General features: G+C 34.9%; 6 protein-coding genes across 8 annotated transcripts in view; 4 read left to right on the plus strand and 2 right to left on the minus strand.

Annotated features, from left to right (window-relative positions):
- Window positions 1–3,518: 3,518 nt before the first annotated feature.
- On the minus strand, window positions 3,519–6,835 carry LOC112031466 (uncharacterized). Its single transcript, XM_024064162.2, has 4 exons — window positions 6,318–6,835; window positions 6,032–6,190; window positions 5,674–5,896; window positions 3,519–3,914 (listed from the first exon to the last, which is right to left on the minus strand). The coding sequence occupies exons 1-4, from the start codon at window positions 6,528–6,530 to the stop codon at window positions 3,790–3,792; spliced, it is 720 nt and encodes a 239-aa protein (XP_023919930.1). The 5' UTR covers window positions 6,531–6,835; the 3' UTR covers window positions 3,519–3,789.
- Window positions 6,836–20,927: 14,092 nt separating this feature from the next.
- LOC112031453 (uncharacterized) lies at window positions 20,928–21,437 on the plus strand. The gene has a single exon (XM_024064142.1). The coding sequence runs from the start codon at window positions 20,928–20,930 to the stop codon at window positions 21,435–21,437; it is 510 nt and encodes a 169-aa protein (XP_023919910.1).
- A 138-nt stretch (window positions 21,438–21,575) lies between these two features.
- On the plus strand, window positions 21,576–22,160 carry LOC112031454 (uncharacterized). The gene has a single exon (XM_024064143.1). The coding sequence runs from the start codon at window positions 21,576–21,578 to the stop codon at window positions 22,158–22,160; it is 585 nt and encodes a 194-aa protein (XP_023919911.1).
- Window positions 22,161–22,886: 726 nt separating this feature from the next.
- On the plus strand, window positions 22,887–25,474 carry LOC112031455 (uncharacterized). The gene is made up of 2 exons (XM_065759982.1): window positions 22,887–24,559; window positions 24,886–25,474. Exons 1-2 carry the CDS (start codon window positions 22,887–22,889, stop codon window positions 25,472–25,474), a joined length of 2,262 nt encoding a protein of 753 aa, XP_065616054.1.
- A 28,934-nt stretch (window positions 25,475–54,408) lies between these two features.
- On the minus strand, window positions 54,409–59,448 carry LOC112025388 (protein CHROMOSOME TRANSMISSION FIDELITY 7). 3 transcript variants are annotated; one of them, XM_024058059.2, is made up of 6 exons: window positions 58,381–59,448; window positions 57,525–57,789; window positions 57,124–57,219; window positions 56,782–56,850; window positions 55,479–55,831; window positions 54,409–54,684 (listed from the first exon to the last, which is right to left on the minus strand). In XM_024058059.2, the coding sequence occupies exons 1-6, from the start codon at window positions 58,539–58,541 to the stop codon at window positions 54,531–54,533; spliced, it is 1,098 nt and encodes a 365-aa protein (XP_023913827.2). In that variant the 5' UTR covers window positions 58,542–59,448; the 3' UTR covers window positions 54,409–54,530. The 3 variants fall into 3 exon arrangements, with proteins under 3 accessions (XP_023913827.2, XP_065616069.1, XP_065616070.1); XM_065759997.1 differs by lacking the exon at window positions 54,409–54,684 and having other exon boundaries at window positions 55,420–55,831; window positions 58,381–58,712; window positions 58,966–59,447; XM_065759998.1 differs by lacking the exon at window positions 54,409–54,684 and having other exon boundaries at window positions 55,420–55,831; window positions 58,381–58,712; window positions 58,802–59,447.
- Window positions 59,449–60,670: 1,222 nt separating this feature from the next.
- LOC112025384 (uncharacterized protein At2g38710) overlaps window positions 60,671–72,089 on the plus strand; it is a 17,091-nt gene continuing 5,672 nt past the window's right edge. Inside the window, exons 1-4 of the mRNA XM_065759996.1 lie at window positions 60,671–60,771; window positions 62,178–62,181; window positions 65,486–65,494; window positions 71,320–71,439. Coding sequence (XP_065616068.1) covers window positions 60,681–60,771; window positions 62,178–62,181; window positions 65,486–65,494; window positions 71,320–71,439 — 224 coding nt within the window. The 5' untranslated portion in view covers window positions 60,671–60,680. The remainder of the gene's footprint in view (window positions 60,772–62,177; window positions 62,182–65,485; window positions 65,495–71,319; window positions 71,440–72,089) is intronic.

Here is a 72,089-nt window from a genome sequence, read left to right on the forward strand (position 1 = left end):
TATACAAAGAGAGAAGCAAGCTCTTAGGGATGGTAATAAAATATGTAGAAAAAAATTGATAAATAGGATATGTATAAAAATAGATTAAATTATGTATGTAAATAATTTAAATTTATATTAAATAACATATTTTTATCTCATTACCTCTTCATAGTAAGGAAATTCGGTGCGAGGAAAAAACAAGATAAGTCAAGCATACTTACCATTGAGACAACCACCATGGTCGTATCTTCTTTTGAATAACAATCATATTTAATTTTTCTTATAAAAAATCAATAGTTAAGTACTCTCTCTAAATATATTACTACCATTATATTTGTGTTCTTTGTTGAATTTATTTGTGTTTTAGAATTGTGTTTTTGCATATAAACGTACTATTTATATATTTAATTAGTTTGAAAAATGATTTTATTCTAGATTTAATTAAAATAATTTTTAGTTGAAGGATACTAAACACAATGTCTTTTATGCTTGTAAATGCTTTAGATTATTTCAATTCTTTGGAAGGTTCGATTTTTTAAAACTTCATTTATTGGCCATCTCATTACTCATTAGTAAATATAAACAGAAATGTCTTTTTTCAAGAGTAACATAATATTAAGAGTACAAATTCAATTTTTAAACTTTTAGAGGGCAAGATTCAAATATCCATAAATTTTAAGGGTGTTAATTGCAATTGTCTAAATTAAAAAATAATAATAATAAACAATGATCATTGAAGTTAAGGTTTGATTTTGATATGTACATGAGTACAACCAGCTCTATTCCCAATCAAGCATGGTTTTAGTCCCATATTTTGAAACCAATGGCTAAGGCTTTACTTCTAGTTCTTACGTGCCAATCAGGTACACTCATAAAAAGCCCATTTAGCACGCAGAGCTATGGAGGCTTCCATTTGGCAAATAGGATTTGAGCACAAAGTAGGGTCATTGATAAAGTTTTGGGATCCATTAATGCTCCTCCCCCACTCATTATGCCGAGTTCAGCTCTGAATTGATCAACTAACATGTCCAAACAGGAATACTAAGTCTACAATGTGTCCAAATTTGTTCAGGTTTACAATACTCGAACGCATACATTTGATTCATTGAGCGATTGATATGACTCATATACGCATCCACTCAATGTATTTTTCCCTTCATAGGATGCTCATATGAGTAAATCTCACAAGCTTCATGTGAGAGAGATCCCACAAGCTAGCTCCATTCATAGGATGCTCATATGAGTCAAATACATGAGTCATTTCTCTTACATGAGAGTGAACCTTATAAGCCCCATGTGAGAGGGAAGACTTATGCACTCATGCATGATATTCCTCCTCCACAGGAAAACTACTTATCGTCAAAATAAAAAATAAAATAACAACATTGAATAATAGGAGACTACTTATAGTTTTTTTAAAAAAAATTAAATTAAATAACAACATTGAATTAGTGGTTAATTCCAATAAGTAATGAGAACAAGTTGCCAAGAATCTTGTAGCTAACTAACACATCTTGCTATTTTTAATAAACACGTCCAGAGACTTAAAAATAAATAATTTAAAAAATAAATAAGTTTTTTATTAATTGAGCGATTGATATGCATAGTTGTTAAAACGTGAATCGCATTGTGAATCGATTTTTTATTTTTCTGTATTATATATCAAATCGTATCATGTATTGAAAGATACATAGACACTTAATAAAATTTAAAAAAAAAATTATAAATAAACATATATTAAGTATATATTCATTATAAATTTTGAATATGTTCAACTAATGACTAATTTATTAATCACTTATACAATAATATTTAACAAGCTAACTAAATAAATTAAACTAGCATGTGTTTATAACATACACATTCAAATTGCTGAAATTTAAAAGTAATAATATATTACAAAAGCCTAAAAATAATAATTTATTTTCATCATATTTGTCGTATTGCCTAATTAACTCCATCTAAGTCAATGTTATCATCATATTTATCATTTTGCAAACTTATTTCTTCATTAAAATTTTCTTCATCGTCATTAACATTTACTATCTCTTCTTGTTCTTTTTATTTTAATAATTTTTTTATTAAAAAATTTCTTATTGGCATTCTAGTTTCTTTGACATATAACAATAATGACAAAAATAAAAAATTAATTATTTTGCCAATTAATATCTTATCCATAGTATAGAAAATAAATTTGTAAATATTAAAGTAAATTGCAAGTGTATACTGTGTAATCCAAGTTTTATAAGAGAGAGAGGAAAAAAAAAACTTATGAATATGTTATTTTATTATGCTAAATTAAGTAACCTGATAATTTTGTGATAAAAACAAGCCCAACAACTTGTTAGATTCAAATAAAAGTACAAATTTCTATAATAAAAAAAGCTCATTTTAAAGCATTTTTATATGTATCATACGATACAGTACGATTCATATGATACGCACACTATATCATACGATTCATGAGTACTTACGATAAACCGATACGATAATAAATTTTTTATACACAATATAATACTTATCGTACAATACTGACAACTATATTCATATGAGCATCCTATATACACATGATGTATTTTTCTCCCTTCATAGGATGCTCTTATGAGTCAAATAAATGATTCATTTTTATCTTATATGAGAGTGAATCCCACCAGCCCTATTCATAGGATGCTCATATGAATCAAATACATGAGCCATTTCTATCAAGTCATAGTGAACCCTACAAGCCCCAAGTGAGAGAAAAGACTCATGCACACCATATGAAGACTACTTCCGGTCAAAATAAGAAATTAAATAATAGGAGACTACTTATAGTCAAAAAAAAATTAAATTAAATAACAAAGTGGTTAACTCCAATAAGTAACTGACACATCTTGTTGTTTTTAATAGACATGTCGAACTTAAAAATAAATAGTTGTATATTGCTTCATATGTAAACCGTTAATTTATGGAGGAAAAGTTGGTATGTTCTTGGCCTGAAATAAATAATGGGTTGCGGTGCCCGTTAACCACAAAATTTTTTTACTTTTTCTGATACAATTTTTGTCTTTTTTTTTTTGCAATACATGTCATTTTTTCAGTTTTTCCGGTACTATTAAGAATATTTTTGACTTTTTTTCACAAAATTTTTTTTTTTGGTCTTTTCTGCTCTTAACCAGCACCAGGCGGTGCTGGTTAACATTCTCCATAAATAATTTTGGGCCACATGCTGACAGCGAATAACCTTTGAAAATTGCATATTCAAACAAAACAGAGAGGGAGTTCCAACATTCAACTTTCATGTACTATTCGGCTATCTCCAGGGTGGGGTCATAATAAATGTTTCTGGTTTTGTCTTCACCAGTGGAAAAGGAAAATGAGGTTTTAAGCTAGCTATCATAGCACAATCAGTCGCAAGAGTAATAAATAAACCACAAACAAACAGAATAAGGGTCTTCCAAGAATCCAGTAAATTATTATACCAATGAACTACAACATACTAATATTCTATTTAATGTAATACTAGGATATATAATAAGCTGAAAAACCAGTTCAAATTCCAACAAACACACCCTTTCAAACACTTTTTATTTATAACTTAAAACTCTACAAAAGCTAGACAGCATAGAGAAAACCAAAAAAACAGGCCTAAAGGTTCTCTAAACTTCAATTTCTTTACTTCTACTGCACAAGACCCAAAAGATTATATATAATTTGACCTTCCATTCTTCCACTTGAGCTCTCTTTTTTTATTATTCTACCATTCTCAAGACAGAACTCAGAAGACCACTTTACAGCAGAAAAAAGAGTGTAGGAGATAATTAAAGCTCAATAAGTCCAGTCCTGAGGCAAGGCCATCTCAGGTGGAAGATAGTGATGGCTCTCCCTTTGCTTGCCCATGCCAACTGCTTTGAGGTGTTGAGTGGCTTGAATCTCTTGCCTATTTCTCAAAGCTGCCATAGAAAAATGAACAAAGATACTTTTTTTAAAAAATTCATTGTCAAATTAAGAAGATTGAGGTAAACATAAATGAAAATTTGGGATCAAAGAACTATTTGAGGGTTGAAATGGTCAAGTTATACAAGTGTGTATACAAAAAACCTTCCTTTCTTTGTTTTCCTACTTTGTGTCCTTGTATATAGCCATGTAAAAAGGAAAAAAAAAAAAAAAAAAAAGGAATTATAAAAAGGGTAAAAGGAACAATTTTTCAACAAATTTTATATAATAAGTTGTTATTGACTGTAATAGATGGTCAAAAAATTAATTTTAGTGGTGGGTTTAAATTAGAATTAGTAACAACTTCCTATTTTAGATTTGTTGTAAAAATATTGTAAACATATTTGAGTTTCCTAATTATACTCAAACTAGGATTCACATTTCACATTACGAAGGAATCCTCCATTTCACAATCATTGAGGTTCTTCTTCCTTCATTTTTTTTTTTTTTTGTGACTATTTTTATTTTTTATAGTTTTAAAATGGATTATTAAAAAAATCAATAAGTGGTATGCTGTAATTAGTGAAACATAAATTAAACCCCAAGACTTTTTTTTTTTTACCCATATATTATACACTAGTCAACTACTATGCAACCAAAATTTAATCAGGAACCTAAGTAAGCCACAGGATTGTGCTGTATTCTACACTTCATCAAAAATACAATGATTGCGCTGTATTGGCCAATAAAACACAGCTAAATTTAATTAGTGAATCTAAGATACAGAACTTTTAAAATATTACAATATAAAACAAATATTACTTGTTTTACACATCATAACCCAATTTAAAAAAAACATAATAGTAGAGAATTTTGATCACTGGATTCCCTTTGGTTTCAATTTTAGTTCAAGTAATTCTGTTGTCACACCCAAAATCACAACTTTGCCTACCACTTGCAAGTTGTGGTTGGTTGGGGGGGGGGGGAGGGGGTGATGGTGAGTTCATGTAGAGACATCCCTCCACCAACCACGCCTCGCGGCTAAAGTTGTAGCTTTGGGTGTGATAACAAAATTCACAAGTTGTGGTTGGTTGGGGGGGGGGGGAGGGGGTGATGGTGAGTTCATGTAGAGACATCCCTCCACCAACCACGCCTCGCGGCTAAAGTTGTAGCTTTGGGTGTGATAACAAAATTCTTCTTTGAGTAATAATATGTCCACAACATTTTTATAACAGTTATTCATGATTGTTATCGTTAAGAAAAAAATAAAAATTTTAGTGTTAAATTTAAATTTAAATTAATAATAATTAATTAGACGTGATTGGTGATTTGTTGTAAAAATATTATAAAAATATTGTTAAGGTAATATCTCTCATTTAGTTCACAGGACACTTTTCATGTCATATAACGTCATAACGTGTGGAAAAAGAAATTGGATAAGAAAAGCAGTAAAAAAAAAAAAAATAAATACTACTATTCATTAACACCAAGCACATGCATTGTAAAGTACTGTAATATCACAGTAAAATAAAAAATAAAAAAGCAAGACCCACTTCATAAAAATCTCAAACGAAAAGATATCCTTTGCAATTTTTTTTTTTTTAAATCCAATTATGTAAAAATCTACCAATGTTTCTTGTTATTCACTTTTTTTAAAAGTAAAAATTACCAAAAGAATCAACACAGTCAATCAGTCACACCAAAAACCAAACCCCATCATAAAATTTTCCACAAAAAAATTAAAGCAAAGAAAAAAAAATAGTTAAAAAAACTGACCTTGTTTCTTTCTCAAATCAGTGGTGGTGGTGGTGGTGGTGGTGGTGTTCAAAATACGTGGATGAAAGACACCTGTACCACCAGACTCTTTGACAAAACCACCACCACGTCCTCCACCACTGACCCCAAAACCGCTACTTGCTTGAAATGGATAAACACGGTTTTGTACGCGGTTTTGCTGACTCTTCAGAACCCTAGCCCTCAAGTTATTCTCATACACATCCTACAAAAAATAATAATAATATTAATATTAAAATAATATAATAACAACTCTGAACTCTCTGAGACACTCGTTTATTAAAAAAGCTGAACTGAACAAAAAAGCAAAAAAAAAACAAAAAAAAGCTTGAAACCATACCTGTGGAGGTTGAGGTTGTTCAACGAGGAGGTGCTCGTGTGACAGCCTGTGACCGTTACGAGAGGAAGAACGGCCGTAACCGCCGTTGAGGTCAAGAATATATTCCAGCGGCGCATGACCTTGAGTAACAGAACCGTAACGAACAGCTTGTCTGAACCTCTGCAATATACGAAAAATAAAAACAAAAACCCAAAAAAGAGGTGGTTATTTTAAGATTGCCATGCAAGGTGGTTAAAATTTAACGAAACAAACAAAAGGTAGGTTGGGTTTTTTTGAGAGAGAGAACCTCTGAGTTTGGATTAGGTTTCGAAACGTTTCGGAGAGCGAAAGCAGCGAAACGTTTAGCGAGTTCGTCGTACTCGTCTTGCATGCAATAGCAAGAGCAAGAGCAGGAGATATGGTGGTGTGGGTTGAATTTGGTGATGGGCTTTTCGTTGATGAAAATATCAGAGGGAAGCCATACTTCTCCATCGTCCAAATTTGGAGGAAATTGTGCCATATTGTGAAAATTTTAACCCCCAAAACAAAACCAAACGGAGAGAAAAGAGAGCAAAGTTTTGGTTTTGGGTCTTGGTTTTGGTTTTTGGGGGGTGGGGGCAGAGAGAGAAATAAAAAGAAGGGTGTGTGTGGAAAGCGGGGATTTTTACTTTTGGGGAGGAGAGACAGTAAGGGGGACAGAGATAGAGACAGAGAAAGAGACTAGGGGCTAGAGAGAGGGGTCTATGATTTTAAACTCCTCTCTCTCTCTCTAGGGGTCTCTCTCTCTTTCTATCTCTCTTGCTCTCTCTGTCTCTCTCCCTAGTACTCCCACCCTTTATAAAGAGGGTAGGAATGAAAGAGAGAGCTTAATAAGGTTTGTTTGGTTTGTATTTGTATAACAAATTTCAACAATTTTAGCCCAAAATTTATTGGTTAGTTATTTAGTTATAACTCTTTTTCGTTTTGGATCATTCGATAGTTCTAACAAGAAGTGAGGAATTTTGAATATTAGATGTCTTGTGAGCAATAGAATGTGTCAATCTATTGAGCTAGTTTTACTTATTATACGACATAATACAATTTTGAGCACAATATTTTCATAACAAAATTTAAGTGGTAAATTATTAATAATTTTTGTTGTAAAAATGTTATACATGTAACAATACTCTATAAGACATGACTGGTTTACAATTTTTGATTGGCAATATTCACTTTTAGATTTTTTTTAATATTTAATATCAACTGTGAAATGAATTAATTTTAAATGGAGAATATATTAATAGGTAAATCTTAAGTGCAACTTTTTAAAACCTTGTCTATAAGGTTTTCTATTCAAATATAAACAAATAGTTACATTTACCAAAAAAGAATAAATAATGGAGAGACTGAGTTTGAGTATTTTTGCTACTATATGAGCGAACTAAGGCCCAACTAGCCCAATACGATAAATTTATAGAGAGTGGGTTTAAGAACTAGGTTTTAGTGAGAGATATAATAACTAGACATGATTACGAGTTAATTTGAATAATAAGAACATGGGCTAAAGTATTAAATTTTGTCCTTGGCCCTCATCTAAGGAGTTTGTAGCTCTTATTACTTCTTCGGTGCTTGGTTACAAGGGTTTCAAAGACCATACAAATGGCCACTGTGTTTTCTGTTTCTGATTTCCTGCCCTTCCTTTATGGAGGATCTCTTACATTATATATTCCCTTTCAGTTGATCTTGACCCTCCATTTGTTGATAATGCAGGCCACTACCCGAGTGCTTATCCCATCAGTCGTCTTTCCAAACCTTCTATAAGTTGCAGTAATCAAGGTAGCATTGTTCAAGTGTTATTTCCTCATTAATGCGGCCAGAACGTTTCTTGTGGGCATTTAATGCGAATGTGGCAGTTTCTCATTGAATTGCTCCTCCACCATGCTCCAATGGCTGGTCCATCGTACTCGTCCTTTTTTTTGGAATGCTCTGGGAAGCTGCCTTTGATGGTGTGCCGCTCTTCCCTTCTATGATCTTGGTTAACCGAGGACAGGATTATCCTCGACGATGTTCCTCGACAATTTGGGCTTTCTTCATTCATTCTTGGACATTCCTTTCTCCTCAGTGTGGGCCTTAAGCTCAGTATAAAATGAGCTGGGATAGCCAAATTCTTTGGCCCCACAAATAATATTATTTTTTCCAAATACAATTAAATTCAATAAATTTAAATTTTTTTCAAACAATTAGGGAACATAATGTACCGCGCCTAAGTTTTCTCCAATTCTAATTGAGTTTGGAGTTGGTGGTTAAAGCACTCTACCAAGGTTGCTATTTAATTAGTATCACATTATGTAAAAAAATATTTTTTCTTAATTAGTGAAATCAATTATGATTCCGTATTTGATGAAATTAAAATTTGAAATTTATGGTTTTATGGACACCCTTTAATTTATAAAACTAAATACGAACCAAGATAAACTAAATGAGGAAAAAATCTTTCAAATTTTATCTTTGAAAGGCCAAAACATTAACATACGAATTTTACCATACAAGGATATATAAGATATGTATAAGTACGTACTCAAATTCAAAACTAAATCATTACATTAAAAAATAAAATAACATCTATTTAGTATTAACAAAATATAAGCAAAAGTCATTAAAAAAAATACAAAATATACTTTTTTTGAGAAATTTCAACTCAATTATTTATGACATATCAAAATGCAACTTGACATTCTTTTAAATCCTTTAAAAATCATAATATTCAAGGATATAAAATGTTTGTTCCATAATTGTAACAGAAACCGAAAAAGGCAAGCACAAGTACAACAACTCTACAAACAAGTTGGTCACTAGTGATTTTATGGTTCTTACTTCTTAGAGCATTAGCATTGAGAATGCTAATGCCAAATTTAAGGACAATTTAGCATTTTAAGCCTTAAAATGCTTGCATCAAAGAATGGTAAACCCAACTATTGCAAATTTTTTTGCAATAGTACTACAGTACAATTCTAAAGTTAGAATTGTACTGTAGCAGTATTCTAAAAAAAATAATAATATTTTATTCGTTTTTTCCCCGAAATTTCTCTCTCCTTATCTCATTATTTCAGTTCTCTTCTCTCTCTTCCTTCTCTGTTTCACCATCTGCTCTCTCCTCTCTTTGGACCCAAACACCTTGCTCTCTCCTCTATCTCATTATTTCAGTTCTGCGTTGTTTTTTTTTTTTTTTTTTTTTTTTGGCGTGGGTCACTGTGGTGGTTGTGGTTTTTTTTTTTTTTTTGGTTGTGACCAGTTCTAAAGGGGTTGTGGGTCGTGGTTGGGTTCGGTGTTTGGGTCATGGTTGGGTCCGGTGTTTGGGTTGTGGCTGAAGTGGTTGTTGGTCATCAGAGATCGCCAATGTTTAGGTCTGGCGAGGTTGGGTTCGGTGTTTCACATGGCCTCTCCCTCATCTCTCATCGTGGATTGGCGAGTGGGTTTAGATCGGTGGGCTGGGATCGATTGATGGCGAGCTCGATGGTGGCTTCGATGATGATTTTTTTTTATATGGGTTTGCTCCGGTGGCTCCGGTGATGATTTTTTTTTAATGGATTTGCTCCAGTGATATTTTTTTGATCAGTGTGTGTGTGGTGATGGGATGCTGTGTGTGTGTAGCTTTGTGTGTGGGTTTGAATGGGTTTACTCTATGTGTGTGTGTGGCTCTCTCTGTGTGTGATGTTGAAAAGTCCAGGAAAATGGAATTGAAAAACGGTTAGAAAGAAATAATAAAGAAATGTTAAAAAATAATATTTTAATAAAAATAGAGTTTTGAGATGCAGGTATTGTAAAATAATATAGTATAATGATAAAATGACTTTTTAAAATGGTAAAATAAAATAGAATTAGAATTCTCTGATACTAATGCTCTAACTAGCCTTTGGAATGATTCAAAAAATACTTAGATAAAATTTTCAAATTTGGATGCTCAACCCCATTGTCCTCATAATTGATGATAAAGTTTCATTTTCAACCATTTCTTGTTACGCGAATAAAACAAATTGTCTTTTTTAAGTTGAACTAAGAATTTTGGATAAACAAAGTTGAACTAAGAATATGCAACATAGTTAAATGGGTAAAATATCATTTTCGTCCCTAAACTATGACAAAAGTTCGTTTTTCATCCCTAAACTTTCAAAAGTTCTATTTTCATCCCTAAACTATCACAAAAGTTCGTTTTTCGTCCCTAAACTTTTCCAAACGTATTGATTTTCGTCTTCCCACATCAGCACTCTGTCAAGCCACGTCAGCACTCCGTCAGAACTTTTGAAAATTTAAGGACGAAAATAGAACTTTTGAAAGTTTAAGGACAAAAAATGAACTTTTTGATAGTTTAGGGACGAAAATAGAACTTTTGAAAGTTTAGAGACGAAAAACGAACTTTTGTAATAGTTTAGGGACGAAAATGATATTTTACCCTAGTTAAATCCTTTCAAAGCCAAGGATTTAGTTTTTGTCTTCTTCTGTTTTTGTTGCTAAGCAAGGAGAGATAGTGGCAAAAGCAGGGATTTTTTGGGGTAGTAAAAGGAGACTCTGATTGTTTTGTTTTAGGGAACGCTAGCCATAAATATGAACCACATGGTCATTTTATTTTATTTTTATATTATTTGGGCCACCTTCAAACTTAATGTAGTGGCTTTTAATATTTGGGGCCAAATTTCATATGATATGTTTTTTTGAAGTGCTTTTATCTTTTAGTTAATAATTTTATAACCCAATTGACACATTTTGATATATACGTCAAAAAAATATATTTTTTAAATCCCCCTTTCTTTTAGTAACTATTAAATTGGAGTATTAAAAACCAGAAAACAAAACTTTTATGTTTTGCTAGTTTACTTTCTAACTTATTAAATTTTTAGTTAACTATTTGCACTTCTTAAAAAGAAAATTATCGGACCAAAGACACCAAATATTTTGTAAAGACAGAGATTGAATTTCAAATTTATTATTCAATAACAAAAGATTTTACTAGTTAAATTAAAGTAAAACCACAACAAAACTTTTTTTAAGATTCTAAGTGCAATTGTACTTTTAATACGTGATAAGCCACTAGAATTTTATGCAAAACAATCAATACAACAATTATATCCCCATGAAGAGTTAAAAAAAAAGTTAGGGTAAATTGTAAACTGCACTTTTAAAGTTTGGAGTGTTTGAATTTTATATTTTAAAATTTAGAATTTGAATTTACCTCTTAAAGTTTGGGTGTTTTTGAATTTTACACGTTTTAAAATTTAGATTTTATCCCCTAAAATTTGAGAGTATTTAGATTTTACACCTCAAATTTTAAAATTTTAGAATGTAAAACTTAAACACTCTCAAATTTTAAGGAGTAAAATTCAAATATCTCTAAAATATAGAGAGTAAAATCGAAATTTTAAAATATTAAAGTGTAAAATATAATCACTTTCAAACATTAGTGATAAATCTAAAATTTAAAATTTTAATGTGTAAAATCTAATCACACACTTTACGGGTAATTTACAGCCCGGAAGGTTAAAATAACAAACAAGGCATAGGGTTCCATTAAGCAACCGTACTACCATCACGTGACCACTCGGCACACGCATGTTTTGCCTCAATCCGTCAAAATCGGTTCTTCTCTCTCTCTCTCTCTCTCTCTCTCTCTCTCTGCAACACTACTCAGCCGTTTGCTTCCTGACCCCAACCACTCATTTCATTTTCATTCTTATTTTACCATCTTTCATTCTCTACCAAATCCGGGATTTCACAATTTTCAAGCGCCACACTGATTAGACATTTTTCTCAATTCCGCGTACGTGTCGAGCTGAAAAAGAAAGCGTAGGATTCGTTGTTAGCAGAGGCGCGTGAAGAAGAGTGAGAGAGAGTGTAGTTGTAAAAGGCTGATACGATACGTAATGCGACATACCCATGACTCGATGAGACTCGTCCTCTCTATGATTACACGTGTCAGTCAGGAGATCCATTTGCAGAAGAAGGAAAGAGAAAAAGTAAGATTATATAAAATCCGCTACCACTATTTTGTGATTGTAAGGGCGCCTTCATTGTCTTTGTTGCGACCACTCCACCCCAATTGGCACAATGGCACTAAAGCTAGGCCAGCCTGTTCTTTGGCTTGTATTGATCTTTTTTCACAAAATCGATACTAGTAACGTTAAGGGAGATAAAAATTCATAATTTTGTGTCACAATTTATATATGGTAATGAATTAAAAAAAAAAAAAAAAAAGATTTAAGTTAAGGCCCATTTTTTGTTAGGCCTATATAAGCAGCCCAAACAAAAATAAAAAGCCCAAATAATATTGGGCCCATTATCTTTTTCACTCTTTATCTTTATGTGGTCCAAACCCCGTGTGAAACGTATTGGGAAATTTGGAGTATAGTTTGGAGTGTAAAAGAATGTTACTAAGCTCACTTACATGCAGTTCTAAGTGAAGGTTGCAAGGTGGGTTTAAAGCCCTTAGAGATAGTTTTTTCAATCCACCTGACTCAACATGATCCATTAGGTGTTTTTATATAAGTTTATTTTATTACCCTTATTTTATTTATTTATTTTGATTGATTTCAGTATTTTGAGAATTAGTTATGATGAACTTGGGAATTTGGAATATAACTTAAACATATTATATGAATTAAAACAATTTAATGAAAATAGTGTTTAAATGAAAGCCTAATTTTTTTTTACAAAGCATAAAACATGTATGCCTAACTCACCGACTCAACCCATGTGGATTGAATTAGGTTAGTTTCTACACATGTAATAAGTTAGGAATTTCTCATCGCTACAAGGTTGGGTTGGGTTGGAAAAAAAACCCTCCAACTTGACTCATACACACTCATAGTTCAACATATCAACCAAAAACTAAATATTCCATGATATGATAGGACAATTTAAGGAAGTATATATCAGTGAAGTAGTGTTAAAGTTCAAAGATTTTGATAGTGATTCAATGGAATTGGAAAAATCCTTCTTTCAAATGAGGAAACATCAACTAGTTTATAGTATGTTTTCAGAGTTAGTGTAGGAAACTTCTTGAGTTTTCAAGGCACGGAAGTTGATAAAAATTTATCTAAAACCATTATTCAAACTAAGTCACCCTCAAATGAGAAATATCTCCAATTATTAAGGTAGGGTCTATATTTGTGGCCCAAACCCTAGAGGTATGGAATATGAGCCCAACATGCCCAATACAATGAATTTGTAGAAAGTGGGTGAAAAAGCTGGGTTGATAGTGAACTAAACAACATCTAACAAAGGTTCAACTGGTAAATAATTGCAAGAAAAAACTTGAAATTTGAATAAATTGTTGTCCGAGGAGACAAACTTTCGTTTATATAATTCTTAAAACTACAGTAAACCTTCCTACTCTCTTCCTCTCTTTTTTTTTTGATCCCCCTCTCATGAGAGGTTCTTTACATTTATATAGCTTTCTTTTTGTCTATCTTCATCGTACACTTGTTTTTCATCTAAGCATTCACTTGAGTATCTGTCTCATCAAGTATCTTCTTTAGTTCTCTATGAGTGGTGATAGCTGAGGCTGCACTGTTTAGGGTCTTCTCCACATAAATGCGGCCAAAAAAGTTGCTGCAATACATTTAATGCGGTGGTAGCAGTTTTTCCCTTAGATATTTCTCTGTTCTTATCATCTTTATACGTGCATGAAGTTCATCCTTATCGTTGAAACTTCCTGAAAGATTGCCCAAGCCGCCCAGGTATTTGCTTGACAGTATTCTTCATATCCGAGAAGGATAATCTTCTCGGACGATATTTTTTTATCATTTCCTTACATGATTTGTCACTTCGGGGTCTTTTTCAATTATTTACTCCTTCTCGGATGGACCCCATCCTCATATAGGGCCCAAGACCCAATATATGAATTTGGGCCTTTATCCTCACAATTACTTTGTCACATATTGTAGAAGGAGGTTCATTTAAAAAGTGGCAATAAGTAAAGTTTTATCCATTTATTCGGTTTAAAGTCTAGAAGACTTCATATGAAACGAGGAGCATCAAAGGGCATTTGAGGAGACGAAGGAATACCTCTTGAATGCTCAAACTGGGCTTTTACCCCTTTCTCACAAACTTTCCAACAAAATATCCCATGTCAGAAACTATTTAAAGAAATGTCCCTGTTTTGAAACTCGATTTTTAAAAAATCGAGTTTCAAATATAAAACTCGATTTTTGGAAAATCGAGTTATAGCAAACGTGGACTTAGAAAAAAATAATAATTTTTTTTTAGAACTCAAGTTCCACTTAAATTTTTTCAAGGAACTTGAGTTCCATGAACTCAAGTACTTTGCATGGAACTCATGTTCTAGATTTTTTTTTTTTTTTTTTTTTTTATTTTTCAATTTGCTCTAACTCGTTTGTCCAAANTGTTGTTTTTGCTCTAAGAAAGGTCTACTAATGTTGTGGGGGTGTTTGGCTTGTAGACTTGACACATCAAAATCACTAAAAAAGTGGCACTGATGTGTCATTTTTAATTAGTTGTCAGTTTTTTTTTTTTCTTGATCCATGTGTACAAATTGCAGGGATTGTATTTGTAGGTTGGGAAATTTGCATGGTGATATGCTTCCCCAAATTCTATGGCTTGCTATAAGTGCTTGCTGGCAACAAGTTTGTGGATGAAAACGAAGATATATAAAATCAAACATATACTTTATGAAAACTATTCAAAAGTTCAATTATTACTCTCAAACTTTTGAGCGAAAAGGTTTGTCCTACAAGGGTTGGGATTTATGGAATTTATATATATATATATATATATAATGGGGAGATTCAAGGCCTAATCCTAGAGAACGGGTTAAATGCCATTGCACCAGTGACTTTGTAGAATTATAAACAAGTCTAAGAGATCCCAAAAAGATAGAAAGATAAGCTTAAATATGCAAAATATGAGTTAGTATTTTGTAAAGTAGTTGCTTGAGACATTCCTCTCACAATAAATAGGTCTTATACTTGAGGGATTTACCCCATATGAGAGGAATGTTGAGTGCAATTGTGCAGAGTATTAGAACAATTTAGACTTTATTCCTTGAGCAATAAGCCAAAAATGTGGGGGATTATGGCTTATGACTTCATTTTCATCAAATTCAACACGCCTAATGTATTAGGATAATTTCTCCAAAATTTGAGTTAGAGTTCTATTAGTAATGATATAATCCATCTTTCACACCTCTTAGATTATTACCACTAAAAGAACGACAAAAAACAATTAAAAAAAAGCATTAATTGTCAAAAAGCAATAGAGTTAGGAGCACTATTTTACTTGAATTAGCAACTGGAAAAGACTTTAATGTATGAGGCGTTTAATTTATGAAAAATATTACACAATTATATTTTGTAACTCTTGTATAAAATATAAAATAGAAAGGGTGTTCAATCTTCTAGGCTATGTGTCTCTAATATTATTTATACCCATAACAAATTGTGAGGGCACTTTCATTGTCTTTGATGCGGGCACTCCACCCCAATTGGCACAATGGCACACTAGACATGGCAAAATGGGCCGATCGGGTCAATCGGGTTGCTGGTCAAAAACAGATCATTTTAAACGAGTTAAAAATAGGTTCGGGTCAATCGAGTTGTGAGTCAGGTCAGGTTGACCCGTATTTTTCACATGAATTTTTTTTTTATAAGAAAAAAAATGTATTTGCCATTTAGAAAGTGATGCAACAAATTACTTGATGTAAAATTCATTGCTTTGAATTCACCACTTATATTAAAAATAAACTCAATTAAACTTATTAATACTTATTCAATAATTTTAAAATTATATAAATTCTAACATTACTATCTAAAACAAAATAACACAAAGATAAGAAAAACAAATATACACGTTTTATTTCTACACAATCTCAACATCCCAAAATATAAAACAAAATTACAAATGCCTTATTGGATAACTTATTTAAGAAAGAATAAAAACATATAAGAAATTTACAATCTTGAAAATTAATTTTATAATCTATTTTCAATTGTAGTTGGCACTCTATTTTAATTTGAGATATACATTAAAGTTTAATTGTTTACTTATTTATACATGGTCTCTTTTATGAATATTATATCATTGTTAAGCAACACACACTCTAGGAAATATCATAATTTATTTTGAAAAGCCATCTATTTTGGACATAAATTGTTAAAAAATAGGTCTAAGCATTTATAATTTATGCTAACCTGATACTTTGACTTCACTATTTTCATATTTGTGAATGTTTCTCACATATATCTACAATTTTAAATCTATATTTTTAACTCTGTTGTAACCAGATTATTTTGGCATGTACTTTGTTATTTGATATCTAAAATCTTTGCTCATTACGAAATGCTCAACCATTCATTTTTCAATTAATTTGTATGCAGTTATGTAAATGTCTCAATTATTTCCTTAAAACTCACAACAAACAATTAAATCAGTACTATCTTTATTTTATTTTATTTTTTTACCAAAAAAATTTAAAAAAAAAATGGTTCGGGTTCGGGTCGTAGGTCGACTTGAGTCGGGTTGACCCAAAAAAAAAAAAAAGGGTCAGGTCACGAGTCAACCCGTTTTTGCTTCAGATAAAAAAAAAAAAAAAAAAAAAAGGTTCGGGTCGAATATTTTTTGGGGCGGGTCGGGTTGGGTCAGAAAATTCTAACATGTTTTGCCATGTCATTTGTACTAAGCTAGGCCAACCTGTTCTTTTTGTATTGTTCTTTTTCCACAAAATCGATACAAGTAAGGGCGACAAAATTGAACATAACTTGCAAACTCGGCACGACATGAAATTAGCAGGTTATGGGTTGATACTTAATGGGTTTGGGTTATATTCAGATTGACATGGCTGACTCGTTTAATAAAAGGGTTGGGTTAGTGTTTAACATATAGAACTCGTTTGATCCATTTAATTAAATGACATTTTACCAATATACCCTTTAAACTCTAGATATATAAACTTATTATTTGTTATGATTTATTTTCTTTTACATATTGTGATTGATTATTTGTGATATTGGGATATGCTTTAATTTTGAATGATTATTTGTGATGCAGTTACTCGTTAGTTTTGAATTTTATATTAAAAATATTTATTTGTTTCTATTTTCATAAATTTTTTTTTTCATTTTGATAAAATCTGATAAATAGGTTGACACGACTAACCCGTTTAATAAATGGGTCGTGTTAAGGTTGAAGAATTCTGACCCGTTTAATAAACTGCGAGAGACCGCGCCCCCGGCTTGTTTTATAAGATGTGGGGCCAAACCCACATGAATGGGTGGAGTCGTGTTATTGCCTCTCAAAATGGAGGTTCGACTGATTATATTTTCCCATTTAGATTAAGGGTTTAACAATGGAGTCGCCACTTATTTAATTATTGGGATAAATAAGAAAACCAAAATTGAAAAATTCCTCATTTTATTAATTTTCAATTGAATTTACATTGATCATAGGAAAATTACATGGCTTTGGTCCTAGATACAATCTAAGATAAAGTACATAACTTTATTTTCTAATTACAATCTAGAAATTAAAAATTATAAGGATAAACATTGATCTATCAACCCTTAATCTAAGCTTAGAGGCTATATTACAAGGTGGGAAGGTGTTAGGCACTCACCTTACTTTGTGAAACCGGTCTTCTAAACTATGGTAGCCAACATTCATATCATATCATCCAATGTATCAATCAATTTACATGTTGAATTTAATGTGTGTGCATATGATAAACCCTAATTCAATTTATTAAGCATTGCATTTGGATTAAAAAATAAATTATAGTGAATGTGTGTGTGGATGGTGATAACCTTTTTTTTTTTTTTTTTGAGAAGGATGGATGGTGATAACCTAGATTCAAGGATTTGAAAGAATTATTAAACAAACATGTTTTTCATATTTTTGATGTGGATTTAAGATTAAAACTAGAGTTATGCATGAACATGTGATGAACAATCAAGAACATGTGATGAACAACCAAGAACATATAAGAACAATTAAGAGCATTCAAACATATTCAAAGGAATTTAAATAATTACTATCATGCTTTAATCTTAAATTCTCATCATAGTAACATAAAAAACTAGTTAGGGAAAAAAAATTCTACCTTTATACAAGATCCATATGGTGGAGAAAAAGACTCTTGGTGGAGGTCCTAAGAGTGGAGGAAAAAAGAAGAACTAGGAGAAAGAGAGTGAGTCTCACTCAATACCTTGAGTCTTAGGAAGATCCAGATATGATAAGACTACTATACTTCACTAGAACTCAAACGAGATGAAGAGAGGAGGGGTTTTTTGTGTGTTTTGGAATGAAGGAGAGGGATGATTTATATAGTAGCAATGGAGGAAATATGAATGGAAGACCATTTAATGAGAGTTGACAAAGAACCATGAACCAAGACCTCATTTTAGCCTTGGAGAAAATATGGTGCATTAAATGGAGAGATTGGTGGGAGTGAAGAGCAAGCCAAAATTCGGTTTTTCGGTAGCTGCTGTAACAATCTGTAGAACCAATTTCGAAAAATCATATCTGACTCAATTTTGATTGGAATTGTCTCATTCTTGTGCTCAAATTGAAGCCCCAGATGTCTAATTTCTGAGAAAATTAACCCCATTCATAGATTCAAAATATTCTGAGAGATATTGATGAAATGGTGAGCAGAGGTCATTTGTTAGAAAATGGTTTCAGCACAATTAACATTAATAGGTCCTAAATTAGCTCTCAATTAGCATTAAATTGCTCCAATTACTCCCATTTCAGACTTAATTGGTTCCAAATTTACTCTAATTAAAAGATAATTGCACAAATTACTCATTGAATAATTAATATTTAATTATCTAATTAATTAGGTATACGCAACCTCACCATAAAATGTAGTCCTAACCAACCAAATTATGACATATCATTGATCTCAAATTGATTATACTTATAACCAATTGAAATCAATTGTTCATAATCACATATATTTAGACTCAATTTGTGATAGTGCATCTCGGTCATTAAAACTTGATTTGATGATAACTTTCAATTGGATGGTCCGATTAGAGGTTATGACCAGTCAATTTGATCGTTACAACATCAAGATCATTTTGGTGAAATGAGATTAAGGATCTAATGGTTAGAATCAAGATGCATATTTCTAAGACAAAATTACATTTTTACCCTCCAAGTGAGGTTAAATGCAGGTTGCAAAATGAGGTGTCAACATAAACATGCCGGGTTAGTACTGACTTATATAGTCGGATGCTCATGAGTTGACACGACACAAACCCAACATGTGAACACGAATTGCGACCCCTAGATACGAGTAATGTTAAGAGACATATAAAAATGCACAATTTTGTGCCACAACTCACCATGTGGCGAGTTATGAGTTGTGAAAGTATATCCCACATAATCCACCATTACACATCCACAAATTAGAACTCGTCACATGATGAGTTGTGATACAAAGTTTTACATTTTTACGTGTCCTTAATAACATTACTTATCATCAAATTTTGGCACCCCGCAAAGTTACACTAGAACTGGATGGTGAACGTGGAACAAAGGAAGAACTGGGAGAGATAACAAATATCTTCTGGAGCTACTACCCCCGCATTAAATGCTTCCCAACTAACTCTCTGGCCGCATTAATGTGGAGGTGATACCTGAACAGTAATCAAGCAGCCTTATGACAACTAAGTGAAAGTTCCAGGAGGTGCTGGATGGGACAGAAAGAAGTTCTAAGAACAGAGCCTACACGTGTACGATGAAAAGAGAGTGATGAACGGAGTATATAACCAGAAAGTGGGTGACATTAGGGGAGGACTTTTTGGAAAAACAAAAGAGAGGGAGAAGAACGAGGGAACTCAGAAATATACCCCTTGAAACCTAGCCGAGGAGAGTTTTTATCATACAATTAGCTTGAAGTGTCTTTAACTGCACTGTAAACATGACCTTTTCTATCAGGAAGAACTAGTTCTTGCACCCACGCTCTAAAAATTTATTGTTTGGGTTTGTTGTGCTAGAAACCCATCCTTATTCTAGGTCCAATCCAAATTGAGTCCCTACAATTGGCGCCGTCTGTGGGAAGAACTTGATCTATTCACAAGGAAAGGCAAGTGCAGTGTTAGTGATGGAAGGGGGAACATCGCAGCAACCAGTGGCTGGCCCACAACAGGTGGATGCTAATCCACACCAAGCAGAGTCTAGGGGATCTCAGCATAGTAATCCGTTGATAGTCCATGAACATAGGGGGGATCGTGAGGGAAGTACACGAACAACCCACACAGATAGAAGTCATTCTCAGGGGAAAGGCCATGTTTCCCACGTGAAGAACGAAGGGGACATGCAGCGTGAGATTAACAAGTTGAAGAAGGAGTTGCGACATGGGCGATGAAGGCGTATGACTCGTAACTCCGGGCAATCCTCTGAGGAGTCAGATGACACCAGTTACAGATAGAGGTCAAGAACTCCACCCAGTGAGTCTTTTTCGTATGATGAGGAGTATCACCGTGAGCGAAAGCATAAGAGCCCACCTAGTCAAGGCTTGGGAAATGACGCTCTGAACAAAGCGCTAAGTCAAGTTTCCAAATTGCCCTTCACGAGACGTATTGAGGATGCGAATCTTCCTCGGCGGTTCCATCAGCCTGTGTTCACCATTTATAATGGTAGAACAGATTCAGTAGAACATGTTAGCCACTACAGTCAAAGAATGGCCATTCATGCTAGGGATGAGGCCTTAATGTGCAAAGTTTTCCCATTAAGCCTAGGTCCAGTGGCGATGAGATGGTTCAACGGCTTAAGAGCTGATACTATTGACTCTTTTAAGAAGCTCACCCAGGCTTTTGGTGCTCGTTTTATCACCTGCAGGAGGGTTGTTCAACCCTTGAGATCGTTATTATCCATGTCTATGCAGGAGGGGGAAACCCTGAAGGCCTATTCTGATAGATATTGAGAAATGTTTAATGAAGTAGATGGAGCTCATGATGACGTGGCCATTAACACCTTTAAGGAAGGCCTTCCAACCGGGCATAGCCTAAGGAAATCTCTAACTGGTAAACCTGTTACTAGCGTGCGTCAGCTTATGGATCGGATAGACAAGTATAGAAGAGTAGAAGAGGATCAGATACAAGGTAGAGGAAAGTCTAAGGCAACCCCTCAGGAGAGGAGGGATTTCAGGTTGGACCGGTACAATAATAACCAGCCTCAGAGGGAATTTGGGGGGCAATCAGGATCTGCCAACTCTCAGGCAGTTAATGCTGTGTTTCGAGAACCAGTGCAATGGGTTCGGGAGAAGATAAAGGATGAGCCATTCTTCGGATGGCGCAATAGGATGGCAGGGGATCCTGCAAAACGTAATCGAAACCTTTACTGCCAATACCACCAAGACCATAGACATACTATTGAAGATTGCAAAAAGTTGTGGGACCACTTGGAACAGCTGGTCCGAAAGGGGAAGTTGACCTAGCTTCTACACCATTCCAGTGGCCGAGGAGGCCAGGCAGGTTCAACATTTCAGGGGAATGCTTTTTCAGGACCCCCTTTAGGCACGATAAACGTTATATTTGCTGCCCCAGGGAGAACTAGGCCTTGCCCTTCCAGGGTAATGTCGGTGTCTCAGTGCTTGTATGAGGGCTCCAGTTCAAAGCCGAAGAGAGCCAGACTGAGCACTTCACTGGTGTTAGGTTGTTCAGAGGAAGATAAGAGAGGAACTATACAACCACATGATGATGCTTTGGTGGTTACGATTAGGATTGGAAGGTATCATGTGAGAAGGGTGATGGTTGATGAGGGGAGTGCAGCCGAGGTAATGTATCCTGATCTATTTAGGGGGCTGAATTTGAAACCCGAGGATTTGACAGCCTACAGCTCCCCACTGGTGGGTTTTGAGGGCAAATCGGTCATTCCGGTGGGGATGATTAGATTACCTGTGCAGACTAGTTCAGAAGTGGTGGAGGTGGATTTTGTTATGGTGGATGCTTTTTTTCCGTATACGGCTATTTTGGGTAGGCCCTGGTTGCATGCCTTGGGGGCTGTTTCTCCCATTCTTCATCAGAAGGTGAAGTACCCCTCAGAAGGCCAGGTCTCAGAAATCTTGGGAAATCAAGCCATGGCTAGGCAGTGCTTGATAATGGCCATTCAACATCGGCTAGAGACAGATACTTCGGCCGCAGCCGAGGATGACTTATAGCAATCAAAGACTCAGGGAACCCACTTCTATATAACCGCCTGGAAAACGGAGTGTGAGAATTTGGAAAGGGTGAGTGTTGGTGATGATCCAGAAAAATACTTTCAGGTGGGAGCACAGTTACCTTTATTAGAAAAGGAGCAGTTGGTAGAAGTCCTTAGGAGAAACACTGATGTGTTTGCATGGGATGCTTATGAAGCCCTAGGGGTGGATCCAGACTTTATTTGTCACCATTTAAATGTCAATCCTTCTGTTATTCCAAAGAAACAGCCACCCCGGCGTCCGTCCAGAGTACATGCCGAGGCTATCAAAGACGAGGTGACCAAGCTCAAGTAGGCAGGGGCTATCAAGAAGGTGTTCTACCCTTAGTGGTTAGCCAATACGGTCGTGGTGAAAAAGAAAAATGAAAAATGGCGCGTATGTGTTGATTTCACTGATCTTAATAGAGCTTGTCCAAAAGACCCTTTTCCTATGCCCCGTATAGATCAGCTGGTGGATGCAACAGTGGGCCATCCTCGGATGAGCTTCCTAGATGCCTTTCAGGGCTACCATCAGATCCCACTGGCATTAGATGACCAGGAGAAGACCGCTTTTCTTACTCCTACTGGAAATTATCACTACAAGGTAATGCCTTTTGGGTTGAAGAACGCAAGGTCTACTTACCAGCGGATGATAACAAAGATGTTTGAGTCATAACTGGGCAGGAGCATCGAGGTCTATATTGACGATATGGTTGAGAAGAGCAAGGTAGTGGCCGAGCATGTGACAGACCTCACCAACACTTTTGAGATTTTAAGGAAACATAAATTGAGACTGAATGCATCCAAGTGCTCATTCGGGGTAAGCTCAGGGAAGTTTTTGGGCTACATGGTGACTCACCGAGGGATTGAGGTGAACCCCGATCAAATTAAAGCCATAAGCAGTTTGCAACCAGCTCAGAATCCCAAGGAGGTCCAGAGGTTGATTGGGATGACCGCTGCTTTGAACATATTCATATCCTGGTCAGCAGACAGGTGCAGACTTTTTTTCCTACTGCTCCACAAATGGAAAGGATTTGAATGGACAGAGGAGTGCGCCCTGGCATTCCAGCAGCTTAAGGAGTATCTATCTCAGCCACCCATTATGTCTAGTCCTGAGGTGGATGAGGTCCTTTTTTCCTACTTGGCGATAGCCACTTACGCGATTAGTTTTGTTCTGATACGAGTAGATAATGGCGTACAATGGCCAGTTTATTATGTGAGCAAGTCGCTTCATGAGGCTGAGGTACATTATCTGCCATTGGACAAGGCCATTTTGGCAGTGGTGCACGCTATAAGGAAACTCCCCCATTATTTCCAAGCACATACTGTGGTCGTCCTAACTCAATATCCGCTCAAGGTAGTACTTTGGAGTGCAGACTACACTGGTAGGATTGCCAAGTGGGGCACGATTTTAGGGGCTTTTGATATTAAGTACATGCCCCATACCTCTGTGAAGGGCCAGGTTCTCGCCGACCTTGTGGCTGATTTTGCTGAAGGCCCTGAAGAAATAGAGACAAGCCCGCGCGGCATGGATGAAAAATCAGTTGGCCTCATCTTCACGCAACATGCCTTACCCTGGAAAGTGTATGTGGATGGAGCAGCAAATCAGAGGGGGTCAGGAGTAAGGCTGGTTCTGACATCTCCTAAACAGGTCATTATCGAGAAGTCTTTAAGGTTGGGGTTCTCAGCCACTAATAATGAGGTAGAGTATGAAGCTTTGTTAATGGGGATGGCGATGGTTAGGAAGTTGGGTGGAAAAACAGTAGAGATTTTCTCGGATTCAAAACTGATCGTGGGCCAGGTCAGAGGGGAATTGGAAGCCCGGGATACCAGAATGCAGGAGTACTTGGGTCAGGTTAGGCGTCTGCAAGTAAATTTTGAATTTTTTGAAGTAACTCATGTCCCTAGAAGCGAAAATGCCCACGCAGATTTTTTGGCCACCCTTGCTACCTTCTCGACGAAAAACTTACCCCGGATGATAATGGTTAAAGACTTAAACACGCCCACCCCAATGACGGGGAACTCACCTCAGGTCAATCAAATCAGGTCGGTGCTTAGTTGGATGGATCCTATAAAGTTATTCCTTGAGAAAGATATACTGCCCGAGGACAAGTCAGAGGCAAAGAAGATACGGAGAAAAGCTCCTCGGTTTTGGCTATCCAAGGACAAAAAGTTGTACAAACGCTCTTATTCTGGGCCATATCTGCTTTGTGTACATCCCGAAGCCTCAGAGGCACTTATAGAGGAGCTACATGAAGGGATATGTGGTAGTCACACTGGAGGAAGGTCTTTGTCTCACCGGGCGATTACTCAGGGGTATTGGTGGCCAGGCATGCAAAAAGAAGCACAGGAGTATGTTAGGAAATGTGATCAATGCCAAAGGTTCGCACCGAACATTCATTAGCCGGGAGGAGTTCTTAATCCTCTTTCTAGCCCTTGGCCTTTTGCTCAATGGGGTTTAGACATCGTTGGCCCTTTCCTTAAGGCGGTAGGAAATAAAAAATATTTATTAATTGGCACAGATTATTTTACGAAGTGGGTAGAAGCTGAGCCTCTGGCCAATATCAGGGATGTGGATGCCTAGAGGTTTGTTTGGAAAAATATTATTACTCGGTTTGGAGTTCCCCAAGCTCTCATCTCGAATAATGGTCTTCAGTTCAACAGCAAAGCTTTCAGAAAGTATTGTCTGATTTGGGGATAAAGAATAGATATTCCACTCCTGCCTATCCGCAAGAAAATGGACAGGCCGAGGCTGTCAACAAAGTCATAGTAGACGGGCTTAAGAAAATGCTGGATGACGCAAAAGGAAGATGGGTGGAGGAGTTGCCACATGTCCTATGGACGTATCGAACTACACCTTGGCGGTCAACAGGGGAAACCCCATTCTCAATGACGTATGGGACTGAGGCTGTGATTCCTCTCGAAACGGGTTTTCCAACGCTAAGAACCAGCTCATTCACCTCGGATGGAAATGATGAACTATTAAAGAAGAATCTGGACTTAATAGACGAACGACGAGAAAATGCGATGGTTCAATTGGCCTACTATCAGCAAAAGTTAAAGCAAGGTTATGATGCCAATGTCCGGTTGAGGCCGTTAACTCCAGGAGATTTGGTGCTGAGGAAAGTTTTGGGAACTACCAAAAATCCGAACTGGGGAAAGTTGGGGCCTAATTGGGAAGGGTCATATTGTATCACATCCGTAGCAGGGATAGGTGCTCATTACGTAGAAGATTTAGATGAAAAAACTGTACTCCATTCCTGTAATGTAAGCAACCTAAAGAGGTATTATTATTAACAAGTTTTGTTTGACTTCCTTTTATAATCTATCTTATTTCTACAATGTGTGCTTCTAAATCTATTGAAGTATTAAATAGAAACTAAGTCATGTCAGGTCCTCGGACCACAACTTAGTAGAAATTAATGCACCGAAATCTATTGAAGTATTAAACAGAAACTAAGTCATGTCAGGTCCTCGGACCACAACTTAGTGGAAATTAATACACCGAAATCTATTAAAGTATTAAACAGAAATTAAGTCATGTCAAGTCCTCGGACCACAACTTAGTGGAAATTAATACACTGAAATCTATTGAAGTATTAAACAGAAACTATTGAAGTATTAAACAGAAACCAAGTCCTCAGACCACAACTTAGTGAAAATTAATACACTGAAATCTATTGAAGTATTAAACAGAAACTAAGTCATGTCAGGTCCTCGGACCACAACTTAGTGAAAATTAATACACTATGAAATCTATTGAAGTATTAAACAGAAACTAAGTCATGTCAGGTCCTTTGACAACAACTTAGTGAAAATTAATACACTATAAAATAAATTGAAGTATTAAACAGAAACTAAGTCATGTCAGGTCCTCGGACCACAACTTAGTGGAAATTAATACCCCGTGATCTCAGTTGAAGTAGGGTACAGAGATTAAGATATGGCAAATTGTTTATACAGCAAATTTAGTTGGAATCAATGCTTCTTAGGTGGGATCCATGCAACTAAACTTGTATATCAAGGCAAACTCCATGAGCATTACTTAAAGCATTTAAAGGTGTTCCATACGTCCCTGGGTTAAACATTTCGAATACCGCTTTAAATACGGACAATTCTTAGTACATTTAAAGCAAGCCTTTGTAGGGCTGTGAAGTTCTTTGTTATAGTCTGCTTTAGTTCCCAATCAGTGTATATAAAGTTAAGTTTTACCTTATATCATCAAATATTATCCTTCTACAGCATGGGATCAGGCAGAAATAAAGACCATTCGTGCAGGAAATTGTACAAGTGATAAGCAAAACCACAATATCTCATGTAAATTTAGAAAGAGAAATATACACTACGATTAGAAATGTCCTCGAAAAGCTTTAAAAAAAAAAAAAAAGAAGAGAACTTAACTACATTAACTATTTGTTTAATTTTGTCTGGAGCTTGGGATGAGGAGCTTTGTCAGTTGACTCGGGAGAAACATCTTTCTCCTTTGCCTTTGGATCTTCTCCAATAGGTAAGGTGGTTGAGGCTAAGGCTTGTTCAAAACTTTGAGAAGCTGCTCCATCCTTAGGCCTTTCTGCTCCCTTGTTCGAGGACATGTCCTTCGCACCTTCGAGCACTTCAGGTTGCTCCATCTGATTGAGAGGGGGATGAAATTGAATTTGAGCTTCCTTGGTTAATTCAACAACTGTAGAGGATGCCTCTTCTTGTTGAGCGGAGGGACCTGGGGCTCGAATGGCTGGGGGGAAATAAATGTTTTCAGGCCTTCTCAATTCGGATGAAGTCTCGACCCCATCTCGGTTGAGAGCTTCTCCCCAAGTCAGAGCACAGTATGCTCGGCACACCACGGGCACCTCTGCCCAAAATTTTTCCTCGGTTTCAGCAACGCCAACATCATAGCCATGTTGCTCAGCTATGTCTCTTTCTTTTTCAACCTCAGTTTTTGCCTTCTCAACCACGGCCTTAGCTTTTTCAGCTTGATCTCTAAGTCTCTGGGCTTCCTCCAATTGTTTCTGCAGAGATGATATCTGTTCCTTGAAGGTTGCCAACTGGGCGTTAGCGTCGCACAAGAGTTTCCTCTGGTCCTCAGCTTGCCTTTGGGTGTTCTCCAAGGCAGAGTTAGCATTTTTCCGAGCATGTTCTTCTTCGGCCAGCTTTTTCCTCAATTTTTCAGCAGTTGGCTCAGCAATGGTGAGCGTATGCACAGCTATTGCCCACTTTTTTCTCTCGTCGTCTATTTGCTGGTAGCAAGCATTGGTTATCTCTTCCAACCTGAAAGTGGCTTGAACGACTTAGAATAAAAAGAGTTAAAGATACAATACATACAGGTGTTTGCACAACGTTCATAAAATAATAATAATAATAATAATAATAATAATGATAAGAGTATCATACCATGCCCAAATATCTTTTCGTATTCTGGATGACCTCATTCCTCTTGAGGCCTCTCAGCTCGGCCATATCCTTAGGAAGAAGGAGCGTTTCCTCTAAAGCCGAGGCGACGCGACACCCAATTCCACCGTTGAAGTCCTTAAGTAAGGCATCTTCCCTCAGAGGCTCCCCACCGAGCATAGGTGCGGGGAGCCAGGCCTCGGGTTCCGAGGACTGAGTGGTTGCCCTTTCCACCACACATTGAGATCCATGGGTAACCTTTTGCTGCTTTGCAGCTCATTGGACCTCATCTTCACGAGGCAGGCGAGGTCTCCCAAGCTCTATCACTTCTTTATCTTTAGGCTTTCTCCTCCTCTTTGGGTCATTAGGTTCGGTTCCATGTGGTTGGGGTGGCTGACGAGGAGGATGAGGGGTGAGGTTGGGTTGAATTGACTTCCCCGGCGCCTTCCTTCCAGGTTGGCTTTCGATCACATCCATTAAGCTCCTCTGGCTCTTCCTTTGGATGCCCATTTCTTCAGAAGTCACCTCGGGGGATTGAGGTTGGTTGAAAACTTCAAACTCGTTTGTAGAATCCAACAGTTCTACAACTCCCTCTGAAGCTTGTTGCTCTTCTTCTTCTTCTTCTTCTCCCTTCACTTCCCGAGGAACAGAGCGTGATGATGAAGCTCTTGCGGAGGAAATGGCCTCGGATAACGGCTCAGTGAAAGGAACGCCTTCAGGAATCGGAGCACCCTCAGGAACAATAAATCCCTCAAAGGCTACACTGATACGGTGAAGCCGAGGATCTTTGGCCCTTATCACGCACTTGGGAGCTTAAAACGCCTTGGAAATTGGATTGTATCGAAGGATTATGTGGGCTGCTCTCAGTTAACTGTCCGATGGGTTTACGTACACCTCAGACCGTAGGATTCTATCTAAACTTTCCCTATTAACCAATCTGAATTGGGGTTTGGTAGCTCGCCTGTCTAAAAAAAAAAAAAAAAAAAAAAACTGTCAGAAATAGAGGTGAATCAAACTAAAGAACACAATCCAAATTATAGGGGCTTATAACCCAAAAACCCCACCTGGTGTTCCCTCTTTGGTCGAACAGGGTAAACCATCATGCCATTCCCCAGAAAAAATAAGAAAATCGTCTTTTAAGCCCTTATTCGATGTGGGGAGACACTGAATCAACCTTACTTCAGGGAACCTAAATTTCAAATAGTATCCCTGACCCTTCAAATGATTGAGATTGTACACCCAGTTCACATCGTGATGGGTTAGAAATAGGTTCAACTTTGCGTTTAGTACTTCTATTCTCCCTAACACCCTGAACATGTTTGAAGCGCAATGTGTGGGAGACAACCTAAAGAACCTAAGATAACTTCTAGTAAGGCTACCCATAGGGATAGTCATCCCTCCCTCTTTAAAGGCGATCATAGGGATGACCACTTCCCCTGTTTTCCTATCGTTTAACCACGTTTCTGTGGAGGCATATCTCATACCCACTGTTGGGGGAATCCTATACTTAACTCTAAATGTCTCCATATCCTCCTCGGACTCAACTAGACGCTTAAACCTACCCATTTCCTAAAAGTTGGGAAGAAAAACTAGCAAAGAAGATTGAAGGCTAAGGAGGGTTAAAGAAACTTACAGGCTTGGAATATGAGCTCCTCGAACAGACTCTTTGTATTTATGAGATCGTGGAGTGATGAAAGAGAGAGAGAGAGGCAGGTTCAATGAATATGTGCTGAGACGGTGCGATTTTTGTAACTGAAAAGAGAGTTGATTTGAAAAGCTCTTTATAGTGGCGCAGAAATTGTAAGCAGGAAAAATCCCACACATAAATATTGAGGGTCTTCCACCGTTAGATTCCCATCTTGCCGTTGAGCGTGGGGGACAAAGAAGCCGCCATCATTTAATGATGGCGTGTTCCTGGCGCCGAAACGTCAGGAGCATGCCTTGGGCAGATATAAAGACGCTCTGAAGGTCGGGAAATTCCACAAAAGAAGTGAAGGCAGGATATCAAAATCTCTTTTTTTTTTCGAGGTGACAAAAAACGAGATTTTGAGGGGCTATTGTGGGGCCTATTATCTAAAAGGATACAGGAATCATAGGAAATGGGCTTGGGGCCCAACGGCCCAGTCCGAGGACATGCACTTGTCTGAGGATGATTAAAGAAATGTATTGTGGGACTAGTATAAGAAAAAGGGATGAAGGTCATGAGCGGTGGCCCAAACCATGTTCGAGGACAAAACTCATCTCGGATACTATGGTCCGAGGTGGGTATAACTATCTGACTATTCCGGGCACCTCGCAAAATTACATTAGAACTGGATGGTGAACGGGGAACAAGGGAAGAACCGGGGGAGATAACAAATATCTTCTGAAGCTGCTACCCCCGCATTAAATACTTCCCAACTAACTCTCTGGCCGCATTAATGTGGAGGTGATACCTGAACAGTAATCAAGCAGCCTTATGGCAACTAAGTGAAGGTTCCGAGAGGTGCTAGATGGGACAGAAAGGAGTTCTAAGAACAAAGCCTACATGTGTATGGTGAAAAGAGAGTGATGAACGGAGTATATAACCAGAAAGTGGGTGACATTAGAGGAGGACTTTTTGGAAAAACAAAAGAGAAGGAGAAGAACGAGGGAACTCAGAAAGATACCCCCTGAAACCTAGCCGAGGAGAGTTTTTATCATACAATTAGCTTGAAGTGTCTTTGACTGCACTGTAACCATGACCTTTTCTATTAGGAAGAACTAGTTCTTGCACCCACGCTCTAAAAATTTATTGTTTGGGCTTGTTGGGCTAGAAACCCATCCTTATTCTGGGTCCAATCCAAATTGAGTCCCTACAGTTGTTATTAGCTAAAATTGGTCGGCAAAATTTTAATTTTAGTGACAAGTTCAAATTAGAACAAGTGACCACTTAATACTTAAAATTTGTTGTAGATTTAGCACTTCTATAAACAAAAACTATTGAAAAGTGATTCGTTCAAAATATTTTCAGTTTTTCACAACACTTTTTATAGCAAAGCATAGGTGGTAAGTTGCTATTAGTTCTAATTTAAATCCACAACTTAAATTACTTTTTAGTCCATCCATAGCAGTTGCCACTTGAGATTTGTTGTGAAAAACCGTCGCACACTCTTAGTGCGATGGTCACTCCATAAGCATTTCCACAAGTATAAATGCTTATGGAGTGTGGGACACAAGAGTCGGGATTCAAGTCTCTAAGAGAGAATTTCACACACATATACACTTAGATTAGGCTAGAGTAGAAATTATATCTTATATTAAAAAAAAAAATTGTTATGAATGTAACATTTCTCAAAACTATTAGTTTTAACTTGTGACGTTCGTATTTTTAAGAAAAAGAAAAGGATGAGAGTACTCTAAAATTCAAAGAGTAATGCTACAAGCACAAACTATTTTACAACATTTTTACAAATTGTTGATGTAATCGGCTACTTATTAGTTTTCATCTATACCCACTATTAACATCACTTTTTTTATTTACCAATAACCACTCACCATATCAATATTTTATAAAAAAATTTGTAAAAAAATTTATATATCTATCATTTTTTATATTCAAATTGGACGTAAATTAACACTAGTCAAATGATTTTTGTTGTTATTTTCTAAAAAAAATAAATCAAATTACACACAAATGATAAAGTAAGTAAACTATTGCATTGAATTTATGTGTGCTTCCATGAATTATTGATAATTTTCTTTTTCTTTTTCTTTTTTCAAAAAAAAAAAGTGTTACAAATATTTTATATTTTTATACCCTTTAACATGTACCATGAGAGTATCCATTAACCACACCTTTTTGTTTTATGGATTTTTATAAAAAGCAATATTTATTTAACACGCTCACCATTTTTGCGGAGAAATCGCAATGATTTAGTTTTAGAAAAAATGAGCATGGTCAATAGAAGTTTCCATTTCTTAGACTTTGATATTAGAATAAATTAATACCTACACTTATGAATTTGAACAACTAATTCCTATGTTCTAAATTACCGCAGTGTGTGGTGGTTGAAGTGGTGTAGTATGAGCCCGCGGTGGACGGGTGGTGAGCAAGGAGGATGAAAGAAAAAGGTTGGCCGGTGGCGGTGGTGGAGGGCTGCTGCCTGCTTGAGTTTGAGGTTGTTTTTGCTCTAAGAAAGGTCTACTAATGTTGTGGGGGTGTTTGGCTTGTAGACTTTAACACATCAAAATCACTAATAAAGTGGCACTGATGTGTCATTTTTAATTAGTTGTCAGTTTTTTTTTTATTGATCCATGTGTACATATTGCAGGGATTGTATTTGTAGGCTGGGAAATTTGCATGGTGATATGCTTCCCCAAATTCTATGGCTTGCTAGTTGCTATAAGTGCTTGCTGGCAACAAGTTTGTGGATGGAAAGGAAGATATATAAAATCAAACATATACTTTATGAAAACTATTCAAAAGTTCAATTATTACTCTCAAACTTTTGAGCGAAAAGGTTTGCCCTACAAGGGTTGGGATTTATGGAATTTTATATATATATTCTAGATAAGATGAGGGTTATATATATATATATATATATATATAAATATAATGGGGAGATTCAAGGCCTAATCCTAGAGATCGGGTTAAATCCATTGCACCAGTGACTTTGTAGAATTATAAACAAGTCTAAGAGATCCCAAAAAGATAGAAAGATAAGCTTAAATATGCAAAGTATGAGTTAGTATTTTGTATAGTAGTTGCTTGAGACATTTCTCCCACAATAAATAGGTCTTATACTTGAGCGATTTACCCCATATGAGAGGAATGTTGAGTGCAATTGTGCAAAGTATTAGAACTATTTAGACTCTATTCCTTGAGCAATAAGCCAAAAATGTGGGGGATTATGGCTTATGACTTTATGTTCATCAAATTCAACACGCCTAATGTATTAGAATAATTTCTCCAAAATCTGAGTTAGAGTTCTGTAATGATATAATCAATCTCTCACACCTCTTAGATTATTACCACTGAGAGCACGAAAAAAAACAATAAAAAAAAAAAAAAAAACAAAACAAAGCAATTATTGTCACAATGCAATAGAGTTAGGAGCACTATTTGACTCGAATTAGCAACTAGAAAAGACTTTAATGTATGAGGCGTTTAATTTATGAAAAATATTGCACAATTATATATTGTGACTATTGTACAAAATAGGGGTGTTTGTGTTATGATTTAACTAAAATCATAACTGCACCGCACCTTATTTTTGCAGTCATATGTGCAGTGTGGTGCAGTTTAGAGTTTAGCCAAAGCCATAACCGCACCGCACCTCATTTTTGCGATCACATATGCAGTGCTATGTATAATATGCAGTTTGAAGTCAGTATATTTTTCAAATTTTAACCTTTTCCTACCCAATCCAAAACTAATTTTTCCCCTTTTTTTGGGGCAAGTTTTAAATTATTGAACTAGTTTTTCTTTATTTTGGGTTGACATTTCTAGTCAACACTAGTTAGGGTTATCAATTTTTTTTTTTTTTTTGAAAATTAGGGTTATTAAACTATTAATAATATATTTAATATTAAAAATAAATAAATATATTAATATATAGAGAGGGTGTGGTGCGGTTTATGCGGTTTTCTTATTATAAAATTGCAAATCGCACTACACTATGCGGTGCGGTACACTGTTACTTGCGGTGCGGTGCGGTTATGCCATTTTACAAATGGTTTTGATGCGGTTTTTGTGGTTTGTGCAGTTTATGCGGTTTGATGAACACTCCTAGTATAAAATATAAAATAGAAAGGGTGTTCAGTCTTCTAGGCTATGTGTCTCTAATATTATTTATACCCATAACAAATTATGAGGGCACTTTCATTGTCTTTGTTGCGAGCACTCCACCCCAATTGGCACAATGGCACTTAGACATGGCAAAACGGGCTAGTCGGGTCAATTGGGTTGCTAGTCAAAAACGAATCATTTTAAACGGGTTGAAAAAATGTTTGGGTCAATTGAGTTGTGAGTCGGGTCGAGTTGACCTGTATTTTTCACATGAATTTTTTTTTTATAAGGAAAAAATGTATTTGCCATTTAGAAAGTCATGCAACAAATTACTTGATGTAAAATTCATTACTTTGAATTGGGATGTATATTCAATTGGGATGTATATTTACACTAATCAAATGATTTTTGTTGTTATTTTCTAAACAAAATAAATCAAATTACACACAAATGATAAAGTAAGTAAACTATTGCGTTGAATTTATGTGTGCTTCCATGAATTATTGATAATTTTCTTTTTCTTTTTCTTTTTTCAAAAAAAAAAAATGTGTTACACATATTTTATATTTTTATACCCTTTAACATGTACCATCATACCATGAGGATATCCATTAACCATACCTTTTTGTTTTATGGATTTTTATAAAAAGCAATATTTATTTAACACGCTCACCATTTTTGCATAGAAATCGCAATGATTTAGTTTTTAAAAAAGTGAGTAGAGCATGGTCACGGTGGACGGGTGGTGAGCAAGGAGGATGAAAGAAAAAGGTTGGCCGGTGGTGATGGTGGAGGGCTGCTGCCTGCTGGAGTTTGAGGTTGTTTTGCTCTAAGAGCATCCACAGCAGCTATGGTATATGTGTTAAATGCCAAATATTTGGAACATTTGGCATACCAAACACCAAAACAATGCATTATCAAATGTGTTATATGTTTCAAAAGTTTGCAACATGCTACAGTACCGTCTCAAATTTGAGACGGTACGGACAACAATTGTATAATATATATTATTATTTTATTCCCATTTTCTCTCTCCTCATCACAGATCTCTCTCTCTCTCTCTCTCTCTCTCTCATCTCTATCTTCTCTCTCATCTCTGTCTTCTCTATTTGTCTTCCACAGCACGCCAATCACCAATGGCCACCACTCGACGTTGCCGATCTCACCAAAGACCACCACTCGACGCCACTGACCATCTGTCTTCTCTATTCCGCTTCAGGTTCTTTTTTTTTTTTTTTTTTCCTTTTTTCTTTTTTCCGTTCACGTTTTTTGGCTGTGGTTTAATGGGTGGGTTGGGCAATGAGTGGGTTTGGATGGGCAGATCGGTGGTGGTGGGTTCGGGTTGTGGGTTATGGCGATGGGTGGGTTTAGATGGTGATGGGCAGATCAGTGGTGGTGGATGGGTCGACTAGTGTTGGGCGAATCGGTGGTGGGAAAATCGGTGGTGGTGCCAATCTTTGTTCTGATCTGTTTTTGTCTTTGTTTTTCTGTTTTGGTGTTGTGATTTGGTGGTGGATTCAGCGGCTGTTGTGGGTTGATTTTTTATTTATTTTTTGGTGATTGTGGCTGCAACAATTTTTCTGGTTGTTGTTGTTGTTGTGGTTGATGATGATGGGAGAGGATTTTAATATATCATTTTAATGTGTTGTAAATATTATTTTAATGTATAAAATTGAAGAATAAAACATATGATAAATGAGATATTGTAAAATGTTGTAAAATAATAAAGTAGGCTTTTAATGTGTCAAAATTGCTTCTTTTTTTTTTCTTTTTTTTTTTTTNTGTAGACAGGGAAAATTCCCGACCTATCACAAGCTGACAGTCACACTACCAAGTCCACAAAATACAGCCAATTACAAAGCGCCACATATTGCTGCTAGGTTTTGCTATCACTATTCAGAAACCAACAGAAATTTGCCAAGTGTCATGCAAAGACCAATCACACATCATCGCACGTGTAAGCGATGACACAATCAGCCTCGCGCGTGTAAGCGATGACACAATCATTCCAGCATGTGCAAGCGATGACAGAAGCGGACCAATCAAGCTCTGCCACATGTCACCAATCAAACTCTGCCACGTGTCACCAATCAAACTCTGCCATGTGTCACCAATCAAGCTCCGCCATGTGTCACTTACCTACCCCTAAACTCCTATAAATAGAAGCCTTCCTAAGGCATTTGGAGGAGAAGAGCCAAGGAGATCTGAGCGGAGAAGATCTGAGGAGATCTGAGCTGAGGAGATCCAGAGATTTGGAGAGGACCAGGCCATTGGAAGCACTCAGAAGTCCAGAAGCTCTGCCGGAATCAAGCTCTAAAGCCTCCAAGAACTTCAAGAACTTCAACTTCGAATACGAAGAACATTCGAAGAGAAATATCCAAATCATCCGCCTAGATCCAAAAGTTTGCTGGAATCAAGCTCAAAAGCCTCCAGAAACATCAACAAACCACAAATTAGTGAAGCTCTACGGATCAAGCCTCTAAAGCCCGAAGAACTTCCACCACAAACCTTCGAATACCAAGAACATTCGAAGAGGAATCATCCAAATCATATTCCTAAATCTCAAAGTTCACTGGAATCAAGCTCAAAAGCCTCCAGAAACCATCACAAACCACAAATCAGCGAAGCTCTACGGATTCAAGCCTCTAAAGCCCGAAGAACTTCCACCACAAACCTTCAAAGACGAAGAACGCACCAAGAACACGAAGAACACACGAAGAACACGAAGAACGCGAAGAACAAAGGATTTCTAACAGCTCATAGCCAGAAAATCATTGTAATTCCGTTTCAACAATCTTCGATCCATCCTTCAACCAAATTGAAGGATACTTTGTGTTCAAGTAAAACACATTACCACAAATCCAATTAACAAATCTTTCAAGGAGATCGAATCAGAGGATACTCTTTTGTAATCAACAGAGAATTGTACCACACATTCATCAATACAAATTCACATTTGTGACACTATTTTACTTGTTTGACTTATTTCGAACCGAGAAATTTAGTCGTCCACATATTCTGGCACGCCCGGTGGGACCTCTCTGCCTCTCATCTCATTCTCCTTCAAAGAAAGAAATCTTCATCATCTTGCTACCAACTCAAATGGCCTCTAGCAAGAACATCCAAGCTTCAACAGCTATTCAACTAAACTTGGTACGGCTACCACCAACAACTACATTGGTGCAATCAATTGTAGCCAACCCAAAGCAAAAATCAACTTCAATCTCAATCAACCAAGGAAGCCAAGGTCCAGACAATCATCTCCTTAGACCCTCTTACAAGAAACAAGGTCATCAACAAGGACATCTCCACCTTGGAACACCTCAAGTATGGGGGCAAATCCCCTTCTTCCTTCACAAGAAGTTTGGTCACACGATTTCTCTCCCATCAAAGGGAACCCAAAAGATGAGATTTCACGTGCCCACTTCAATTCACTTTCTTCTCCATCATCTTGGAAGTTGTGTCAGTCATGATGACTAACACCTCTACCATGGAAAGAAAAGATGGCTTGAATGGCAAAGGGTCGTCGTCCTTTCACAAAAGCACTTGAAGATAAGGACCTCCAAATTGCAACTTTAAAATGAACAAACTCGAAGTACAAGATCTTGGTGAATCAAGCCATGGTCATAAATTCGCACTGCAAAGGATGACGAAGGGAGAGAAATTGAAAACACTCCCGCACAGAACAATCACTTCGGTTGCTTCGTTGTCAGTCCAACAATTACAAGACATGATAACAAATACCATCCGAGCACAATATGGAGGTTCTTCTACAAGTTCTCTCACATATTCAAAACCCTACACAAAGCGCATCGACAACATGAGGATGCCAAATGGGTATCAACCCCCAAGTTCTTGCAATTTGATGGCCATGGAAATCCTAAGCAACACATTGCTCACTTTGTAGAAACTTGTGAGAATGCAGGGACTCAAGGAGGCCTCCTTGTAAAGCAATTTTGTCCGTTCGCTCAAAGGAATGCGCTTTGACTGGATATACAGACTTAGAACCCGAGTCAATCGACAGTTGGCAACAACTCGAAAGAGAATTCTTGACCGATTCTATAGCACACGTCGCACGGTGAGCATGATGGAGCTTACTAATCCAAGCAATGGGAAGATGAGCCGGTGGTCGATTATATCAATCATGATGGCGTTCTTTGAGTCTAGATTGCAAGGATAGACTTTCTGAAATTTCTGCTATAGAGATGTGCATCCAAGGCATGCATTGGGGACTTCTTTACATCCTTCAAGGGATAAAACCTCGAACATTTGAAGAGTTAAGCAACTCGTGCACACGACATGGAGTTGAGTATGCTAGCCATGGAGTACAAACCCTCCCATACCTGAGGAAAGCAAAAGGGAAGTAAGGAGGAATGATAGGAATGCAAAAGTCAGCCTCAAAGACCCAATGGTTGTTAAACTACGAAGTCAAGGTTCCAAGAAGAGGAGCGAAGGCAAATGAAAAACAGCTTGAGGATGGCAAAAGAACGAAGTGCGTCGCCTGACTTTTAGGAACGTGAGCAAAAAAGCATATCCGTTCCCCGATGAAGATGTGCCAACATCTTAGAACAATTATTGCAATTGAAGCTGATTGAATTGCCAGAATGCAGGCGACCACAAGACATAGGGAAAATTGATGACCCTAACTACTGCAAATATCATCGCATCATTGGCCACCCAATCCAAAAATGCTTCGTCTTCAAAGAACAAATCATGAAGCTTGCCAAAGAAAACAAGATTGATCTAGACTTGATGAAGTTGTCGGGTCAAACCATGTGACCGTTGCTTGTGATGTACTTCCAACTCTCAAGCAGGGGCAAATACCAACAAGCTTACAATTTGATCAACAATGATGATGCAAGGATCGGCCCCCATCAATGGGGAGTTCCTTAAACACTTCGTACGCTTGAACATCGAGGATTGCTCCTTGGCAAGAGCTTAAACTGCACCACTGTAATGCTGCAAGGGTACATGATGTCTTCCCATTACCTTTGAAAGCAATACCAATAAAGAGAAATTAATCCCACTCTATGTCACCAATTGCTAGTTGGCGTAGTGGTTGGATGCCCAAGTCGCCCTTGAGAGGTCTCGGGTTCGATTAGTGGTGATACCCACTATTACACACTGAGCCCTCCTTTTTTGCAAAAAAAAAAAAAAAAAAAAAAAAAAAAAAAAACCAACAACAACAACAACAAAAAAACCATTTGAACTACGTAATGACTTGATCCCTTTAGGGTACGTAGGCAACTTGGTATCATTTACTAAGTCCAGTCACATGAAAAAGAAGAAGGATTGCCAGTCTAGCTTAAGAAATTTTTCAAAGGTCGTCAATATGCTTTTGAGATCCCTTTAATTGCAGGCGTTGCTTAGGATCAGTCAATTGCTCTACTACATGATGCTCAAAGATCATTGTGGTAGAAAATGAAGCTCAAAGGATGTGTTACTCAGGCTTTCCTTGAACTAATGATAAACATAAGTTAGTTCTTGGTTGTGGAGTAAAATAAAATCTTCAACAACTCATTTTGCAAAGAATGAAGTCTTCATGGCATTGCCCTCTTCTGTGGACATCCTCCCATGTCTCTAAAGTATGTTTTACATCACTTATCTTCTGGGGCATCTTCTTGTACCTTGCAAGTTAAGCTACATCGTCTCTCTTCTAAGTTGGCCATTCACAACTCTGAAATTTGAACCACATCATCTCCTTCTGAGTGGTGCTGTTTCACATCATGTCTCTGAAATTGGACAACGTCACCTTCCTCCAACATCTAAAGTTGTGTTGGTCATCTCTCCTCTAAGGCATGTTCGTGCAATATCAAAGTCTTGGCGGCATTCTTCTCACATTTTCAAGGTTTTATTGGCATCTCTTTGCATCCTCAAAGTCTTGATGGGAGCTTCTTGAAACTTCAAGATTTGTTGGCATCTCTTGCATCTTAAATCTTAATGAGAGCTCCTTTCATCTTCAAAGTTTTGGTGGCAATCTTCTTGAAACTTCAAGGGTTCGTTGGCATCTTCAAAGCTTTAAGAGCTCCTTGCATCTTCAAATCTGTGTGACATCTCCAAATATTCCTTGTTTTGGTCTGGCAATAATACTATGGTAACCGTTGATGTTTGAACTTTGTCGCCTTTAAAATAAAATTGGCAGCTTAATGCAAGCTTCAAAGGCCAATATTCGGTTGCGACTTCAAGTGCAAGATGAAGTGTTGACGAGATGTCATGGCAGAAGAACGAATATTGGCAAAGTTTTTTTTTTTTTTTTTTTTTTTTTTTTTTTTTTTTTTTTTTTTTTTGTGCTGTGGATGCTCTAAGAAAGGTCTACTAATGTTGTGAGGGTGTTTGGCTTGTAGACTTTGACACATCAAAATCACTAATAAAGTGGCACTGATGTGTCATTTTTAATTAGTTGTCAGTTTTTTTTTATTGATCCATGTGTACATATTGCAGGGATTGTATTTGTAGGCTGGGAAATTTGCATGGTGATATGCTTCCCCAAATTCTATGGCTTGCTGGTTGCTATAAGTGCTTGCTGGCAACAAGTTTGTGGATGGAAAGGAAGATATATAAAATCAAACATATACTTTATGAAAACTATTCAAAAGTTCAATTATTACTCTCAAACTTTTGAGCGAAAAGGTTTGCCCTACAAGGGTTGGGATTTATGGAATTATATATATATAATGGGAGATTCAAGGCCTAATCCTAGAGAACGGGTTAAATGCCATTGCACCAGTGACTTTGTAGAATTATAAACAAGTCTTAGAGATCCCAAAAAGATAGAAAGATAAGCTTAAATATGCAAAGTATGAGTTAGTATTTTGTATAGTAGTTGCTTGAGACATTTCTCTCACAATAAATGGGTCTCATACTTGAGGGATTTACCCCATATGAGAGGAATGTTGAGTGCAATTGTGTAGAGTATTAAAACTATTTAGACTCTATTCCTTGAGCAATAAGCCAAAAATGTTGGGGATTATGGCTTATGACTTCATTTTCATCAAATTCAACACACCTAATGTATTAGGATAATTTCTCCAAAATCTGAGTTAGAGTTCTATTAGTAATGATATAATCCTTCTCTCACACCTCTTAGATTATTACCACTAAAAGAACGAAAAAAAAAAAACAATTAAAAAAAAAAAAAACCAAAGCAATTATTGTCACAAAGCAATAGAGTTAGGAGCACTATTTGACTCAAATTAGCAACTGAAAAAGACTTTAATGTATGAGGCGTTTAATTTATGAAAAATATTACACAATTATATCTTGTGACTCTTGTATAAAATAGAAAGGGTGTTCAATCTTCTAGGCTATGTGTCTCTATTGTTTATTGGTGTGTGTTTTAGTTAGCTCAATTGATAAAATCTCTGATAGTTGTATAAGAGATCTGAGTTTTAATCCCCGCCTACACCAAAAAACTGATAGTCTTAATCTGATGATATAGAGCTATCATCAGGAGCGAACATCATAAGTTAAAACTTTTTAAAACAAATATTATATTATTTATTGGTAGCTAATAATAGTTTGTACTTGTAGTTCAATTAACCGTGTTAAAAACACATTTCTAACAGATATGTCATAATCAAACGCCTTTTATCCATTATAACTATCAAATTATATATATATATATATATATATAGAGAGAGAGAGAGAGAGAGAGGCAGGTGTAATATTATTTGTTGGCAATTGCAGAGTAGAGAGTTGGGGTTTAATCTTGTGAGTTATGTACCTGACTGCCAGGAGAGGTGGTTCAATCTTCCAGTTCCAAGTTTTTTGTCCATAATCTAACTTTTACACTTTTTTTTTTTTTTTTTTTTTTGATAGGACTAACTTTTACACTTTAATTACTAACCAATTATATCTCAGGCACATGATATGGAATAATTACCATTGCTATCATCTTTCACACAATTTCATGCTAATTAATAATGAGAGGATGGATTTGATCCTCTATATATAACTTACATAAACTTTAATATATTCTCACATGATTGCCCTATTCTTTTCTTTTTCTTTTATTACTGATAGACCTAATCCAATGCATACCAAAGCAATCATTTTTTTTTAATGAACGTACCAAAGCAATCATATATTTGTTGATCCTTAGCAATAACATAATTAGTCATATGGTTAACTCCCATGACAGGAAAACGCAAGCTCGTAATGAAGCCAACCATTATATATTGCAATTAACATTATCACATGTATAAATATATATATATATGTATGTGAAGTTTTCAATAGTTTAATAAGAAATTTAAGGTTTAATTCCTACTTATACCAAAAACCGATTGATATCTTGATCTGATGATAAAGAGTCATCATCAATAGTGCACACCATAAGTTTGAAACCCTCTATGAAAAAAATGTATAAAGTTAGCCTAAATATATATGCATAGAGTTAAAAATCTTGTAATTTAGTGACATTCTCAATTCTCCCCATTTATCCTAAGTTTTAGGAACAAATAAATAAATAAAGAGTATTGTGATTTATTAGTATTATAATTAGGGAAGGACGAGTTTGGTTATATTGTAACTATTGTGCACAAACCCACTCTCAACCGGACTCTATCATATTCTAGAAATCTAGACCCCATCCAAACAAGATAGTTTGGTTTTATTCCATTTTACTATTTTCCATTTATTTCATTCTAACGCACAATAACAGTTATATATTAATAAATGATGAAAATAAAATTTTCCAATAAAAACGAATACATGTTGGCAATTAATTAACATAAGTTTGGCTATCAAGTATCAATTGAAAGCATACATTTTGGCTACTAAAAAGGTAAATCAATACTCACACACATACGAATAGACCTTCCAGTTTGCCGATAGGGTATTTTCGATTTTGACTAATCATGCAAAGAGGCAGCCCCCTCATAAAAATAAATTCATAAAACTGAGCAAGAGAATATCACATAAATAATAATATACATCTTATAAAATAAATTGAACTTGTCCCTTGTAATACAAGCAATAAAACCCCAAAATCAAAGTAGTGGCAATGTATTCAACTTCAATACCATACCATACCATACCAGCATGGAAAACACACACAAGATGATGCCAAAAACACCTTTAGCAAAACCCCCAAAAGGCCAGTTTTCAAGGCCCTACAATAATAATAATATTCCTTTTCTCATTTCTCACTAATATCAAATTTTCCTCACATTTTTGTGATTTGTCACTCTCTGTTATCTTCACTTTGATGTCTGCCCTATACTCTGTAACCCACACTCTCTCCCATACCCCATATACCCAAAAAAATAGAAAAAAAAAAAGCAACACTGCCCATTTTCCCTTGGTCAATTTGTTTCCTCAATTAACCAAACACTTAGCCCAGAAGGTCATAAAATTTATATACCATCTATAAACACCCCCACTGACTCAGTCACGTGCAGTCCCTACTCTTTTCATGTAGGTACATGGTAGCAAATAGCATACCATAGTTACCGTATACCAACCCTCAAACTATAAAAATCACCGACTTTAATCGGACCCTTTAACGGGTCGGGCAATCGGGCCCGCTGGAGACTTGAACCCGAAAGTCACGGCATCGTAAACGCACCAATGAAACCCGACCTCTCTTCTATTGCACTCTTCGCACACAACGACGCCGTTTCGAACCGCGGCGTTGTTGTTTACGAAAACGGCGCCGTTTTCTCGATTCCCCAGACACAGACGGGTCAGGCCCATGTTCGCCAAATACTTCTCCCTTTCGATCAGCAACTCCCTGACCCGATTCTCGTACCCGACCCGATCCACGATCGGCGAGAAGGCGATTTGGCTCTCAATCCCGGAGTTGCGTCGGAGAAGCATAACGTTCTCCGGGACTTTCTTGCTCATTCTTTGTACGAAACTCATCGAAGAAGAAGAAGAAGAAGAATCGTAGCGTTGTTGTTGTTGTTGTTCGTCTTCGTCTTCGTCTTCGTGAAGCTCTCTCCGGCTCTGCGTTCTTCGCCGCCTCTCGCGCCGCGATCGCTTCAAGACCACGAGGAAGAACCAGTCCTCGCTGTTGTTCTCGCGAGAAGAAATCGCCGAGAAATTGAATTTTGCCGTGATCGGAACCTTCCGTCGCTGGTGGCGACTCGCTCCGTCTCCTCCCACTCCGCCTCCACCGGTGGCGAGGTAGACCGAGAACTGGTGCGGCGATATTCCGATCTTCCGGCTCAAAATCGATTGGAAGCCCTTGAATTGCAACGACGGGTAAACGAACACGCTTCCGATGTCGCTCTCGCTCTCTCCGTCGAAGAAGACCACCGGGACGGAGACTCCGCCGGCGATCTCCACCATTTTCGACACTATCTCCGGCGTGATGACGTCAGATTTTTCCGGTAAGGTTGGAATGGAATTTTTATTTTTTTTAATTTATTTATTAGGGCTTTGAAACGTGATGAGAGATATGAGAGAGGGGTTTATATAACAGGGTGAGAGTGAATGGGTTTTTAAGGGACAGAATGGTGAATATATTAAGGCGGTGGGGGTACTTACGGTATAAAAAATAATAAAAAATATTTTTTTTTTATGGTATCTTCGAGAGACAAGGCGTTTGACGTAAATGGGAAATCTTGGGGGCAAGTTTAAACAAAACGACGCAGTTTTGCTTTGTTTAGTTAAAACCCAAATTCCCTGTTTTATTGCCATGTAGACGAAATTGCCGCTCCATATCAAGCATATTTGCGTGCTTGCCATTATAGTTTATACTTTAGTATTATATCAATCTAGAATTTAAAGTTGGTAAAAACGATTCCATTGAATTCAGCTAAAAAAAGTAAAAAACCAATCCCAAGATTTTGAAATAAGAAATAACCTTTGATTTACTGGGAGTTTACTTTGACCTGTGAGGTATATAATGCAATGAGCCAAAGTCTCTATCAAAATTAATAATTGAGAAATATGTATGTAAAAATAATTATCTATTAATACATGTCTTTCATTTATTAGTAGAGTAGTTATTTTTTATTGACATATCTCACATTTATTAGATTTTGATATCACTGACATGGTATCATTTAACATCTAATACCTTCTCCTTTTTATGAGTACGATATGCAATTCTATGGGCATTACAAATTGTCCAAGGCAGAAAATATGAAGAGAATTGAAGTGGACGGTGATGCTAAAAGCTGTTTTGATGCTATTAAAGAAAGTTGCTCCACCATTGCTTGGCTTATCCAATCTAATATTTTAATTTACGATGTTGTATACTTTAGCAAATTTTTTATTAGTTATAATTTTAACTAGATTAAGAGAGAGCTTAACTCTGCAGCTCATTGTTTAGCTAAATTTGCAACTGTTCATAGGTCTACTGTTTGTTGTAGTTTCGCATATTCTTTCTTCCTATTGCAATCTTGGATGCCTGCATGAAAAATGCTGATTCCGCTTTATTTTAATAACATTCTAGGTTTATTAGAAGGAGGAAAAAAAAAGTAGTAGCAGTAGTAGTAGTAGTAGTAGTAGGGAGGGGTCATGGGGTTATGTTATTAACATTGTTGAAGCTTCCATATGCAGTAAGTTCTCCAGGCTTACTATAAAATTAGAAGGAAAGAAAACATAAAAGTTAAATCATTTAACCTTTTTAGTTCATCAAAAAAAAAAAAAAAACATTTAACTTTTCGAAGTGGGTAAAAAGAATGGGCCATTGCAAGAAAAAGACATAATTGTTGATAGTGTATAGTTTTCTCAGTGACTTCAACTTCGATTGATTAAAAGGAGCACGTGACAATTATGTCCCTGTTGGGATATTGCTGTTCTTAATTATCCCTACAGATTAGCAAGTTTTCTAGGCATCTTTATCTTTTATCTTTTTTTTTTTTTTTTTTTCCTTAATGCATTTGTATTAGTAATATTGTGATAGTGACGAAAAGGGCTGCTCACAAAGTAAATGAAAATATTAGCTCCAAACTGAGTTATTTTCCTCCAATTTACTATGTGGGGATTAAAAGACCATTTAGAATCTAATTTTGCACTACGTGTCCTATCTAATATAAACTTTTAAATTTTTGTGCCAAGTGAATTACTTCAATATGAAAATTGTATTTTAATTAGAATTTAATTTTGCGTCATATGTCCTATCTAATTTAAGTTTTTTTTTTTCTCAAAAAAAAAAATCTAAGTATTTTTAATTTTTGAGTCAAGTAAGTTAATTCAATGTAAAAAACGAGAAGTCCAATATAAATAAATCATAAAAGAAAAAAAAATCTAATAATATATCTTACTCTGTATATAAAATTAGAGGAAAAGAGAGTTTGGATGATTTTATATTTATGAGCCATTTTTGTATAACTAAAAATAATTCAAACTTATAAATAATCTATATATATATATATTAATAGGTAAAACTGAAAGAAAATTCAATTAGGTTTTAAATTAAATTCCAATTGTTGTCTAATTTTGCACTATGTGTTTAAGTTTTTTTTAATTATTGTTCTAGGTGATTTAATGAGGTGCAAAAGATGAATGGTCTAATATCATAAACTCAATAAACAAAAAAAAAAAAAAAAAAAGAAAAAAAAGAAAAGAAAAAAGGAGTAAACTCATGGGTATATCCAAAAGAAATATAAAAAAAAAAAATTAAAATTAAAAGAGAGAGAGATGGAGAGTATAATTTGAATCCATATATGTGTATAATTGTAATTTTTTTAATTGTACCGTGTAGATGCATGAGTTATACACTAGTTTATGTAATATAGCATGACTATGTACGATTCATTACTAACTAAGTAATATATGTATTATTCTAAGCAATGTTATACCACCCAATAACTTGTTATTGGATTAATATTTTGAAACTTCAACCGTTGAATTACATGTTTTATATGTTTTCAACATGCATGCCAATTTTTATATTATTCGGATATTATTTACCATTTGATCCATAAACTCGTCTTTTACATATTATTTTAAATTACAAAAACTTGAATTTTAACAATTGATCGATGACATGGTTATTAATCATTGATCATCTTGAAATTTTGCAAGCACAAATAATAAGCGAAGATAATGTAATCTAACGATAGATTTGTCAATATTCGCATCCAATTAAAAAATATTGAGTAGTGTAACATTGTTTAAAGTTACACCATGTATAACTTGAACCCAACCTATATATAAAACCAAATGTTAGAGAAAATTCAATTAGAATCAAAATTACATTTTGCTTTTGTTAGCTTCCCACAAAAATTTAAATTGTTAGATTTTTGCTGTTATTTTTTTTTTCTAAACTAAAGAGCATATTTTTTATACTGTTTCCATTCAGATATTTTGTATGCAAAAATATTAAACCTAAAAAATTGTAATTGAGCTAAACGATCTCATGCACCTATCCCCATTCAATTTAGGAGATACTATTAGACCAATCTATTCTTTTTATTTTGTGTTGTATTTAGTAGAATTTCACATACAATGATTATGAATGGATATGTATATGTAGTATCTAATAGTGATTTTCAAAATTATATACATAATAGCAATGTAATGAGAAATTTGGCATAACTAATATCATGAAAATTGCAAGGAAAAACCATTTTAGTATGTCTAGATTTCCTAGTTGAACTAATGTCTTAGAGCATTCGCATCAGCTCTGGTATAAATGTGTAAAATACACATTTTGATCACTTTTACACATTTTGAACCAAAAAACACTCCACATCAGTTCTTTCAAAATCATGTAAACTCGTGAAAATTTATCAACGAGCTACAGTACCCGTGTAAATTTACACGGGCACTGTAGCTCGTGTATTTAATTTTTTAATAATTTTTTCTCCCTCCTCCCTAACTGACTCTCATCTCCTACCTCTCTTCCCCAACATCCAGCGCGCCAGAATCAACGGAAAATGAACCCAAACAAACCCACACACAAACACACCCACACACAAACAAACCCAAACGACCAGAATCAATTGAAAATTAACCCAAACAAACTCACACATAAACACACCCACACACAAACAATCCCAAACGGACAGAGATATCGGTGCTTATCGGAACGATCTGGGTTGCCGGAGCTCGTGGGTTGGCCGGTGAAGCGAGTGTGGATCGGCTAGTGAAGAAAGGATCTGGATCGCCGGAGCTTGCGGGTCGTGCTTGATCGGAGCTTATGGATTAGACTGAGAGGGAGAGATCGAAGCTTGATCGGAGCTTGTGGATTAGACCGAGAGGGAGAGATCGGAGCTTGTAGATTAGACCGAGAGGGAGAGATCGGAGCTTGTAGATTAGACCGAGAGGGAGAGATCGGAGCTTGTGGATCGGAGTTAGGGAGATCGGAGCTGTGGATCGGTGCAGCCGTGGATCGGAGCTTGTGATCGGAGCTATGGATCAAGCTTGTGATCGGAGCTAGTGTGGATTAGACCGAGAGGGAGAGAGATGGGTATAGAGAGATAGACTAAGAGGGAGACCGAGAGGGAGAGAAATGGGTATAGAGAGATAGACTGAGAGGGAGACCGAGAGAAATAGAATTAGAAAAAATGGAAAGTGATAAAGAGAGAGAGATAAAGCGCGTATAAAAGGGTTTGTTGAGAAATAATAAAATAATTGAAAAAATTGATTATTTAAATAAAAATGGTGATAGAATAAATGAACTGGTGTGGGTGTATTGTAAAAGTGAATGTGTAAAATAGAAAAAGTAGGTTTTTATGTGTAAAATAGACACAAACTTTACATGAGCTGATGTGAATGCTCTAATAACTCAAACCAACATTAAGAGCACCACTTACGCACGAGTTACATACTAGTTTAAGTAATACACATAAATAGTCTTATAAATCATCATTTAATGAGTTGGAGAAGATAATTCCAATTGGGTTTGGAGATTTTTTTTTATTTATTTTTTATTTATTTATTTTTATTTTTATTAAAGCAAAGATACTTTTAAAAAAATTAAAGCAAAAAAACTAATTAAAAAAATAAAGGAAGTTAGATTTTAAACCCTATATTTTTGGGTTATAACAAATTAAATTTTGTAACTTCAAATCTAATAAATTTAACCTTGAAGTTTGAAAAAGAAACAAATTAAACTCTAAGATTTTTAAAAATTAACAAATTAAATCCTAAACTTGTATCAAACTCCAAACACAACGTTGTCAAACTTAAATGAGCTAAAATTTCATTTTATTTTATTTATGGGAGCTGAGATTTTATTTGTTACCTTTTGAAACTTCAAGACTTAATTTATTATTTTTGAAACTATAGGATTTAATTTGTTACACTCTTCAAACTATAAGGTTTATAACATAATTTTTCTTAAAAATACAATCATTCAAACATACCTCTTGATTCTTGGATGGTGATAAGCTTCTCATGTAGGAAGTATTTGTCTAGAGTTCTAATTTATTTCATACTCAACACTCGAAACTCTACAAAGAGTCCTGCGTAAGATATCTGCATGGGACTATTCCATTGATAAAGGTACCTACAAATAAATATTTCTCAGGTGCAATGAAAAGAGAGTCCAATGCAGCTGATCCAAGTAGTGCTTAGATAAATGCTTTTGATGTCACTTTCAAATGTGTGGTTTACTCAAATGAAGAGAGGTATGAGATTGAGAAAGGCAATTGTTAGACTTGGCTGCCAAGCATGGAGTTAGGACTTGTAGTTATTGATTTTTTTTTTTTTTTTTAACTGATTTGTGTTGTTGGGTAAGGACAAAATTATTTTGTTTAAACTTTTTTTAAATGTTGGGTTGTTTGTTTTGGGTAAAATTAGTTAATTGGATTTAAATTTTTTGTTAGCTTCACTATTGGTAATTTTTGTTATTGGGCTTGTTTTTGTTTTAAATTTTAAATTTATAGAAAGGAAGAAAATGCTAGAGCTACAAACTTTTTTACAAATTGCTAATGTGATAAGTAGTTATTGAATAAGTAAAAAAGTGGCGTAAGTGGTGGGCCTAGCTACGAATTGATAAGAATTTGCTAAAATGATATTGTTAAAGGGTAAAGTGTAATTTTATATAACAAAATTGCTAAGATTAACACTAACATATATTCTAATATTAAAAAAAAATATATATATATATATATATTGGGGGGCAAAGGCTACCTCCGACCCTGTTGGCTGCAGTGCTAGAGCTTTGCTTGTTTGATTCATGAATATGAATACCATTCAAGTTCTCTTCCTCCTTTCCCTTGACTCTCTCTCTCCCTCTGAATCCGTTTCTTTTCTCTTTGGAAGCCAAGCTCCCTCAAAGTAGCATATTCCAAGTTAGAACAAATCAAACTAGGACTTAAATTCAACTATCCCATGATTATGAGGTTGAGTTACAACAATTATTATTTCATATGTTGGATTTATTTATATAAATCCTCGATATCACAATGTGTGGATTTCATAACAATGTGAGAGTCACATATTGTAAGAGGAAAACTGCATTATCCAATACATGAGACACATTCTCAAATACCACAATGTTAGCTGATATGAGTTTTATGCAGCAAAATGGATTAAACTATAAGTTATGTATTGCTCCTAAAGTAGTCTTAGGCAGGTTTGTTATATAGCAGATATGGCAACTAGAGTGCCAACTCAATATTGCTGGTACAGCCCAACTATTTTGTAAATCTGAACAATGTTTGCTTGGTTTCCCTGTGAATGGTATAAAAAAAAATACCACAAGATGGTGCTGATGAGTAGTGATTTTTAAACTACCCCCTTGAAATGTGCATGTGGTAGTAATAGCTGGAGTACTGTATTATAACACTCCAATTTGATAGAAATATTTCAGCATCATGTATTTGTGGAATGATTTTTAAGTTTAATATATTATTGGCACATCAGCTAACTTAGAAGTTAGTGCTTCCCATCTAAAGTCAGAGATAGAGTCAATCATTATTGGGCTTCAAAATTTAATGGTCAAGCGCAAAACTGGTGAACATACACCAATTGATCAACTTTAAAAAAAATAGTAACTAAATTTGGTAGAGCTAATTTGTGCTGACTGTAAAGTGTAATATAAAATTCATGTATATAGAAATCATATCTTAACAACATGATTTTAGTTTTGCATATCAATTTGGATATCTAACGTTCAAACCTTTAGAGATATGAATATCTTTAATATAGGAATGACTTCTTTGAATAGTATTCATATTATACATAAATCGTATCTTAGAAATACTATTTTGGGTATACTAATCAGTTTGGATATTAAACATCTAAACCTTTAAGGTTTGGATATTTTTGAGGTAAAAATTCAAATAGTATTTATTTTATACTGAAATTATGCCTTAGAAACACTATTTCAATTCACATCCAATCTTATTCATATTAAGTAGAAATCATATCTTAAAAACACAATTTCAATTCTACATCAATTTGGATATCTGTAATGCAAAAATTCAATACTGGCTCAAACATACTCTTGGATGTTGATAAGCTTCTCGCGTATGAAATATTTGTCTAGAGTTCTAATTTATTAGACCTGGCTGTAGTGCTAGTAATATATGCTGCAGTGTTAATACGACTTACTTAGTTAATGGTGGCTACTTTGGCTGTTGGTGCTGCTGTGCTCTATTTGTTACATGGATTGAGCTGTGAAGAGCAAGGGTTAGGAAGTGTTGCTGCCGCTAGCTGATGTATGGCTAATGATTTGCTGAGCAGCACTGTATATGGTGAATGCAATTTGACTTTCCTTAGTCCCGCCTTAGCTAGTATTAGCAGGCATTAAGGTCGTCGCATTAGTCCTAGGTTAGTGGGCAGGGTCCATTATGCTATGATGAGTGTGCTAACTGCTAAATAACTAACTTCCTACTCTCTCTCTCTCTCTGAGAGTAGCCATTTTCCAAGTTAGAACAGATCATTAGCTAGGAACAGGGTTCCTAACATTCATTGGCTCTATCCAAGACTTAAAACTTAATCAACTATCACATGATTTTGAGGTCGAGTTACAACAATTGTTATCTCATTCATTGAATATATGTATATAAATCTTCCATATCATAATGCTTGGATTTAACAAATATTTGAAACCCACAGCTTGTGAGAGTAAATATGCATTATATAATACATGAGATATTTTCTCGAATTACACAAAATTGTGTGCGATGAGGTGTGATTAATCACTCCTTTCTATTGTGCAGCTGGTACTAATAAGCCACGGTCATGTAAGATAACTCAAATTTTGATAGAAACATTTCAGCATCATGCATTTTTGGACTGATGCATTGTTTATTTCAGAGATAATGTTTTCTAGAAGATAAGTCATTTTTCTAAAAGTATTTTCTATAAAACTAACTCATTTTTCTATGTTTGGTAGTAACCTCAAATGAGTTAAAAAACAATCTCCTAACTTCCCTTATTTAGTTTACTGTGATAGAGTTATTTTTCAAAAAAAAAAAAAGTGAAAAACAACCTTTAAAAATAAGTCCTACTTTTTCTGTTGATTAAAAATATTTTTTTTAACTTATTTTTTCTAATGTTACCAAACATTAGAAAACATGAAAAATTATCTTTACACAATATTTTTCATCAGAGCCTAATTTTTAAGTTGGATATATTGGCACATCAGCTATTAACGTAGGAGTTATGACTTCCCATTTGTAGTTGGAGATAGAGTCAGCCATTATTGGTGGTCCAGCGAAGAAAAAATAGTAAACAAACACCAATTCACCTAGAAGAAGTATACTATAATCAAGTTTGGTAGAGCTAACTTGTGCTGACAGTAATAGTTTAATTAATTACTATAAGGACAATTTATTAGACCTCCCTTTAGGTCTTTAAACACAAATATTGTTGTTTTGAAAATATATCCACATTTTTTAAGGATGTCCACACTTCTTGCGCTACCGAGTGTGTACAATAGTGTGCAAATAATTATTGTTTTTCTTAAAAATGGTCCTATCTACTTTATTTTTCTCTTTCATATTTATTTCCCCTCCCTCTTACTTGTGTTACCCTAGAGAGTTACAGATAAAAATGCATGCATACAAAGGCCAGTTCATCATGAACAAAAAATCAACTTTTCTTTTGGTTATTGCTCAGGGAATTTAACTTGAGATATGAAATGAAACCATGTAAATCCAGCAATGCCAATCTACAAACGCTCACTTTTCTCACATGGTAATGCTAGGGGTACTACAATTTTTACAATTTTTCTCACGCCAAAACTGAACGATAGAACATGATACAATCCCTTTCTAACCAGATTGTGGAAGTTATAGAACTTTATACATGCAAAATTGGTCCCACTGATTGTCTAATTTAATCTTACGATACAAACAATTAATAACAAAGCAGATATGCATCTGCATGACTCAGCTGAACAGAGGTGGTAAATACTTCACCAAATATTAGCAATAGTTCCCTAAAAATTAATGCAAAAGCAGAAAAAGGTTTTGCAAAGCTTCCATTGAAAGTAAACAACTTCATCAAGAGATGCTTAGTGACTGTTTGGATCCAGTGTTTACTTGTGTCTCAGCGTTTGCGTTTTTATTCCAGCTAGGACCTATGCTACAGTACGCGCACGATAAACACTGAGATGAAAAGAGCTAAAACGCAAGAATGAAATTTGAGACGCACCGTTTCATTAAAAACTCCAAACACGTGTACGTGTACCGTTCGTGGACACAAGCCAGCAAAATTCATTGCACAAGCACAGCTGATCTGATCAGATCAAAACAGTGATTCATTACACAAGCACAGAACATGATGAACCTAGAACGGGATTTTTTTATAAAATAACTATAAAAGCCAAACTATATTATTAGTTGGCCAATGTTCAAAACTATTTTAGGATTTAACGATTTGAGTATGTGGGACTCGATTTTACTGTAGCAAATCGACTTTGAAGTAGATGATTTCCATTGGAACTTGACTCTTTAGGAGTCGATTTCCCTCCAACAAAAAACCCATATCACAGCAACGCAGAAACCCAGCAAGGCAGAAACCCAAAAATTGTAGAGACCCAGAAATTACAGCAACGCAGCCCAGAAAACACCAACACAGGAAGAAATTGTCATTTTTTGTTTTGGATTTTTGCTCCGATTGAGATCGTGATTTGGGTTTGGGATTTTGAGAAATGGATTTAGATGAAGAAGGAAGAAGGGATTTAGATGAAATGGATTTTTGGTGACTTGGAAGAAGGGAAGAAGATGGTGAATAGGACTTGAAATGGAGAAATGAGAGCGGAGGAAGAAGATACACAAAAATCGAGTCTATTATACTCGATTTGCTACAGTAAAATCAACTTTCACACACTCGAGTCGTTAGAAACCAAAATAGTTTCAAACTTTGGCTAACTAATAATATAGTTTGGCTTTTATAGTTGTTTTATAAAAAAAAAAATCCCCTAGAACATGATCAAACCCAAAACATGAAATGCGGAGCTTATTTTTTCTTCATCGCGTGTACTGTTTCAATCAAACTGGCATGTACTGTTCCTTTTCTTTTCATTATTATTATTATTATTTTTTTTTTTTTTTGGAAGAACTTGTACTAGTACTAGTCATCAACCCAGAAGCTTCTTCATCCAAGAACAAATCATCAGTCTTTCTCACTGTAGCGTGCACCACCACCAACACTGCACCAATCAACAGCGCCACCAAGATGTTCAAACGCATGCATGTTCTTCATGTTCTTTCCAGAACATGACTACTCATGTTCTTGAAACCCAACAAACCCATCGACTAAGAAGATTAAAACAGTGAACCCAAAACCATATGAATCAAACCCATTTGAAAAAAAATTAATAGTCATTAAACGGATCAAGCCATCAACTGAAGCAACTGATCAAACAGATCTACCCACTGCCGATCAACCCATGATTCATCTTCTTGAAACCCAACAAACCCATCAACTGAGAAGATCAAAACAGTGAAACCAAAACCATGTGAATCAAACCCATGTGAAAAAAAAAAAAAAATCAAACCCATCAAACGATCAAACCCAGCAAATGGAACCGATCAACCCATCCACCAAGCAAACGCAAATCAAACCCATTAAAACAACCCAGAACCGATCAACCCATCCACCACCACCGAGGGAACCCGATCTTTGCCAACGTCGGACCAATGTAGGTGGGCGTGGACCTCTCTTCTCGAAGATACAAGCGTTCAGGTGGGTGAGGAGTGAAAAAAAAAGCATACTTTCAAATGAGCTACAGTACCCGTATAAAAAAATAATCACCCGCATTTTTCACTTATTTGCTACAGTGTTTTCAGTTTCAACAAAAATAAACTGTATCCAAACAAAAATAAACTATATCCAAACGGACCTTTAGTCTAGAAATTTTTAATTAACCATCTGTGGATTTAGACTGTTGGTTTTGTACACCAAGAAAGATCCAGTGCTAAAATAATTGGATGCCAGTGCCTCTCCAGCTGAGGTTGGCTGAGAGAGTGCCAGTTGAGAGAGTTCAAGAACAGAACCCATGCAGAAACTCATCCTGCAATTAGCATAAAATAAGAGAACAGCCAAAATAAGAGCAAACACATTGGCAACTGATTAAGAAAAAGCAATCGGTTCAGTTTACTTCCAAGGGATGCAAAAAGGTTTCATATTTGCGTTGAAGAAAAAAAATGATTGTGAAATGTTCCACTCCGTTACAAGAAACAAGTGATACACAATTCATATTTGTTACTAAGATATCCTAGGTTTGAACTAGTCTTGATCTTCATTTAGCTGACATGATTTGGCTGTATGTGATGGAAATACTTGAAGATGCCATATATAATTCAGGTATTTTATCAAAAACCCCAGTGAAATAGAACACATAGAGATGAAGTGTGTCAAATGACTCAAATTATAAAAAACCTTACCTCACAGCATCCAGTAATTGGCTAGCTATGTGCTTTCTTCTGTTAGAGGGAGTGACCCAAATAGCTCTAATGCCACAGACAGCAGGTACCCCTTCGTTTTCACAAATGATTGCTCCATTGAGATTCCCATCCAAAACCTCAGAACTATTAACAGAACGGGTTCTTTTCTTGACTTCCCTTTTAAAACTGATATCCCCAAATTGGAGGGAGGTTGAACTTTGTCTTGCCACTTCCTTGGCAGAAGTGCCCTCAGATCCCCCATTCGATGAGCATGAGCAAACTTTGAATGCTTGTTTTATTGGTTCTGCAAGTAGGCAACCTACAATCCTTTGGGAGGAAATAAACAGATAAAAAAACCCCAGTGAAATAGAACACATAGAGATGAAGTGTGTCAAATGACTCAAATTATAAAAAACCTTACCTCACAGCATCCAGTAATTGGCTAGCTATGTGCTTTCTTCTGTTAGAGGGAGTGACCCAAATAGCTCTAATGCCACAGACAGCAGGTACCCCTTCGTTTTCACAAATGATTGCTCCATTGAGATTCCCATCCAAAACCTCAGAACTATTAACAGAACGGGTTCTTTTCTTGACTTCCCTTTTAAAACTGATATCCCCAAATTGGAGGGAGGTTGAACTTTGTCTTGCCACTTCCTTGGCAGAAGTGCCCTCAGATCCCCCATTCGATGAGCATGAGCAAACTTTGAATGCTTGTTTTATTGGTTCTGCAAGTAGGCAACCTACAATCCTTTGGGAGGAAATAAACAGATATACCTGCCAACATGAGAAACAAAGCAAAGAACGGCAAGTCAACACCTCAATGCACTATCTTATACAACAGAGGCATGACCCCTGATTCAAGTACTGTTCTTCCAAAAAAAAAAAAATAGAAAATATAGCAAATGACTCTAAAATCTACAGATAGCATACCAGAACCCTCTATCTGGTGCAACTAGACCATAAGGAGGTTCATCTATTACAGCGGCAGAGTGGGGTTTTAAGGGGAGGTTTGGCCCAATCAATTGCAAGATGGAATTAGGTACATTCAAATAGAAGACAACTCAAAAGTGTTCACCAATTGTGATATTTGAAAGTCTGTCATGCCTTGAAGAAAATGGACGCTGATCCAAGATATTATTAATTCATCAGATGACTGCCAGGAAGTTAGAATTAATCATGCTCATCGGGAAGCAAATAGAGTAGCTTTGCTGTGTTAGAATTGGGTATTGTTATGGATAATTTCAGTCATGGGAAAACAGATTTCCTCCATCAGTAGGAAGAATTTTAGGAGAAGATGCTGGGGAACTATCATTTCCATATACTTTTGAGTCTAGATTATTGTTTTTCTGTTTCTAAGAAGGCAAAACTAAACACACACACACTCAACACACAAAGAATATAATAAAGTTCAGTTCAAAATCCACACACATGTATGTATGAGAGAGAATTCAAGGATGAGAAACTTATGCAGACAGATGAACAAGTACACATTTTAGCATTACAGAACTGGAAGGAACCATAAAGCAATCATCATAGAAGTTGTAGTTTGTTGAACGTGAATTCATAAAATTGATGTTCTATTTTGGAATCATTGAAATCTGAATGGAATCAAGAAAAATTTAACAAACAAATCAATAACAGTGAAAGAATCCTCTAGCAATTTCTTTCATTATAAGAGGAAATGAAACCTTATGAAACTATCAAGTAAAAGATAATGCCGATACCTTACAACTCTTATGGAAAATCCATCCACTTCCAAGCTCAATCTCCATCATTTTTACCACTTCCTCCACCTGCCAGTACAATATTGTCCCAATTTATTACCACAAAGCATTAACTCACAAGTCCCATTTGCATACCAATTAATATAAACTAACAAATTTTCATTTTTATTGGTAAATTACACATGCATCTAATGGATTCTAAATCAGCAACCTCACCCTCTACATATTCTTATGGGAGGAAAAAGTTCCATTTAAGCCAAAACTCATTAGTGTAGGCATAAGCTAACAATTACAAACCATCTTATTCATTAATTTCAAAGAAATCACAAATTAAACACGAACCTTGCTCCTGTGTGCAACAGGATCACAATCTAACACCAAAACAATTCGACCACCTTCAATTGAAGGCATATGGACAACCCTTTCACTGCACCAACCCTATAAAAAATTAAAATTAAAAAAATTTATTAAAAAAAAAAACTCCAAGTTAGCAATATAAAAAATAAATCACTAAAAAATAACAGTGCTAGAGAGAAAATTTTCAAAACTTTTTTCCCACAACTTGTCAAGGTAGCAAATTATGATTGGTGTAACACTATTTTCACATCGAGCCATCATTGATAATTCTTTTATTGTAAACCAATTATAAAATGTCACATCAACAGTTGTGGAAATATCATGAATTTTTTTGTCACTAGACTTAAAAACAAACAATGAATCACATAGTTCTTAATGTAATATACCTTGAATGGAATCCCAAGGGTATAGTCTCTATGAAATCCCTTGTGAGCCTTCTCATCCTCTTCCTCTCCAGGAGCATACTTGACCCCGCATGTTGAACATGTGTGTAAATTAAAATCAGACTGACCCAAATCCAAATGCAACTGTGCATAAGTTCTCTTCTTATTCGTCTTAATTGCTCTTTCAGAACTCTTCGATTTCGCTATTGAACACAAATTATCTGAATTGGGTTTCTTCCCTAGTATGTCACCGATTGACCCATTGTTACTGTACACCCAAAAAAGTGTCATAGAATATATAAATTCATCATTATTCTTCAAAACCCATGTGTGCAAACAAGTTGAAATACCCAAATGTTTAACTTAATTGATTATTGTTTAGATTCCCAGATAACAAAACAGTGTACTAAAGCCAACGAATATATAGAATTCATCATTATTCTTCAAGACCGATGCTTGCAAACAAGTTGAAACACCCAAATGTTGAACTTAATTGATTTATTTAGATTCCCAGATAACAAAACAGTGTATTAAAGCCAATGAATATATAAAATTCATCATTATTTTTCAAAACCCATGAATGCAAACAAGTTGATACACCCAAATGTTTAACTTAATTGATTATTGTTTAGATTCCCAGATAACAAAACAGTGTATTAAAGCCAATGAATATATCAAATTCATCATTATTCTTCAAAACCCATGTATGCAAACAAGTTGAAACACCTAAATGTATAACTTTTAATTGATTATTGTTTAGATTCCCAGATAACAAAACAGTGTATTAAAGCTAAATAGAAGCAAAAATGAAGAGCCTAAGTTATAAGATCATTCAAAACCCATAAACAAAGAGCTTTACCTATCTGGGTTTTGAGCTCTGCGTGAGTAGGTGTTGAAGAATTGGTGCTGTTTGTTCTCCCAGATGGTGAGTTCGTCAAAAATGGGAGGTGGGTCCGGAGACTTGGGTGCTATAGAAGTAGAAATTGGGTTTTTGAAGAAAGTACTGATCTTAGCTTGCATTGTTGTATGGCAATGTGTTTGGTTTTCTTGCCTAAATTTGCCGGAAAAGTATTTTCAGTGTTTGGTATTGCATGTAAAACCTATTTTTAGAAAACCCAACAACCACAATCACCACCATAAACCCAGCCACCACCGGCAACTACAAACCCAGCCACCACATAACCAATTAACCTGAAAAATCATAGTCAAAATCAAAACCCATTAATCTCAAAATCAATGTCAAAACCCATAATCCACCGCCATTGAAACCCACAAACCACCTTAGCCAACGATCCACCACTCCCAATCGGCCACCATCAACGCTTAAACTCACCCCCAACCCACCACCATTGAAACCCATTATCAAAATCTCAAAACGTTCCACAATTAATCAACAAGAATCATGAAAGGAAGCAAAACGAAATAAGAAATGGGAGGAAGTTACATTTATGGCGGAGACCAGTGAATCTGGGCAAGCTTGTTGTCAACACCATAAAGACAATGGTTGAAAATCTGAAATGGAAGAGTGAAAGTGGAGAGAGATGAAAAGTGTTTTCAGATTGCAGAGGAAGAGGAAAAATGTTGAGTAGTTGGCGGGCAATGGAAGTTTTGAGCGGTGAGATAGAATTTTAGCTTGTATTGGTAGTGTAATTTTGAGTTGGCTTATTTTTACTCGTGTCATTCATCCATTGGTTAGTCCCCCCAAACAAGAGTGCTGACCTGGAGTGAGTGGCTCATAGTGATGAGAAACTACCTTATCGGTGGAGGGGCTTGCAAGCACGACGGTGGGGCCGTGGCTTCACCAGCGATAGCTCTCTCCATCCTTCGACTTGGGCTTGGCGTGAGTGAGTGAGGAGATAAATTTGCTGAGGAGAGTGAAAATGATTTGAAGGTAAATTGAATGTGTAAAATGATTTACAGATGTGGTGTGATGTGGGGTGAGTATATTACAGTCAATTGAAATCTATTTTCAGTTTGATCGGAAATTCTTATGTTGCCAAATACCAATAACGGTGTAAAACAATTTCAAGAATTCAATTATACCTGAAACAAACGCAGCCTTAACCGACACGTTCAAATTCTTTTATGCTTTTATTATAACTTTCAAATTTAAAATAAATAAAAAAGCGCACCCACATTCTATCTCTCTCTCTCTCTCACTCTCAAAGGAGAAATCCATTTTAGCCTTTTTAGGCTGTCTTGATTGAAATTAGAATTAAGAACCCATGCGCATATCTCAATTCACAAAAATGATTCTAACATTGTCGCTATTGTCAGACGAAAAAAAAAAAAAGTACCATGTCAAGCAAAAGAAAAGAGCCCACCAACCGGAATTGCCAAAGAAAAAACCAAGAGAAAAGAAATGAAAGGTAGGCAAATAATGTAAAGGTGATGAGTATTATAGGAAACAAAAGTAGTCACCATTTTAGTGTTCATTCGATAGCACCTTATTTAGCTAAAACTAAAATTTTTTTGTTAAAAATACTGTAAATAAAGCTTAAAGGTAGTTAAAATAGTAGTACAATAAGAGTCATGAATAGTACCAAAAAGTGTAATAATGTCCATAAATAGTAACAAAAATAAGCTGAATAGTAGCAAAAATAGTAACAAAAATAAGCTAAATAATAATAAAAAATAGCTTTTTAAGTCAATGTCAAACGCACACTTATTATATTTATTTTAAGAGAAAAAAAAAAGTTAACTATGTAATTTGCAGAAAGAAGCCGTATGGTTGTGTAGAAACACTTAAAAAAGACATAGCAATAGCAATAGCAATCACATGAGAAAGAGAGAGAGAGAGAGTTTTGTGAAGCGTGGAAAGCTTTGCTTTGTGTTTGTGTTTGTGTTTGTGTTTTATGTTTAGTGTTTTAAAGTGTTTGTGTTGTGTTATGAGTTGTGATTTTCTCTCTCTTCCATGATCCTCAATTATTTCAAGGACCATCTTTATTTATCTTTCCCAGACTTTCTCTTTTTTCATTTTATTTCCCATTAAATACAAACCAGGGAAGACCAAAAACAAAACCAAACCCAACAAACAAACACCTTATATGTTCTGATCGTTTTTTAACCTGTAAAAACATCAAATTTTACATTCAACAAAGCAAAAACAAAAACATTTTTTGTTTGTTTGTTTGACGTTTCTTAAAGAAAAGAAAAAAAATGGCGGCGGCTAACCGTGAAATGGTTGTGTTTTGCTTCGACACTCTCGTCTCTTACTACAACAGCCAAGATGCTCCTCCTACAATAGAGGGTCTATATGAAAGTTGCTACATCCAAATATATATATATATATATAAGCTGAATTATCTATACTATTATTTAAGTGGCTTCCCATGTTTGGGTTCTTCATTTCTTTTATTGAAAAATGTCTCTACATCCTTATGTTTAAGTAGAGACAAAACTAAAGGACAATCACGTAAAAATACAGCTCTAACTCCCACTAAAACATTGCCTAAAAAATAGAGTCACTCTCCTACTATTTTCAAATTACTTTATCAACTTATAAATTAGATTCTCAAAATAAAAATTATATATATAAAATAAAACGCGAAAAGCGTGTGTGATAAGGCTAGTAGCATTTAATGTTGTTAAGCTCATGTTGCTCCAACTCATCTATCACGTCATTGGCCACATAATCATTTTTTTCTTATTTATTTTTTATTTCTTCTTTTTTAGAATATTAAATATATAAATAAATTGACTTTAAACATATATTTTTAGCGGTTTTAACTTTACATATGACTTTTTCTTTACCCCAATAAAATCAACAAAGAATCAAAAACCAAAAACAATGTCTATACATATCTATTTATATTATATATTATAATATAATAATGGAAGTTTGCAATAAATTTTATAAAACTTTTTTGTGTTACATCACTAGAATCCTTTCTTTTCTCTTCTTTTTTTTTGCATTTTTTTACTTTATTCAACCTTTCATCATCTTCAACTCCTGGCTTTTTAATTCAATGATTCATCTCCTCAAGTCATTGTCTTCTTTAATTCCTAATTTGATTCTCTTTATAGATTTTTAAATTTTCTCCTTTATATCTTGTTAAATTCTACCGTTTCATTTTATTAAACCTTTCATCTACTTCCACCCTTCCTCTTCCATCTCATTTTTCATATAAATTTCTTATTACTTCATTTCCAGCTCTCTCCTATTCCTTCCAAGTTGTTCACAACAAAAATAGTCAATATTCTTGGTCTCTCTCCAATATTTTTTTTTTGGGTGGATTTTTTTTATTGTTTCAACTACACTTTTTTTTGTTCACTAATGGTTCTTTTTGTTATTATACTGTTGATTTAATTATCACATCACATTTGTTTCTCTTTTTGGCAAATTTGTATCGATTTTATTCATATTTAGGTCTTTTGGTATTCTAATTCCCAATCACCTATTCTTTTTCTTTATCCCATTGGTTTGATTTGATTTGGGTTAATACTTAGTTGTTTTGTAAGTTAGAATTTGATTTTTTTAGTGATCCATTTGGATATTCAACTATGAGACTTTACTAAGTTTTGTTTATACTTTAATCCTTTTGGGTAGATAAATTTGTAATTTTTGAGAGAATGTACTCTTAACAGGTATTAGAAGTACTTTATAGTGCCACTTATTCAGACAAAAGCAAAGGTTAGTCAAACCAAAATAATTAGATGAGTGACGACACATAGCTTTTCCAATTGTAATATTATTATTATTATTATTATTATTATTATTATATAAGGATACATATAGAAACTTAATTATGAGATTTTGCTAATAATTGTTTATTTAATACTCTTCTTGGATGGACGAATTTGTAGTTTCTGTAAAGAAAATAATCTCAATAGATTATCATTGGTCCAAATAATCATTGTTAAGCGATGATTGATATACCATTTTATTTGTTTGCAAAGCATCTTCATATGGGTATGTTTTGATTCGGTATATATTTATGAATGTATTGAGATAAGCAATGTATTCAAGAAAAGAAATATGATCAAACTTTGTATACTTCAAAAGAGATAGATTGGTTTGGGATTAAAGATAACAATAAAATAGAAGGCTACAATTTGAAGTTTTATGAATGATGGAAAAACTCTATTTTTCTCATTCGTTTCTAACTATCATGATTGAAAATTTTAATTCTCCCTATATTCTATTACTAGCGAATTGACTCATAATATGGGTAAATGAAAATTTTAATACAAAAAAGAAAGTAATATATATATATATATATATATATATAAGGGGAAAAGCTTACAACCAAGCCCAACCCAGATGAGACTGGCCTAAGATGGAAGCCCTATACAACTAGATTGTAGAGGTGGGTGGTCAAGGTCAACACTTTGATCCCTGGTAGCTACATAGGGGTAATTAAAGAAAGATGATCAATAAAGACAACAATACATGAGAAGATTTATGGTAGGAAAAGAGAGATTCTTATTTAAGTCCTTCCTCAGGCTAGTCGAGAAACAATTGTTCTTTAGGAAAACGCCTCTTGATTTTACAATGGTTGCTTTCTCTCTAAAACTCCCTATTTCTCTGACCCCCCCCCCCCCCTAAGGGTGGATCTTCCTTCCTATATATAGTTGTATGGATTGCATCTCAGCCTTCCACTTGGAAGGCTATTGATCTTTCTCTAGATACTTGTCCCATTACTACTTTGTTGGTAGCAGTTGAGCGGGCTACAGGCTATGGGGGCACTGTTGAGGGGTAAATGTGTCATTAACGTGGCAAACTGAGTTGGTATAGTGCATTAAATGTGGAGGTGATGGAAACTCTATCTGAAAGTTGCCTCCTACCTTTGCTTATACATCACTACAATCCTCCTCAGCCTTTAACCTTATGGTCTTGGTGGCTTATCTCTCGTATTTCGAGAAGTATCTGTTCCTCAAGCTTCTCGAGCGGGTTGTCCTCCTTGGTTTCCCTGGCATGGCTGTTTTGATTGTTCTGGGCCTGGTTTGGTGAATAGTTAGGCCCAGTTACACCTCAAGTGTATCCTACTTGATGATTCCCTCTCTTTGGGCTTCCTCCTCCCATAATATATATGATTTTTTATTTATAGAGATCACAAAATTTCATTACTTTAAAAAGAAAAGAAAGTAATAAAACGTTGTTTATTTAACAAAAATTTATTAGAATGTTGCCCTTCTTTGTTTGGACCCCTTGGTAAAGGGATATATAAACAAAGATCATTTCTTAATTAATAATTTAATATGTCTAAAAAGAAATTTTCTTATGAAAAAAAAAAACCGCTTTGTTACAAATGACTAGTCTTAATATATGATTTTATGAATATTTTAAAAAATAAATTATCTATTATATTTTATTAAAAAAATAAAAATATTCTTGCACATTGCATGAATTTACAAGTCTTGGTGGCTTATCTCTCGTATTTCGAGAAGTATCTGTTCCTCAAGCTTCTCGAGCGGGTTGTCCTCCTTGGTTTCCCTGGCATGGCTGTTTTGATTGTTCTGGGCCTGGTTTGGTGAATAGTTAGGCCCAGTTACACCTCAAGTGTATCCTACTTGATGATTCCCTCTCTTTGGGCTTCCTCCTCCCATAATATATATGATTTTTTATTTATAGAGATCACAAAATTTCATTACTTTAAAAAGAAAAGAAAGTAATAAAACGTTGTTTATTTAACAAAAATTTATTAGAATGTTGCCCTTCTTTGTTTGGACCCCTTGGTAAAGGGATATATAAACAAAGATCATTTCTTAATTAATAATTTAATATGTCTAAAAAGAAATTTTCTTATGAAAAAAAAAAACCGCTTTGTTACAAATGACTAGTCTTAATATATGATTTTATGAATATTTTAAAAAATAAATTATCTATTATATTTTATTAAAAAAATAAAAATATTCTTGCACATTGCATGAATTTACAACTAATTATGGTAAAAATGGTGACACACAGGTTGCAGTTAATTTCACTTGAATTCTATACCTTTTAGCCTATTAGACGCCATGGGAATCTCCATAAAGCAGGTAGACGACCAGCATACAGGGACCTAGGATTGAAATTGGGAGCCCTATATGCTCATTTTGTAGGGAAGCTAGCTAGGCAATAATTGCAAGTTTCTCTTTGGTCTGTAGTTTGAGATGTTATTGTGTGTTTCTATTGCATGCTTCTTCACCCTCACATAAGGGTGGACCTCACACTTACGGTCCACTCTCATGTGAGGGTGAAGAAGCATGCAACAGAAACAAGGTATTCTTTTTCCCCTAGTTGGTGTCCACTGCCTAGTGGCTTGGGTAAAGAATTAATCAACCCCAATGACTGGATGTCATATAAATTGTGACACTTGGAACCAATGTGATATCCCTTTTTTTTTTTTGGACTGCCGTGCAAGTTTCTCCAAGGAATTTGCTTCCACATGGATGCTATTGTCATTAAAAGAATTATGCTCACAACTTTTGATACAATTTTGTGTCACAATTAACTATATAGTAAGTTATTATTAGTAAAGATATGTCTTTATATGACCCATTGATACATCATTTTTAATCACAACTCACTTTGTGATGAGTTGCGACATAAATTTTGTTAAAAATGGTGTCCCTAACATAATTCTAATAAGAAAATGCATTTTGCGTGTTAGGCAATGTATGGTGTTATCTAACTTGCCATGGGCTTGACCATCTGTCTATCACTGATAATAAAACTCTTTAGGAGGAGGTTGTGCCATGCACCAAATGATTCACTCGAGGGGTTTAAAAGAGGGAATCAAGGCTCCGTACATCATAGCATGGCAGCTATGGTTGGGTTTGGATACGATGGATAGTCACGGCGCGTTTTGCTTCCTGCGTTTTCTCTTTTTTTTTTTTTTTGCCGCAATTGTTGACATTTTGGAGACAAAATTTACTGTTCACGCACTGTTCATGCACTGTTCACGCAATATTTAATATTAAAAGTGGGTCCCACGATACTATTTACACATTTAAAAATTATTTTGCTACAGTGTTTTCAGCAACAATCAGTTTTTATCAACTTTCAGCAACAATAAGTGCTATCCAAACGGACCCTATGTCTCTAGACTCCCCATCAACAACCAACTAAGGAAATTCCCCTAGGTAGTGTTTCAGTGGCAATATTTAGATTTTAAATCAAATGATTTAAAATACCTTGATTCTAAATCCTTTAATTTATTTTTTTTTTTTGTTTGGATTTTCTTATAAATGGAAGGATTTGAAATTTATCATTTGAAATTTTATTGTTTGAATACCTATATTTAAATTTGAATTTGAATTTGAATCAATAAAATATATTTTTTAAATAATTATTTTCTAAAATCTTTCGTATTTTAATTTTAGTGGCATTTTTAATCCATATATGTAGGGAATGAAGAAGCCATTGATAAACCGATTGACAAGATGATGACTAAATATCTTCTATCATAAGCAACTAAAAAAATGTTTACCAACTCTAGAGAGAGAGAAAACCCAAAATACATGGGTTTTTTTTTTTTTTTTTTTTTTTTTTTCACAACATTCAAGATCTCAAACTATATTAGCATACCCAAAATATGTATTTTACACAACATCTAAAAGAACAAACTAGCACTCGAAAATAGAACTAATGGGGACTAAGTGGAAGTTGTATCCAGTCTTTCTTATCATCATCATCATTTGAAAGACTTTTCAAATACTTATAGTCCTTTGCACATTCATGCATTAGTTTCTCAACTATTTTAAATATTTCAAGCTAAGGAGTCCAGATACCTTTGAAACATTACATATATATCTTCACCAAAAAGTTATGGTTGCTCTTGATTTTTCTTTGCTATGAAGTACTCTTTTAGACAAGAACAATGCTCTTTTAGAAAGGAATCAATATTTGCAAGACTGCAACTTCAACTAGTGATTTTTCCTACTCCAGTTGTCAATAACTTTGTTTTTATAAGCACCTTCTTTTGTATTTTTCTAAGGAGTAAAAAGAAGAAGCAATAAGTTAACTGAAATAAAATAATTTGGACACGGAAAAGGGAAAAAATAAAATAAAATCAGGGCATTATGTAAGCATTGTATTAGTGATAAAATATGAATTTTAGTTAGCTCAACTGGTAAAATCGTTAATAGTTGAATAAAAGATCTGGGGTTTAACTTTAATTTCCGTCTATACTAAAAACTGATTGGTGTCTTGGTCTGATGATAAAGAGTTATTATCAGAAACGGACGTCATAGGTTGAAACTCTCTTAAAAAAAATATTAATGATAAAATTATGCTTAATTAATAAACTAACAATCTATACCCACAACATAGTAAGCACATGAAAAAGACATGTTCATATATAAGTGAGGGCATNTTTTTTTTTTTTTTGGACTGCCGTGCAAGTTTCTCCAAGGAATTTGCTTCCACATGGATGCTATTGTCATTAAAAGAATTATGCTCACAACTTTTGATACAATTTTGTGTCACAATTAACTATATAGTAAGTTATTATTAGTAAAGGTATGTCTTTATATGACCCACTGATACATCATTTTTAATCACAACTCACTTTGTGACGAGTTGCGACATAAATTTTGTTAAAAATGGTGTCCCTAACATAATTCTAATAAGAAAATGCATTTTGCGTGTTAGGCAATGTAGGTGTTATCTAACTTGCCATGGGCTTGACCATCTGTCTATCACTGATAATAAAACTCTTTAGGAGGAGGTTGTGCCATGCACCAAATGATTCACTCGAGGGGTTTAAAAGAGGAATCAAGGCTTAAAGTAATGTGGAATAATGTTTAAAAATAAGAAAGAGATAGTGTCCTAAGTTTTAGGCTAAAAGGAAAAGATAAAAAAAAAAAAAAAAAAAAAAGGCCTAAAACTTAGGAACATTAAATTACTTTTTTAACCAATTGGTGTTTTTTAATTTACAATTATTTAACTAAAAAATAGGGGTATTTTAGAGAGTTTAAAAATTTGTGTGGGGGATATTTTAGTACAAAAAATGTTGAAAACCAAACAGAAAATTCTGTTATTAATAGAATAGATAGATGTATGCGTTCAACCTAATATCGGTTTGGATCAAAAACCCTAAATTTTAAGATTCTTATGCCACACTTAGGGCCAATTTGGTAAGAATATTTAAATATAATTTTTTGTTTTGCAATTAATAAAATGGTGGATACCACACATGAATATATTGTTTGACTGATGTTCTCTATATACAGTTTTCAAAAAACTGTACCATATTTTCTTTATTCAGAATATGATTTTGAAAACAGTTGAGAGGATGTTTTCAAAATATAAAAAATGTTTTTAATGACATAGTTGTAAATAAATTGAAAACTGTAGACTCCATAGATTTGTCCAAACTCTTTTCTATCTCTTAAATTAAGGAGCTTATTTTTATCATAAAAAATTTCTCACATTTCAAATTTGAAACTTATCATTATAAAAAAGAAGAAGAAGAAGAAGCTATTTGAACTATATTCCCTTATAATTATCTACACACAGATATATATACTAGCCTTATCACACACACTTTTGTGCATGCAATGAGGCTTTTTTTTTTAATTACTTTTTTATAGTCTAGTGTCATAATTTTCCTTTTAAAAAAAAAAAAAAATTGGATAAGTTTGTTTTGAAGACATGGATTAGTAGAAGAGTGTCCTACTTTGTAAGCATTTTAAATGGAGTTTGAGATATATTTTTACTGAGTTGTCTTCAAATTTTTTCTCTATTAAACTTAAAGTTTAGAAGTACTTACAAACCACATAAAAGTCCATTTCATATAAGAGAATTATCTTATATATGTATATATAGAGAGAGAGAGAGAGAGACAGAGAGAGAGAGTGAGAGAGAGGGAGAGTAATCCATAGATTTTACAAGTCACTTTTTGTAAATTTTTTAAAAAAAATATAAAAAAATAGACATGGTCTTCCAAACTTTTTTTTTCCCAATATTTTGAAAATTTTTCTTTAAAATGATATACAAACAAGTATAGTGTAAAAATTATTATTTGAAAACTAGTTCCAATTTCAATTTTTTGAAAATTATTTTTATATTGTTTTGAAAAAAAAAAAATTCTCTTACTAAACAGAACCTTATATATTCATAGTTCTCATACTAATTATATAAAGTCAGAGATTACCACGAAGCATGGCTTTAACATTATAGAAAGCCCCACCAAATTAAACCCAACAATTATAAAAGCAAAAACACAAGCGCATCTATCAAAAAGCACAAGATTAAAAACAAAAGCCCAATAGACTGAAGTAAAATTTTCGTGTAAAGAAAATATATAATCGAAGAAGAAAAATCATGCAAAGCTCAGACAAAACAGCCACTTAGCTTAGACAAACAAAATACTTCTAAGGACCCAGTAACCATAGTAAATAGAGAAAGATATCAAAATCAACTCAGTCAATAAATCACACATAGCTGACAGCTCACAAAGTCATTTCATCAAAGACTTAATTTGCATTTTCAATTAGTCCATCATTGTTGAACTCTAAAAACATTATAAAAAATCCAACAATTCCTTAACAAAACTGAACCAACACAGTTTACTAAACCTCATTTATAACTCCTAAAAAATTAAAAAATTCAACAACATTGCCATTCCTAAGTCCTAGCCTTACAATAGATACAAACCCACGTAAACAAATCCAAACAAAACCCACACAACCCAAATACAAACGAAAACAAAATTTAATTTTTTTATGCAATTAGATTTTGTTTATATCAAGTGCTATGATATGGTGGAAAAAAATTAATGGGTATTTTTTAATTATTATTTTTAATTTTTCTCTTGAGGTTGTGTATAGTGATTTGGGGCTACATTATTGTCTGGCTAATTTTATTTTATGTTATTAATGTGTTGGTTTGTTTATCAGGATTGCTAGTTTCTTCACTATTTTAATTATGAGATTTTGGAGTCAAATTAATTTCTTTTTAATGTTACTGTCCTGAATGCACGTCAATTGTTCCATGATATGTAATGGGGCTTCAGTCTGTGACTAAATTTTTACTTGTTAGTGTTTGCCATTCAGTTGTATTCCTAATGCATAATTGTTAACTTAATATTGTAGTTTATGCATTAAAATTAACAACAACAACAAAAAATTGCAGCTAGTGTATCAACTTTGTATTGTAGAGTGACAATATCACCATGTATGTCATATTAAATTATTTTTATTTAGGTCAGAAGCCTTTACAATTTGTAGTTGCTACTCCCTATTCCTTGATTTACCATGGGTAGTTAACTTCACCATTTTATTGTTTAAGTTTTTTCTGTTACATGTTTTTTCATTCACTTGTGTTAAAATATATTAGGATATTACGATAAATATATAGATTATAGTTCTGTAAAATACTGCAGACTACCATGGTTACCATTACAGAGTCTAATGTATTCCTGTATACACCCTACGATTTGGCTCCTTGTGACATACAGTTTAGAATAGTAACAATGTAACCATTAAGGGAAAGAGGGGTGGGGATTTATATCTTCCCTTGTTTTGATTTGTTTTTAAAGGAGAGGGGGATGGATTTGGGGGAAACCCCTCCCAACCCACTATTTTTAATCTCCCAATTTGAGGTAATTTGGAGGGGAAGGGATCCTAGATTATTAAATTCTTCCATGTTGACCTTAATATTTTTAACTGTTGAGTTTAATAAAGAAGGGTATATTTTTCCATTTTCTTATATATTACAATCAAATAAGAAGAGGGGTAATTTTTATGTACTTCCATTTTCCCCTTATTTAAATATCCAAATAAGGGAAGGGATATCTACTCTATTAAGGAGGAGTATCTATCCTCCTCTTCTTCACTCTCTAAACATAGTGTAGAGGCTCTACCTTTTCTGCTCTTTTTTTTTTTAAATTTTTTTGGAGGAATTGGGGGGGGGGTTGGGGTTGATAAGTAAGGTGTTGGGTTGTTTAAATGTAGAAAATGGGTGAAATTATAACATTTCCATTTTGTTGATCTCCTCTTCTGCCTTTTGAAGCTGTGACTCAAACCTGGTCAGAACCCCTAAAGTTGTTTTTCATTGGAGTTGCTGCTGAATGCACTTTTTTCTCTTTGTAACAGCTTATTATTGCTGCTTGCACATGCATTTAACATGTGATAAGGGATAAGTGTCTCCTTGTTGTTTGATACCTACTGTTCTCTACTTTCTTTTTCTTTTTCTTTTATAAAATTCTTTTGTTAACTAAGACCTATATAATATTGGCCACCTGACTGTTATTGGTTGCATTAGGTATATTTTTCAGTTACTTATATTCATCTGAGCAGTGAAGTAACTTCAGCTAGGGCTTTATGTTTTTTTTGCTTTTTTTTTTTTTTTGCTTTTCGACTAAGAACATTCTGCTATAGCAGTGCTGGATGTCATAAAAAAGTTCTAGCTTTTGTTTTTTTTTTTTTTTGGTTGCTTTTACATTTTCCCCCTAATATTATTTTTTGCTAGCGTACTGACATGGGATGGAGTTGTAGTGGCTCTTCAAGTTCACTGCACTAGTTTGAAATGGCCGTTCCTTTAACTGCTTTTTTTGCTTCATTTTTCTTCATCACTGGTATTACAATATTTTTGCTCTATGTTTGGCAGGAACATCTCCCATTACATGGCTTGTGCATTCACAGTCCTTGATTCGTTGACTTTTGGTTTTGATGAATCCAATAATACTATCATGCATTTCCCCTGCAAATTTGTTTTTGATGGTTCTTGGATATACGTTTAAATTGTTGTTTATTTCATGTTTTCTTAAAGAATGCTATGAGGAAAGAATTGTATGGTTCTGTAATTTGCACAGTAGAACTTTGTTTTGCATGATATCCTTATTGAACACAAATAAATACTCTGGTCCAGCCCATTGTTTGTGACTTGGAAGAAAGTGGTGAATGGTGGGGAGCCTCGCTTACGTGGATGTATTGGAACTCTAGATGCTCGTTGGTTGATTAATGGCTTCAGGGACTATTCTCTAAACAGGTACTTTCCTCTAAACTATTTAGTTGCTGTTCATTCTGGCGCTTGTACTTAACACTCATGGACAACAATACACCCCCCCCCCCTTCCCCCCTACTCTCANACAGAAGAAGAAAAAAAAAATTAAAAGAATGACAAAGTTTGGCTACAAACTTGGTGTAGCCGAGAGTTATAACTCTCACTAAAAAATAAAAAAAAAAAAAAAAAAAAAAAAAACATAGTTACATATATTTAAAAATAATCATTAAATATACGTTTTTATGTTCTTAACTTAAATGTCAAATTCTGTGCTAATAAGATATTATTTACTATTTGATCCACAAAACATACCTATTATGAATAACTTTAGACTATAACTATAAAGGCTTAAAATTTAAATATTTGATTGATAACATAACTATTAATTTTGATTTTTTGAAAATCTTGCAAGCGTGGAGGATATAAAAAAAAATGTTATCCAATGGTAGATTATTAAAATTCACATTCAATAAAAAAAAAACCCGTAGACGTTTTTTTGTGGATTCAGATTTAGTACTAAAGAAAAAGAGAGATACAAAGTTTAAGAGAATGAGAAGAGTTGAGAGAGACAAACCTTAATGCCAATGTGGTTTCAGCTTCAACGTTATTACAGCTGAGGAAGGGTGGAGAAGAAG

This window comes from Quercus suber, unplaced genomic scaffold (assembly GCF_002906115.3).
Source record: "Quercus suber isolate HL8 unplaced genomic scaffold, Cork oak 2.0 scaffold_349, whole genome shotgun sequence".
Classification (NCBI taxonomy): Eukaryota; Viridiplantae; Streptophyta; class Magnoliopsida; order Fagales; family Fagaceae; genus Quercus; species Quercus suber.

Excerpts from the sequence above, each read along its gene's own strand:
- LOC112031466 (XM_024064162.2), bottom strand. The coding sequence starts at position 6,530 with ATGGCACAATTTCCTCCAAATTTGGACGATGGAGAAGTATGGCTTCCC. Across the intron at positions 5,897-6,031 it reads AACAACCTCAACCTCCACAG|GATGTGTATGAGAATAACTT; the intron begins GTATGGTTTCAA and ends TATTTTTTGTAG. Across the intron at positions 3,915-5,673 it reads TGATTTGAGAAAGAAACAAG|CTTTGAGAAATAGGCAAGAG; the intron begins GTCAGTTTTTTT and ends TTTCTATGGCAG.
- LOC112031453 (XM_024064142.1), top strand. The coding sequence starts at position 20,928 with ATGTTTAATGAAGTAGATGGAGCTCATGATGACGTGGCCATTAACACC.
- LOC112031454 (XM_024064143.1), top strand. The coding sequence starts at position 21,576 with ATGTCGGTGTCTCAGTGCTTGTATGAGGGCTCCAGTTCAAAGCCGAAG.
- LOC112031455 (XM_065759982.1), top strand. The coding sequence starts at position 22,887 with ATGGTTGAGAAGAGCAAGGTAGTGGCCGAGCATGTGACAGACCTCACC. Across the intron at positions 24,560-24,885 it reads AAATGTGATCAATGCCAAAG|ATATTCCACTCCTGCCTATC; the intron begins GTTCGCACCGAA and ends GATAAAGAATAG.
- LOC112025388 (XM_024058059.2), bottom strand. The coding sequence starts at position 58,541 with ATGCAAGCTAAGATCAGTACTTTCTTCAAAAACCCAATTTCTACTTCT. Across the intron at positions 57,790-58,380 it reads AGAGCTCAAAACCCAGATAG|TAACAATGGGTCAATCGGTG; the intron begins GTAAAGCTCTTT and ends TTGGGTGTACAG. Across the intron at positions 56,851-57,123 it reads CTGTTGCACACAGGAGCAAG|GTGGAGGAAGTGGTAAAAAT; the intron begins GTTCGTGTTTAA and ends TTGTACTGGCAG.